This window comes from Myotis myotis, unplaced genomic scaffold, assembly GCF_014108235.1.
Source record: "Myotis myotis isolate mMyoMyo1 unplaced genomic scaffold, mMyoMyo1.p scaffold_m19_p_18, whole genome shotgun sequence".
Taxonomy (NCBI): domain Eukaryota; kingdom Metazoa; phylum Chordata; class Mammalia; order Chiroptera; family Vespertilionidae; genus Myotis; species Myotis myotis.
The window spans coordinates 7,268,268-7,339,803 of NW_023416322.1; positions in this window are offsets into that span (position 1 = coordinate 7,268,268).

A 71,536-nucleotide genomic window follows, 5' to 3' on the forward strand; every position below is an offset into this window, starting at 1 on the left:
CTGATGGCACCAGTCACCCTCCTGTGAGCCACATCTCCCACTTCCTGGCATTCCATCTTTAGAGAGGAAAGTTACCAAGAGGGAGGAAGGAAGAGAGGGAGGGAGGGAGGGAGGGAGGGGAGGCGGAGGGTGGCAGTGGGGAGGACCAGGCTCTGCCTGGGGATTAGCCTTTCAGCTTTCACTCTCAGAGTGGTTAAAGATCAGGATGAAAAATTAAAAAGTAAAAAACAAAACCAAAGAAGCTTCCCTGAAAGGAAAGGGGGAAAATCAATATTTAATTCAGGCTTCATTGATTTGCAATTTGGGTCCCACACTCAGCACTCAATGCTGTTCAGGTTTCTCGGTGAGAGATTATTATGGAATCGCTGGCAATGGATACCGAATGCCTAAGGGAAAGGGGAAGGGAAAGGCCACGATGGGAGACAAAGGAACAGGGGCTTTGCCTTGAGCCTGTTTTCCCCAGGTGCTTCCCTCTCCACCTCCAGCACACACACACACACACACACACACACACACACACACACACGGCTCAGGGACACCAGGCTGAGCAGGAGATGAAGTCTCCAAAAGCTAGGAGGGATATGAAGAGAATATGTATGGTTTGCTCCCCTGAGTAGAATGTATCCAGTTCCTCCTGAAAACAACTGCCTACCCCCCCCCACACACACACACACTCATGCACATGTGTACGTACATGTACACACACATCAGCAGCAGCAGCATCCTTATCCGTTTGCCCTAATTTTTTAGAGCTGCAGGCTGAAGTATCTAGGGATGAAAAATCATACTATCTGTTAAGTATTCTAACATACTTCAAAAAATAAGACCAAATGATTGGGGGGGTGGAAGGGATCGATGGGGGACGAAGGGGGGCAGCGGCAATACTTTCAATAAAGATAAAAATCTTAAAAAGACCAAAATATCTTAGAAGAGAATCCTCGAAACTTCACCGTCTCTCCCTTGTCGCTCCTCAGGCTTCTCGCTAGTTTTATCTAAAGTTTAGCCTAAATCCATGTTGCTGCTAATGAAGCATGCGCCACTCTGTTCTAACATTGGCAGGAGCAGACACTGGCTGCTTACCTGCTGCCCCACTGCCACCCCAGGCCCCCAGACAGACAAGGGGGCAGTGACTGTGTGAAGAAAAATTGGGCATCACCACGTCCCTGCTGCCAAACTCACAATCTCAGCCACGCGGCAGGCACACAGCGGCCCTGCTGAACTGAGGGCAGGGGAGGGGACAGGAATGGGAGAGAAGGGGAGAAGTCTGACTTCCAGTGTTCGCCGCCAGCTTGCAGCCTCTTAAATTCATGAGCTTTAATAGGAGAAACTCACATGGGCAAAATAGCTCTTATGAATTTGAATAAGGCTACGTGTCAGTTCTTTGGAATCAATCCTGAATTTAGACTTCTGGGCGTTCCCCCAACCACAGGCCACAGAGAACCTGATTCTTTGAGCGGGACAACCCCTAAGTCATCTTCTCCAGCTTTTCTCCTGCCCAATGTCCAACCACTCTACCCTCTCAGAGCTTCTCTGAAAGCTAACCGGGGTCTTCTACCTCCATCATGCCGGGATTTGGAGGCGCAGCATTTGTAGGGAATGTGTGGTGAGGTGACAAGAGTCTGGATTCTGAAGACCTAGCTCCCAGCCTGGCTCCCCCTGGGCATGTCCAGGTGGCTCTTCCACTGGGAAGCCCCAGGACAATTTTTGGTTCCTGTGTTCTTCTTGCTTCTCCTTCCCAGCCTCTGGAATGTGCCAGAGACTCAGCCGGCCTCCTTTTCCCCTGAAAAGCTGCCACCACCAACACCTCCCTTGGGGTCCCCCTTTTCCCAAGCAGTAGGGTGCTCTCTCCCCAGTTCCTGGTTCCCTGCTGCCCCAACATATGCACGCAGGTGGTTTTCCTTACGGGGAGTTTACTGCTCATCACTCAGGGGAAGGGGTGGAAGATACAACTGTCATGTAAGGGAAGTGAGGAGGGTTCCAAGGTCTGAGGACATTGACATAGTGTTGGCCTCTCCTGCCTAGAGCTCCTTTCTGAGAGAGCAACAAAAAATAGGGCCCTGCTTGCTACCATCCTCTGACTGTGTCACCCCAAGTGGCCTACGTGACCTTCACCACCTTCCACCCATTCCTACCTGTTCGCAAAGACCACCCCCCCGGGTCCCCTTCTCAGCACTTGGGCCTGAAAAAGCAAAATAATCTCTGCCCTCCGGGTGACATGGGCTCCGTAACTCTGTCCAAATAACGATCCTCTCTCAGGGTTTCTGCCGGAGCCATTGTGGCCTCGGCCTACACTCTGACCTCCCTAATCCCTAGGTTTCTCGTTGGTGAAATGAGGCAAAAATTGCCTCTTTCCCAGTGATACGATATGGAAAGTGCCTTATATATCACCAAGGGCAATTCTATTGTGAGCTATTTACTGTAGCTAAGTAATAAAATTTTTTAAAATCAATGCCTCATTAATAGCTATGATTTACTGAGTGATATTTAGGTTGTTTACTATATTTAGTACTTTAAGTACATTATTTCTAATACTGACAAAAACAGTAAGGAAGCCATTGACCCCATTTTATGCATAAGTTGTCTAAAACATTCAGCTCAGCGATAGAGCTGAAACTTGAACCTAGGTGTGTCTATTTGGACATTTGTATTTTTTCTACCCCAAGCTGCCTTATACACAGATCCCCATACCACACACACGCTTCCATGCTGTATTTGTCACATTGCATTTGTAATTTGCTTGCCTATAGGTTTCTTCCTGAGGAGACTATGAACTTGTGAAGGATCGAGTCTACATCTTGAGCCTATCTCTGTGATTGTCAAGCAACAGCCATTCACTGAGAGTGTATTGATTGATTATAGGAAATGGCTATTCACCCAACCTCATATCTCCTCAGCATCTTCAGAGGCCCAGTATAGGGGTGGGAGGTTGGCGGGGGGCTGGGGGGGGGGGGGGTGCATTAAAGAAAAAGTCAAGCCCAGCCGGTGTGGCTCTGTGCTTGAGCATTGACCCATGGGCCAGGAGGTCACTGGTTTGACTCCCCGTCAGGGCACTTGCCTGCGTTTTGGGCTCGATCCCCAGTAGAAGGCATGCAGAACGCAGCCAATTGATGATGTTTCTCTCTCATCAACGTTTCTATCTCTCTAAGCCCTCCCTTCCTCTCTCTCTAAAATCAATAAAAACGTATTTTTTATAAAAAGAATAAGTCGAGTAGGCTCCGTGATGCTCTGCCTCAGGGACTCTAAATCCAGGAGCTCTCTCTAAGCCTGCCTCTTCCCAGAGTTCTAACAGCTCATACATATTCATAACGGGAGAAAACACTAAAGAGATATCTATTTTGTTTATTAAACTGGCGTCTCAGCAAATTTATAACAGAAAATGAATGTCTGTTTCCTCCTGGGCGTTCACAGTGTGAGAGTTGAACTGATGGTGCCTTCTTGCCTGGCAGGGGGAGGTACAAGGGGGTCTCGGCCATCACCAGGCCAGGGTTATCCTGGAGCAGCGCCCAGGGCAAAGACAGGGTCTGCCAAAGGGAGAGGATGCCCACGGGGCTTGGGAGTCTCCATAAACATAACCCCTCTCTTCTCTACCCAAGTTAAAACAAACCAATGGGACAGAGACCCGGGAATTACAAAGAGGACACAGCAAAAAAGCTATTTTAACAAAATGGTCGATGGGCTTGCTAATACCCCCCTGCCCCAGTACTGAATTTATTTCTTAAGAATTACCCCAAATTATCATAACTTGGAAATACTACAAAAAGATGACTTTTTATTCTCTCAATGTTCTATTGGATGATTATCTAACTGACCCACCAAGATTGATTTAATTCTCTAGGAGAAATGAGACTTCGCTTGACTTTTATTGACTATGTATTGGGGCCTAGATTCATTGACATTGCATGTCAATTTGTCTGATAGGGTTGCAAATGATATCTGTTTGTTGGGGAAGGTAACTACAAAGACTATAGTTAAATTGCAGGGTGGGATATTAACCAGTTTTGCACCTAATTTAATCAACTTATTTCAGCATTCCTCTCCTGTCTATAAATCTCTTCACCAAATGCGCTTAAAAGCCAGCTCTGGCCTTTCCTGGTTAATGAGTTAAGCAGATCTTTGACACATATTCATTCCATATTTCCGTGGAAGTCATGTTTTTAACTCTTTTGAAAATTATACTTTGACACACTTCCACTCCCAGATAGCAAGCCTGCTCTGAGAGCCAGCTGGTGTCCGGCTAAGCAGAGAGAGGAGCTCAGAATGCAGATTACAAGGCAGAATCCAGGAGGGAGTCACCACTTCCACTCAGTTCCTTCTCTAAAATCACAAATCCAGGAAGTCACCCCCTTTCTCCTCTGGTGGAGTGAGAGAGAGCTGCAGGAAGAGGCCAGGAGTGCTACCCTAGAGAAGTCATTCTCATGGAAACCGGAAGCATGGAGAAGACTAGTATGTCCCCACCTAACTGGGCCCACATGAGGAGCAGCCACAAGCCCGGTGGGAAGCCAGGCACGTGGCTGGTGGCCGGTGGAGGAGGATGGGCAGTGGACCTTTCCCATCGAAGCCATTAGCACCACAACTCCAAGGTCTTGGCCAATGGCTAGTGAGGCTTTATTACCTGCCTGGCTAGTGTGGTTCAGTGGTTGAGCATAGACCTATGAATCAGGAGGTTAGGGTTTGATTCCCAGTCAGGGCATATGCCAAGACTGCAGGCTCGGTGCCCAGTAGGGGGAGTACAGGAGGCAGCCAGTCTGCCTTGCCGGTGTGGTCATTCTCTCTCATCATTAAACTTTCTCTCTCTCCTTCCCTCTCCCTTCCTCTCTGAAACCAATAAAAATACATTTTAAAAAGCCCTAGCTGCTTTGGATCAGTGCATAGAGTGTTGGCCTGTGGACTGAAGAGACCCGGGTTCAATTCCAGTCAAGGGCACATACCTCAGTTGCTGGCTCCTCCCCAGTCTGGGCCCTGGGCAGGACGCATACAAGAGGCAACCAATTGATATCTTTCTCTCACATCGATATTTATCTCTGTCTTTCCTCTCTCTTCACATTCTCTAAAATATCAAAAGAGACTTCGTTACCTGGTGAGTGTGCTAAGTGGTTAGAGCACTGGCCCAAGCACTGAAAGGTCTCAGGTTCAATTCTAGGTCAAGGGCATGTACCTGGGTTGCAGGTTCGATCCCTAGCCCGGGTTGTGGCTCGTGAGGGAAGCAATCAATAGATGTGTCTCTCTCACATCAATGTTTCTCTCTCTCTCTGTCTGTCTCTCTCTCTCTCTCTCTCTTTCTCTCCCTCTCTCTCTCTTCCCCCTCCTTCCCTTCCACTCTCTCTGAAAACCAATGGAAAAAAGGATCCTCCAGTGAGGATTAACAAAATGAGTAAATAATAAAATAAAAATAAAAGACTTCATTTGCCTGGAGGGTGAGCATTCTGTGACCCAGGGCTTGGTGGGCCCAGGACACCAGAAGGAGCTGGAGGTTTCAGTAGGAAAACATTCTTCGAACATCATGGCTGTCAGACAGACCCTAACTAATCTTCCCCATGGCGTCACTATGGGAAGCGGTTCCAGCCGTGGGCAAACTACAGCCCGCGGGCCGGATCCGGCCCGTTTGAAATGAATAAAACTAAAAAAAAAAAAGACCATACCCTTTTATGTAATGATGTTTACTTTGAATTTATATTAGTTCACACAAACACTCCATCCATGCTTTTGTTCCGGCCCTCCGGTCCAGTTTAAGAACCCATTGTGGCCCTCGAGTCAAAAAGTTTGCCCACCCCTGGTAGACAGACATGAGCAGAGCAAGGACGATGGGCCAGGTGCAGACGGTCACCTGGGCTTTCTGCAATGGGCAATTGTAGGGTGAGACCTTGCCCCCAGGGTGACCTTTCCTCCCCCCTGCATATTGCTGGTCATGCGGTTTGGACCCCCTGACCTTTCCTCCCTAGAGATAACGTCTACACCTCAATTGTATTTCAGCTCCAGGCCCAGGAAAGCAACAAAAGCAATCACAGCTGACCTCAGGACCAGCTGCCCTGGGTTAGCCTCAGGTCCTGGAAACTCTCAACATGGCCTCATGTCCTGGGGAATCAGCCCAGGCGCATCTCAGGTGTCCATATAGGAAACATTCAAACTGTAAGGATTTGTATGAATTGATTTGAGCCAAACTGGCAACTTCCGGGAAGCAAAATTTCAACAAATTGAGAAAATGCTCTGGCAAATGGCAGTTTTATCACTTATTTTACACATCAGAATGAAAGGGGAGAAACAAAAGACTCAAAGGGGGTTACATGAAATCCACTGCTGATAGATGAGGGGGGCGGGAGGAGGCAGAGCAGGGGGGAAATCTCTGGGATCGAATACAAAGTAAAAGGAATAGACATATTCTTTTACATTGATGAGCATAGGGTAGTTAACAGTTCGCAATTAACAGGACAACCATAATTATGAGGAGCTCTGGGGTCTCCTGCTTTGGTGGGAGACTGTACCCTGATGGGTCTGGATGATGGAAATCACCCTGATATTCCAAATGTACTTTCTTAGACACAAAAAGACCATCTTTGCCACAGTTAAGATAAAGACTGACCTTTGGCGAGAAAGAAACCAGCCTAGGACATGACTGCCCGCTGTGACTTGCCCTGGTTCAGAAGTTTTCATCTCAAACCATCCCATGTGGTCACATTAGGCCGCTGAGTTTGTAAGGCCCCCTTTTTGGCCCTTTTTCATCCACACAGATGACTGTGGTCTTTCATTCAGACCCCAGACCCAAGAGAAGGCTGTGAGGAACTGAGACAGATAGTTAAACCGCAGTTTGCAGCTATTCAGTAAGTCCTGTCTTCCCTAAACCAAGGACACTTAAGAGTAAATGGTTTGCACTTCTTCTCCCCAACCAAAGGGTAAACAGCTTAAATCACCTTACTCAGGGAGACAGCAGAAATCCAGTTAGTGCCATTTGCCAACCACTCCCAAGACAGAGGAAGGGAAGGGAATAGATTTCCTTATGGCTCATCCACATAAAGCTGGTGAATATTCTATCGAAATCCTTCCCTCAGATCTCTCCTGAACTCCCAGCCCTCAAAGAGAAGGTCCCAGCCGGAACTTCCACCTCTTCTTCCCCCACAGGCCTGCATCGCCTAGACTCTGAGAAACCCCAGGAGGCTTGAACCTGGGCAGCAATGGGCAAGGGGAGTTCACCCCGGGGAAAACCCCTGAACCTGTGCCAAGGCCCCTCTTCTCTGACGTCTTAGGAGCCAAAGCAGCCCAGCCTGGGCTCATTTCCCCAGCCCTTCCTTGTTAACCTGTCCCCAGCTTTAAAAAAAAAAGTCCTCTGAAACCCACCTGTACTCGTGTTGTGAAATTTTTCCTGCTCGAAGTCAAGAACCCACACGCTACTGGCTGGCCCTCAGCAGACCCGCCAGGTCCCCTTTCCAGGAAATGCTGCATCTCAGCGTTCATCAGTGAAAGGGAAGAAAATAACATTCGTGCATGTCCTCTCATGTACCAGGTCCTGGGTAGATGCTTGTCTATACTTTATATGTTGTAATCCTCTGGCAACTCCGTGAGCGAGAACTTTCTAACTGGTAGATAAAATAAAACTAAGAGTAAGTGGCTGGTTCCAGGCCCAGAGCTGATTAACAGAGAGATGGGATCAGAGGCAGGCGTGTGCCCCCCAGCCTGTGGGCTTGACACCATCGCGCCTCATTCGAGCTAGTCGTGCAACATCTCTCGTCCGCAGATGCAGGCCGCAGTGCCGGCCACCCTGAGACCTCAGGCGAGGCTTCTCTTCCATGCGGGTCACCACTTCTGGTCTCTCCCACATGTTCATGGACAGTGTAACGTCCAGTGTGTCCCAGAAGCTCAAATTTCCATTGCAGCTTTGCTTCTTGCCCTGACAGGCTCTCACAAGAGCTAGCAGACTAAAGTGAAGATGGCCATTGGAGAAGCCACAGACCAGGCGGTGTCAAGAGATTGGGTGATACCTAGCCGGTGTGGTTCAGTGGTTGAGTGTCAACCTATGAACCAGGAGGTCACGGTTCAATTCCTGGTCAGGGCACATGCCCGGGTTGTGAGATCGATCTGATCCCTAGTGTGGGGCACGCAGGAGGCAGCAGATCAATGATTTTCTCTCATCACTGACGTTTTTTCTCCCTCTCCCTCTCCCTCTCCCTCTCCCTCTCCTTCCTCTCGGAAATCAATAACAAAATATTCTTTAAAAAAAAGAGATCCTGGGTGATGACCGCCTCCTCTCCCTGCTCTCGGCTGATGCACGCACACCTAGCGAAAAGCCTTTTGTAAGCCATTCTACTCTCCACAGCCCAGCGTTACCACTCCCCAGCCAAGAGCCTGTGAGTCCTGTTCTAGCCATGGACACAACGTGTGCACAGGGACAGCGTAACTTTTTTCTCCCTCCCTCAACTCCAATCCAAGAGGTGGAGGCAGAGAGAAGGAGACTGCTTCGAAGGAAAAGTTTATCATCACCCAGATGGCCCAAATACAGCAGGTGCAGCCAGACGCGCTATAAGTTAAGTTGGAAGCTTTGATTAGTACATCCATTTCTAAATTGGGACAGAGTTGGTCAATTTCACATGACGCAAGAGACATACCTAAGAGTGATCAGAGAAAGTCCTAAAACTGCGTGAGTTTTGGTGCGGGAACTGAGGAGGAAATTTCCCAGCTGAGCACACTTTAAGGGGCGTGGGGGACAGAATAGACACACTATGATTACAGCCCTGGAGTCCGGTGTGTACAGTGTCCAAGGACCACTTCAGAGAGGCCAAGTGTAACCTTCACTCTATTTCCAGCCTTTCTCCAAATGTCTTCCTGCAAAGTCTTCCCGCCCCAGCCTCTTGCCCTGCCATAGTCTGTCCTTCCATCGGAGCCAACCCTTTCCCTGCCTACAGATGTTCAGCAGCCAGTGGCGGACTAGGTCTTTCTCATATCAGTTCCCCAAACCCACAGCATCGTCCCAGATACAGAGTAAGCCTGTTGTGGACTGAATCACGTCCCCCTCCACCCCAATTCCCATATGAAGTTATTATACATAATCTACTGCACCTCAGAATGTGACTGCATTTGGAGATAGGAACTATGAGGAGGTAAATTAAGTTAAAATGAAGCCATTAGGGTGGACCCTACTCCAACATGACTGGTGTCGAGAAAATTAGAACCCAGACACAAAGGAAAGACTGTGTGTATGTAACCACAGAACCAGCTAAAATGAGTCTATTCTGTTTAACCTGATACTGCTTTTCAGGGACAACAAACAAAACCCACAGGTCTAGCAGCCTAAGCACACACAGAAGAGAGAACTTTGACCTCCAGCAGCACTGGGAACCAAAGTCTCCACCTCTGCCGCCCCCCAGCCAAAGGACCTGGACTTAACCTGAACTTGAACGCAGAAACCATTTCAGAAGCAGGGAGTTCATTGTCCAGGAAGATCCTATGTTGGTTTCCTTAGCATAAATGGCTGAGCTCCAAGGTCACCCCCCCCCAATTAAAACTTGCCCCACCAGTACTTCCACATGCCTGTCCCTCTATATGCTTTAAAACCTGCCTGATCCTTGGATAGGGGACTTAGGGCTTTTCAGCATTAGCTTCCCATTCTCTGGGGCAGCACCATCCTATCTAATAAAAGAGAAATATGGTAATTGGTGTACGACCGCTACCCTTCCCATTGGCTAATCAGGGCAATATGCAAATTAACTGCCAGCCAAGATGGCGGTCGGCAGCCAGGCAGCTTGAAACTAACATGAAGCTTGCTTGCTTCAGTGACGGAGGACTCCAACGTTCTCCGCCTGCTGCCGCAGGCCTCTGAGCTGGCAGTTTGAAACATAGTTACAAAAATAGAAGCTAAATAAAACCCCAGAAACCAGCTTTCAGCTAGCGGGGATCTCAGACCTGGAGTTGATACAGAGTTTCAATTGTAGAACCTAAACAAACCAGATAACTGCTTTCAGGAGCAGAGGCCTAAGAGCTGGAGCCTCAGAGCTAAAGCTGGCTAAGAATAAAAAAGAAAAAAAGGAGCAGTTGGGAGCTTCAGTCCCAGCCTGAAAACAGCCCTCAGCCCCTCACCCAGACTGGCCAGGCACCCCAGGGGGGACCCCCACCCTGAAGGGTGTGTGACCAGCTGCAAACAGCCATCATCCCCTCATCCAGGCTGGCCAGGCACCCCAGTGGGGACCCCCACCCTGATCCGGGACACCCTTCAGGGCAAACCAGCCAGCCCCCATCCATGCACCAGGCCTCTATCCTATATAGTAAAAGGGTAATATGCCTCCCAGCACCGGGATCAGCAGAGCCGCGAGGTCTCCCGGCACTGGGATCAGCATGACAGGGGGCAGTGCCCAAACCCCCTGATCGCCCTGTGGCTCTGTGTGTGACAGGAGGCGGGGCCACAACCTCCCTATCTGCCCTGCTCTGTTCCTGACAGGGGAAGGCGCCCCAACCCCCTGATCTGCCCTGCTCTGAGCCTGATAGGGGGGAGCTCCCCAACCTCCTGATCGCCCTGCGGCTCTGTGTGTGACAGGGTGCGACGCCCCAACACCCCACCCCACGGGCCCTGCTCTGTGTGTGACGGGTAGAGCCATAACCTCCCCATCGGCCCTGCCCTGAGTGTGACAGTGGCAGCGCTCCAACCCCCTGATGGGCCCTGCTCTGTGCGTGACAGGGGGGAGCTCCCCAACCCCCTGATCGGCCCTGCTCTGTGTGTGACAGGGGGTGGCGCCACAACCTCCCCATCAACCCTGCCTTGAGTGTGACAGGGGGCGGTGCCCCAACCCCCGAATCGGCCCTACCCTGAGCGTGACTGAGGGTGGCATCGCAACCTCCCAATCTGCCCTGTTCTGTGCATGACAGGGGGCGGCGCCCCAATTCCCCAATCGGCCCTGCTCTGAGCCCGACCAGGGGCTGCACCTAGGGATTAGGCCTACCCTCTGCCACCCAGGAGCAGGCCTAAGCCAGCAGGTCATTATCTCCCAAGGGGTCCCAGACTGCGAGAGGGCACAGGCCGGGCTGAGGGACTCCCCTCCCCCCCCCTCCCCCCCCGCCGAGTGCACAAATTTTTGTGCACCGGGCCTCTAGTCTATATATATAAAAGCCTAACCAACCATATGACCGTTCAACCTGTAGCTATGACACACACTGACCACCAGGGGGCAGATGCTCTGACCAGTAGGTTAGCTTACTGCTGGAGTCCAGCCAATCGAGACTAGGTGAGATGGGCCGGATATGCCCTGGACGAATCTGTGCACTGGGCTGGTTTCAGCCCAATCCCTGCAGACCCGGCCAAGGGACCCCACCAGTGTATGATCGGGATGGGGAGGGACTGTGGAAGGGCTCCAGGGCATGTCCGGCCAGTCTCTCCCAGTCCCGATCGGGGCTGATTGGGGCTGTCTCACCCAGTCCATGCACCAAGCCTCTAGTCCTATATAATAAACGCCTAATATGCAAATTGTTCAACCGGGAGTTCAACCGCTTGCTATGACATGCACTGACCACCAGGGGGCAGCATAGAACATGGCGGGCGATGGCGACACAGCACTGGCAGCAGGCAGCAGTGGAGACCGGGACCAAGGAGACCGGGACCATGGTGGGATGGTGGAGCAGGTAAGCGGGTGGTGCCAGGCCAAGGCGGGTGCGAGCAGGAACCAATCGCCCACCAATTGTCTCACAGACAGCAACCAGCAGCAGGGAGTGAGGTTGCCACCCGGCTCCCAGGCGCTGAGAGAGCCAGGCAGGGGGCCTGGCCCCGATCCATTGTCCTGCAGGCAGGATGGTGGAGCAGGTAAGGGGGTGGTGCCAGGCCATGGCAGGGTGCTAGGTGGGGCTGTGGGGCTGCCAGGCTGGGGGCGTGAGCTGGGGCCCAATGCCCGCAAGCCCACCCTGAGGGACCCACCTGTGCACGAATCCATGCACCAGGCCTCTAGTTCATAATAAAACAGCCAACCTTTCTTCACTGCAGTTCTCAGTATTTAGCAATTGGCTCTGCTGGTCCCGGTGGGTGAACTCTGCTCTGTAACATGAGGACACAGGGAGCAGCCAGCCATCTACACGCCAAAGAGAAAGGCCTCAGAAGAAACCAACCTGACAACACCTTAACCTCAGACTTCCAGCCTCCAGGACTGTGGAAAAATGTATTTCTGCTGTTTAAGCCCTTCAGTCTGTGGTACTTTGTTATGGCAGCCCTCAAGGACTCATAGAGTGCCCTCCATCAATACTTGCTGAATTGTTTTTGGTTAATAGAAATTTAAGTATCATTTTTAATAACTTTCTGACACTTCATTCTATGGAGGCTTCATATTTTACTTAATCAGCTCCTATTGTTGAACTCTTGATCGTTTCCTAATGTTCTCTACTATAAAGAATGCCTCTCCGAACACCATTGTTCCAAGAGCTTTTGGTGTTCTGTTGAATTACTTCCTTAAGCATAAATTTTCAAGAGCAGGATTACTTGTCAAAGACATGAACGTGTTTCTGGCTCTCAAGGACTGTACCAATGCAGAACAATATCAGCACTGAATGAGTGCACTCATTTCCTAAAAGACTTACCAGGCTGGACTTTACCAACTTTAAGTCTCTGCACTCTGCACCAGGAATGCTGCCTTTTCCCACCTTTTAGCTATGGGTGCTATGCTTCCAGCCTATTGCCAACACAGCCACCTGCCACAGCTCTCATACCCTTCTAAATCTTGGTGGAAATTCTTTCTCCAGGGTGGGAGGGGCCACGCAGTGGAACTGGGGCCCGCAGTGGGGGGTCTGACCAGCTCACCCAGCAGTGAATCCGAGGGACCATTTATTCTCTGAAAGAACTTTTGGCGAACAGCAGGGCAGGGGCCAAAGTGCCCTGGGAAAGAGGGTCAGTCCTCCACAGCCCAAGTGAAGGGGAAGCTCACCTTCCCCAACCTGCGGAACAGCTCTGGGCGGGAAACTGCACCCATGAAGCTCGGCCTGCTGGCACGAGGGACTCAGACATCTGGCCTGGTGGGAGCCTGGGCAGGGGCCCCAGCCAGCCAGGACTGGCAGCGCTGAGAGATTGGAGTGCCAAGCAGGGCTGGGTTTTTTGTGTTTTGTTTTTATTTTCTTTTTGGATCCCCTCCTGCTTGGGGTGGCTCTGAGGGGGTGCAGAGCTGAGGCACTGAAAGGAGAGGAAGTACCAGCACCTCCCATCCTACAAGGTGCACCAGTGATGGCGAACCTATGACACGCGTGTCAGAGGTGACATGGGAACTCATTTTTTTGGTTGATTTTTCTTTGTTAAATGGCATTCAAATATTTAAAATAAATATCAAAAATATACATCTTTGTTTTACTATGGTTGCAAATATCAAAAAGTTTCTATATGTGACATGGCACCAGAGTTAAGTTAGGGTTTTTCAAAATGCTGACACGCCGAGCTCAAAAGGTTCACCATCACTGAGCTACGCACACCACCCCCTATGCAAGCCTGTTTAAACCACCCTGGCCAGGACCTGGATACCCCCACAGAGCCCTGTTCCATGAAGGAAGGGAGAACAGCACAGAACAGGGACATACAAGCTGTGAGACCCGAGGCAGACCCACCCTCTGGGCTATGGAGGCGATGCCCACCAGACTACTTGGTGCTCCACCCTGCCAGGCCTCAGTCATACACCGTGACCAAGTGGGATTCATTCCAGGGATGTAAAGCTTGGATGAGAGTCACAAATCAATTAATGTGATATATCACACAAACAAAATGAAGGCTAAAAAATCACATGATCATGTCAATAGATATAGAAAAAGCATTTAACATCTAGCACCCATTTTTTTTTATAAAAACTCTCAGCAAAATAGAAATAGAGGGATCATACCTCAACATAATAAAGGCCATATAGGACAAACCTACAGCCAACATCATACTCAATGGGCAAAACCTAAAAGCGTTTGCCTTAAGAATAGAAACAAGACAGGGGTGTCCTACATCACCACTTGTATTCACCGTCACAGAGTGCGGGGGTGATAGGATTGGTTGCGGTGGCAGAAGTTCATGGAGTGTGGCAGGAGGGACATGGAACTGGGAAGTGCAGACCTGGGTTTATATCTCAGCTCTGGCTCGCCACGTAGCACACATGGGACTTGGGGAAATTATTCAACATCACTCAGGCTCTATTTTCTGTAAAATGAGGTTATATCTGCCCCATCTGCCTTACAGGGTGGTTGAGAGGCTCAACCAAGAAAACGTGTCGGAAGTCTGTTTCTAAACTGAAAAGGAAGTTCTGCATCAGTAACGGTGCACCTGGACCTTGGAGCATCTATCTCCCAGAATGGCCACAGCGCTGCAGGGTTGGGTGCCATTGCATTCACGGAGAGCTGAGGGCTCTGAGCAGGGCGGGCATGGGACCAGGGCCTGTGCTTCTTGGCCCCATGTTTAATGCCCTTAAATACCCCTATAAACGAAAGCATTTGCCCAATGAGCGACTTGCATGGCCGCATTAGCTACCCATTGTCTGTAATGAGCCTCTGAACGCCAGGACTGACTTCTCCATCAGATACAGAGATCACAGTCCGTGTCCGGCTCAGCAGTCTCAGAGCTAACAAGAGGAAGGAAGGCCACCCCATTGGGTAACAGTGGAGTGTTTGGGAGTCTGGAGGTGAATTCTGGCTCTGCAACTTGCCAGCCATGTGATTTGAGAAGACACCTTACCTCCTGGAACTCCAGTTTCCTCATTTGTAAAATGGTGGAACACTAGAAGCCCTCTCGTTCAGTGGGATTGGGAGTAGTGGTAGTGGGTTACGTTAAAAGGCCAGTTAAAGTGCCCTGGCCGAGTGGCTCAGGTGATTGAGGCGTCATCCCATGCACCAAAAGGCTGCAGGTACGATTCCCAGTCAGAGCACATACCTAGGTAGTGGGTTTGATACGGTCAAGGTCCTACGGGAGGCAACCAATCGATGTTTCTTTCACATGGATGTTTCTCTCTCTCAAAAATCAATAAGAGAACGTATCCTCAGGTGAGGATTTTTTTAAAAAAGTTAGTTAAAGCAAGAAATCGTTAAAAATTATACATATTTACTTTAAGCATTTAGTTTCCAGTACATAGACGGATAATCTTTTCATGTAAGGCCACGCCTTTTGGGTTTGCTGATTGGGTCCCAAGACCCCAAGATGATTTTCTTGCATCATCAAAATAGAGCAAGAGTTTAAAGACTCTTAAGGAGAAATATTATTATAAATCATTTTAGGTGTCCATGACTTCATTACCAGTATTTTACCATTGTCTCACACACTGAATTTAATGGCAAATTTTGAGGGACTCGTTTTTACCATTATTTTCCAAAGTCTTCTATCTGGTTGTACTAGTTAAGGAAATGCTATTGGCTCTAATGATGAAACCCAAAAATGTGTATTGATTCAAGCACAGAGGAGTTTATTTTTTATTTATATGAAGGCCAAGGCAGTTGCTCCTAACTGGTGAGAGGCTCTTCTCCAAGCCTGCTTCAGGGATGCAGGCACCTCCATTTTTGGCTCAGCAATCTTCCATATATGGTTTTTCAAAGCTACTCTTTGGGGCTAAGTCAAGTGCCAAGCAGGGGAAAGAAAGGTGCACTCACTCCTTAGCTGCCCAGCCTAGAAGGGATACATGTTGCATGTCACCATTGCTCACCTTCCACTGGCGAGAAGTAGAAACATGGCCCGATCCACCCAGCCAGTGTGGCTCAGTGGTTGAGCATCATGAACCAAGAGGTCACCGTTTTGATCCCCGGTCAGGGCACATGACCAGGTTGTGGGCTGGATCCCCAGTAGGAGGCATGCAGGAGGCAGCTGATTGATGTTTCTCTCTCATCTGTTTCTATTTCTCTATTTCTCTCCCTTCTTCTCTCTCTAAAATCAATACAAACATTTTTAAAAGAAAGAAACATGGCCCAACCCAGTGCTTTAAAGGGGTCTGGGAAGCAGGCCAGCTGTGTCCCAGGAATTAGCGGACACGGGTTTGTGAGGGCGAGGCAATCTCGGCCATGTCCACTATCACAGAGACAATGCCCTTTATCTTTGCATTCGTATTTCATTGATTTGTGTCAGTGCCAAGGCTGAGGAACTCTGATTTATGCAATATGTGACCACATTTATGCAATACGTGAAATAATAAGAAAATTACAAGGTCCAGCAACAACAACAAGTTGCCAAGCACAGCTCTGTGGATGGAGCAGACGCGTCCTAGGCAGTGGGCAGCCTCGAGCAGGTTGTGTACCACGGGCACCATTCGCTGTTTCTCTGTGGAGGAAACAGGACATCCGTTAACTGTGTTAGTGAGTTGATTTAGTGCCAAGTCTACTACCAGGTAAAAGACTTTCTGCCGTTCCTCCCTCATAGGGAATATTAATGCGATAATCCGTGTAAGATGCATTATATCACTTTCTGTCAATACTCAATCTTCTATCAATTGACATTCCAGGTTGTATGATCCTTTGTTGGGGTTTCAGGGGGAGCTCTCTTGTGCCTGGTAGGATGTTATCTCTGGCCTCTATCCACAAGCCTCCTACTTGTGACAACGAAATATATCCCCAGACGTGGCCAAATGCGTCCTGTGGAGTGAAATCACCGTGGTTGTGACCCACTGTTTTCATGGTGCCAGGCACTTACTAGCAACTTATATTTTGGTTCCCTTCTCCTCTGCGTCCGCCTCCTCCATGAACTCCAGCCAGGATGCTTCTGCCCCAGCACTGTGACAACGAGTCCATAAGAGCCACAGCCCTCTAGACTCCAAAGTGGGAAAGAAAAGTTAATAATATATCAAATTCATGTGGCATTTTACCAGTTTTCTCATTGCTCATAGATGGGTGCTAGGAAATAAGATTGCCCTCTGTGAGTTAAAATAGTCAGACTCATACACAGCCAATGTGGGACTAACCCAAGATGTTTCTGGAAAGTGTGACTGAAGAGTTTGGAAACACCCTAGACTCCAATCAAAATAAATCGGGTGCAATTTCAGAAAGATAAAACTGTAATTTGTTGAGGGGAAACGTAATCAACTGTACCCTGTTCAAAGAAAGACTGTGTAACAGAAATAGAGAGTGACCTAGTTTTGTTTTGGTTTTTTATACTTTTAAACTGCTAAGGAACATATATATTCCTTATACCCATCTATTATTTATGACCATACATGGATAAGCATTTCTATAGGATGAATTTCTAGATATTGAATTATAATGTCATAAATATTACACATTACCTTCCAAAAACTTGTGATACATTTAGACTTCCATTCCCATCTATGATGTATATGACTGCCCAGTTCCCAAAAGCAGTAATTGTATCTATTTTTGCCTTTTAACTCTAGTCAATGTGGTGGGTAAAAAATAGTAATTCGGCCTTACTAGTATTTTAGTTTGCTGCTGAAATTAGTTTCTATGTTCTATTACTTTATAAGTTACCTTTTAAAATAATTGGATTGTTTTTCTTATTAATTTACAGAAAATTTTATATATAATAGATAGTATATATAAATAGATAGTATATATAATAGATAGTCTACTCTCTGCTCTACATGTTACAAATATTTTCCTCTAGTCTGCTTCTTGTCTTTTGATTTTTTTTTGACGTCTTCAAAGAGTTGAACATTTCTGTACTGTCAAATCTGATAATCTTTTCTTTTATGGCTTACTTTTAAGAAACTCTCCCTGTTACAATGTTATTTTCTTCTACTACTTTTGTAATTTGGGGGGTTTCCCCTTATATTTAGATCTTTAATTCACCTGGGATTTTAATTTTGTATATGGTGTGAGGCTAATTTTATTTCCAAATTAATATCTAATAATCCCAATGCCTCATCCCTAAAGATCTGAAATGCCACCATGACCATTTACTAAACTCCCATTTACATAGAGTTTCTGGACTATCTATTCTAGTACATTTGTTTATTCGTATACTAATACCATACTGTTTTAATTACGAAAGCTTTGTGGTATGTTTTGAGATCCTCTGTCTTTATTCTTCTCTTGAACTATTTCTCGGCTATTTTTGCACATCTTCCCCCAGGTAAGCTTTGAAGTCTGGCACTGTACTTTGCATTGTGAACACAAATTTGATGCTCTGCTTCCTGACTGTAGCAGTTCACCTCGGGGTGCAGCTGCTGTTGGCAGAGTAAGACTCCCCGCCATGTTCATGTGCAACAAGCACAGAAGCCTGTTCTTTCCACTGAAACCCGGGGCTGCCTGTCTGTCATAAGGAATTCTATTGGTTCTTACACCAGTGACCGAACCGTGTTGGGTCAGATCGCTTCCTAAATGCTCGGCCTGCGTGGTGCCTTAGAAACGGCACTGCAGTTGGTCTGAGGGCCTCTGTTGCTCAGCAACAACTTGGGCAACACCTAACTCTCCCTTTTGTTGCTCATTTATTCTACTTCAGAAGGAAAAAATGGACTGAGTCTCCTTATTATGTTTGCTTTCAAATTTCACGCCCACACCTCATTATATACTTGTCCCAGTCAACGAATGCCTTTTGTGGGGCCGCGCGTCAGACATTTGTTTCGCGGGTACACAGTGGGAAGCGCTCTGGAGGGACCCAGGTGTGCCCGTCTCTGACGATCAGGATTCCTCTCTTTTCTAATCAAAGCACTTAACTGGAGCCTCAGAAAGGGCATGGCAGAGAATTCAACTGTTACAACTTGGCGGGGTGAATTAATAGTCTCTTGATATGGCCTCCAGCTGCTCAGAGCTCCTGATCCCTGCAGAGCAGAAAGGGGCCCCCACAAAGGGGCTAACTACATAATTGCCCTGCGTGCTTTCAGCTGGACCAGTAGGCTGCAGTCTGTCCCTCTCTTGCTCTGCTCTACACAAGGCTACAGCAGAGAACCAGCCCAATTAGCCCAGAGTTTTGAAGCTGCGCAGTCCCTCAGAGCTTTGACCTCAGTGAGCCGGACCACATCAAGATTCCAAGAGCCTGAGGGGGACCGTACTAGAGGCCACTGGTCACCTGTCCAGGAAAGAGGGGTGTTCACACCCTCGTCCCACTTCAGCGTGAGCTCATCTCCCACCTCAACTCCACGGCCCAGTGCTACCCCCAGGGGTCCTCAGTGCCTGGATCTCCTCTTTCTGTGGCACACAACCCTGACCTTCATGGACAGGGTCACACATTTTTCGTGGGAGAGGTGGTAGCAGCCTGGATTCCTCTCAAAGGAATGGTTACAATACAATTATGGGGTAATGCAGAACCTACAGTCACCAGGAATCCGTGGGGACCGCAGAGTAAATAAGGCCTCCTAGAGAATGATTTATTCTCCAAAGGAGGTGTATGTCCCAGATCTCTGAGCACAGGCAACTGAGGTGCATGTCGAAATGTAGATTCCAGCTCTGGCCCCAGGTCCACCAGAGTCCCAGGGGCGGGGCAGGTGTTCGCATGTTAACAAGCTCCCTGGGTGAGGTGGAGGCTCAGGAATGCTGGGAACTTCTGTCTTAGAACCTGAGGCGAGAGTTCCTTGGAATGAGCCAACCTACTGCAACACTCAGGGCCTCATACCCGTCAGAGAATGTGACGTATTTCTCAGAAATACATTTATAAATATCTATACGTTCAAGATGCACAGCCCTAGCTGATTGGACTCAGTGAATAGAGCATCGACCTGAGGACTGAAGTGTCCCAGGTTCGATTCTGGTCAAGGGCACATGCCTGGGTTGCTGGCTCGATTCCCAGTAGGGGGCGGGCAGGAGGCAGCCGATCCATGATTCTCTCTCATCATTGATGTCTCCATTTCTCTCTCACTCTCCCTTCCTCTCTGAAATCAATAAAAAATATAGTTTTTTAAAAAGATGCATATGGTATTAGGGGCTTCCCTGATTCCCTGAAGCTCTTCTGCAAACCCAGACTAAGACCCCTTCACTGGAGAATATGATGACCCTGAAATGGCTTGAGGAAAGAGGAAGAGGGGAAAATAAGCAGTTTAAGGAAGTGGATCAAGGAAGGAAGCCAGTTACACAAATGCATTGAGATTCTGGAGTCAGAAAAGTTGTGGTCCCAATCCTGGCTTGACCAGCTGTGTGACATCAGTCAAGTTATTTAGTGTCACTAGGACTCAGTTTCTTCATCTGTGAAATGGGAATAATATCTCCTAACAGGATTGTTAATTTTTTTTAATGAGATAATACATCTGAAGAACTTAACATAATATGGAACTTAGCCTGGCCAGTGTGGCTCAACGGTAGAGCATCGATCCACAAACCAGGAGGTCAGGTTTCCATTCCCAGTCAGGGCACATGCCCGGGTTGTGGGCTAAATCCCCAGTAGGGGGTGTGCAGGAGGCAGCAGATCAATGGTTCTCTCTCCTCATTGATGTTTCCATCTCTCTTTCCCTCTCTTTCCTCTCCTTGAAATCAATAAAAGCATATTTTCTAAAAAGACACCTAGTGGATAATAAAGAAGGAGTATAACTATTCACCTGAAGGTCAATAGGTACATCCTTCTGAGGATGAGAAGATGGGTAGCCCAGAAGTCCCCAGAAAGAATATACTCATGCAGATACAGTAGCATTTTCTGCAAATCACCACTGTGCTGTCCTCCCATGCACTAGCAAATCTCTATTCCAGAGAGGCCTTCCTCGCCATCTTTACAGAAATCAGCATACAGACGTGATGAGCATAGAAGAAACAAAAACAGTGGATAAGGAAATGTGGCAAGAGCCCAGAACCAGAGAAAATCAAACACATGTAGGAAAGAACTTTAGGGGCCTCGGGGATCAGCTGACAAGCCCATTATTAACAGAACCTTCTGATCAGCCCTTTTCGTCTTCGTCTCTTTACATTTTGCCAAAGATAATATTCACTTTGATGTTGCAAAGCCTCAGTTTGCTTTTTGTTTCCTCTCTCTATAATTGAATGTTAAGCCATCCCTTTGTATAGGCAATTTGTTCTGACAAAAAGAGCGGTACAAGTTGGGAAAACAAACAAATTCGCCCAGCTCTAAAATTCTTCAACTCAAAAGGTTGGCACAAATAATCTAGGGGTGACAGAATTCCTCGGGTGCAGGGGTGGGGGACAGAAGTTCATCCTTCCCCTGGCAAAGAGAAGTACCGTCCACCTACTCGGTCTGGGTCCTCTTGGCACTGAAACTGAAAGCTGACTCCCCTTCCTGAAAGGTCTTGGGGGGCATGGGTACTTCCGGGCCCTGCCTCTGATGTAACCTGAGATCTCTGGCAACTAAATTCCAGGTTTTGGAGGCCACTGCGCCAGGGCAAGAGGGCTTGAAGGGCCAGAGCCCAGGCAGGACGGGCTGTAACAGTGTGGATACCTGAGCACTTTGGTTCTGCACAGCTGTTCCTCATGGCACCGCTGGACATGCCTTGCAGGGACCCTTTTCCTGTGTCTCCCTATTGTCTGGGGCGAGGGCCATGAGAGCCAGGGCCACCTTCCCAGGGCCTCCGTAGGAGGGCCCTACAGGACTTGCTCCTATTTTATTCTCATTTGTCTAGAAAGGAATAGAAACAGCTGCAGAATGCAAGGAGGCTAGCTTGGGAAGCCTCATCACTCTCCCTCCTGGACAGAAGCATTCAAACCTGAATAGCATTGCCTCCCACATCAGGCCAGGTGTGGGTGGCAGGTGCTCTGAGTTTCAGGGCTTTTCGGTGAGCTGCTGAGAAAAGTTGCTGGTCTCAGTATTTTTCTGTTCAAGAAATAAGATGCATCAACTGTGCATTAAGCTGCTGATCTCCAATCCCATGGAGTCATTTATTAACTTACTAGGGGCCCAGAGCACAAATTTGTGCACCTTAAAAGGAACCGTGGTCCATGAGGCTTCGGTGGGCACAGGGGCGGATCTCAGCCCATCCTCCGCCCCCCCGCCTGGTCCCTCCCACCAAGGCCCCCGGTCCCCTGTCTACCAGCAGCCCTGCTCCCGCCTCGGCTGCTCCCACATGCTGATGGCAGGGTGCAATTGGAGCCGGCGCCAGCAGCAGGTGCAAACGGGCTGGCTCTGTCAGTAGGTGTGAGCGGCAGCTGCTGCCCCATCACACCTCAGGAGCAGGGGGAGGTGGAGAAGCTCTCAGGGGCAATCAGGGTCGTCGCCAGCAGCAGGTGCGAGCACCCAGCGGAACTGCAGCATGCAGGAGCAAAGAATTTTCAGTAACCACCAGAGGCTCACCCCACTGACAGCAACTGGCGCCCCTGTTCACCTGCTCCACCATTCTGCTGCAGCCAATGCCCACCATGTGCCGCGCTCTGCCGCCTGCTGCCAACACTTGCCACATTCTGCATGCTCCCCCTGGTGGTCAGCACACATTATAGCAACCGGTTGTTCGGTCTACGTGCATATTAGGGTTTTATAGAGAGAGATTTGAAATATCATTGAAATCCTACTCTCTGCTGGGCACTGGGTTAGATACTGGGGAGGCCAAGATGAGTAAGACACGGCTCCTACTCACACCTTCTTACTCTAATACAACAAAATAACAGCAGGTGCAACTTGTATGTATTTGGTTCCAACTCTTTGGGGGGGAAAAAAGAACATAATCATAGAATCTAAGCAAGATCAAAGATCAAAACATGGCAAAGGCAGAGCCCTCAGGAATGACGGGACCCTGACATTTCAGCACTGTCAGAACTGTCTCCCGCTCTCCCCTCTGTTCCTGCCTGCCCATCCGCTCATTCTCTCCGTAGAGACCAGTCCTGCCCTGTGTGTGAAATCCAGGCTGCCGTCAGCCCCTGAGTTCTATGTTTTCCAAACCCCAACCCCCAACAGTACTTAATTCTTTCTTATTTCCGGTTTGAAAATCCTGGGGAGCTACTTAACTGGTTCATTTTGTACAGGTGCCTACTCTTGGCCAATAATCTGCTAAATACTATGCTCACTCCTAAAGGAGCCGATAGCATAAGGGGCAGCAGAATCGGGGAAAGGAGGGTGAGTACCTTTAGATCAACCCCAACAGATGACGTCATTTTCTTCCCTGGGCAGGGTTGCCAGATACAATGGAGGGTGCCCAGCTATTGCATGGGACATACTTATACTAAAAAATCATTCATTCATGTGAGTCTGAATTTAACCAGGCGTCCTGTCTTGTGATTTATTTCTTTACATTTCTAACTCTGACCACCCTATCCTGGGACACTTCAAGGAAAAGGGAAGCAGGTCTAGTTGCTGGGCGGTCTGAGAGCAGTGCTGCTCGGTGGGGGGAGAATGTCTAAATTTCCCCGTTTTGGTTCTTAGGCTGTGACCCTCAGAAAAGGACTCGGGGCCACTGAAGCAACAATGGGGAGTTCATGGAGGGATGCTGGGCAGGGCCATCTTTGCACTCTCCAGATATGGCATGTGAGTGCTGCCCCCAGATGCTGGCATGTCACTGCTCTGGCTATAGGGGAGCTCCCAGAGTGAACGGGGGATTTGGGCAACGCTCCTAGGAAGGACCGGACCAGGGACCCACACCATTATGCAGCTGACAGAGAGTCACCAACCCATTCGCTCCAGGGCAATTTTCTCACTTCTTCAAAATGTGCATTGAAATATGAGAGAGGGATAGCACTTAAGGATATGCTTGAATTGGCTCTAATTAATTAATTATGTAAATGCTGCTCAATATTCTGAGTGCTGGGAACTCTCAGATCAAGACAACTCAGTCCTAACTGCCACCCATCTTGTTGCCTGAGGCACAACACTGGGTCACCAGGAGAGACACTAGTGGGGTTTGGGTAGAGGGCCTCGTCTTCGGAGAGGGCAGACATTGATCACGTGACTTCAGCAGTAAGCACTTCCCTGCAGGGAAAGCAAGATGCTATGAGCAGGAAAAGGCAGAAGGGAGGCTGAGGGCAGGCAACCCGGCAGATGTCCGTTCCCACAGCATCTGTGTGTTCTGTCCACACAGCAGAGCTGGCACCATCGTCTTTGCTCTGTGAGGCTGCAGACCACGGAGGGAGAGGTGGCCAGATGCCCCTGACCAACCACTGAGCAGTCCCTGAGCTGGTGGTTCTCCACAGCGGTGTCATGACAACCAGGCCCACGCAGTCAGGTGTGAGGGTGGAAGGGCTGTTACTGGTGATGTTCAAAACGCTTTTGGAGGAATCCACCTTTTAAAAAATAAATCAGAGCAAATTGAAGGCTACGTTCTCAGTAGCGGTTCTCTGGCTTTCTTGCATCACAGTAGGCATTCCCAGGCGGAAGGAAGGTTGCAGGGAGAACTGGTATACAGACCATTGCAAGCAACCTGCCATCGCAGCCATGCTGAGGTGACCGCCTCTCCTACCCCTGCCCACTCCCCTGCGAAATTGGGGTGGGGTGGGTGGGGCTATGTCAACCTGAGCGTGTCCTTCGTGTGGGGCATCATCCAAAGCCTGGTATGTGGCAGGTACAATGAGGCTCTTGAGGACAAGTACCTGGACTTGTCCCATGAACCTGACCTTGCCTGGGTGGTTAATAGGGGAGAGAGAGGAGATGGATCTGGGGTGGTTAGAGAGTCAGGGCAGGATATGCTCACCAACTCACTGGCTTATGGTAGCGAGAAAAGTAAGTGCTACATACAAAACCCTCAGAACAGCGATGGACACAGTCAGATCTCAGTAAGGGCTGGTTGTGTTGTTTGCATCATTAAGATAGGTTCATGCTCTAACCGGTTTGGCTCAGTGGATAGAGCGTCGGCCTGTGGACTGAAGGGTCCCTGGTTCGATTCCGGTCAGGGGCATGTGCCTTGGTTGCGGGCACATCCCCAGTGGGGGGTGTGCAGGAGGCAGCTGATCGATGTTTCTCTCTCATCGATGTTTCTGACTCTCTATCCCTCTCCCTTCCTCTCTGTACAAAATCAATAAAAATATATTTTAAAAAAAAAAAAGATAGGTTCAGCTGCTGTAACCAAGGGCATCATAATAAGTGGTTGAACCAAGACAGCAGGGTATTTCTCTCTCAGAGCAGTCTTAGTGTAAGCAGACCAGGGCTAAACTTGGCAGTGTCATGGTCCGGGAGACCCGGACTCATCCTCCCTTGTCCCTCTGCCATCCTCAACCTGTGCCTTCCGTCTCGAGGTCTGAGATGACTGGCCCAGCTCCTGCCACTGCATCCACATTCTGCTTGGGGGAAAGGGGGAAGGGAAGGGAACACTTGCCTTTCTTTCTCCTTCTGGTGCTACCAATGAGTGGCTCCCAACCCTTCCACTCACTCCCCTCGGCTAAGCTTCGTCCCGGGGCTGCAGCGTGGGCAGCGGGAGACGTTGTCTTGAGCTGAGGAGCCAGCTGCCTCACGGGATTCTGTCTGTGACTGAAGGAGGAGAGGCGGGTATGTGCTGAGTGACCAGGACCACGCCCTGCTGTGTTGTGTCTCTGCACATGGAGCCAGAACTTCCCAGAGTTGGTCCCCTAAAGTCTCAGATCTCTAAACATAGCATGGAAATGTGGGGGAACTTGTGGCAGTTGAGCAGGACAGAGCACTGCAGGAGGGGGAAGGTATAGACCCCCCTCACCATGGGCTTCTCACTGAGCCCTCGCGCTTCAAGTTTTGAGCTTCGAGCTTTGGCATGTGCCTCCTTTCCCCCCACCATGCCCGCTGAGATCCCCCAGTTCAGCGGGCTCCTATCTAGTCTCCTTCTTTCTCTCCCCACCCCGTGTGCTCCTCCCAGCCATGCCCCCAGCCACAGCACTGGACAATCCAGGAATCCAAAATGGCACCCTGATGTTCTGATGGCCGTATTGCAACTGCCCCTGGAAAAGGACAGTCTCCTGAAGCGACTGAGACAATAACACGGAACTCCCCAGCAGCTGGCCCCACCGCTGCAGGGCTCTCCTCCACACAGCTGCACGCCCTTCCTTCCTCGCTTCCTTCCTCTTCCTGCCTTGACCCGTGGAGCAGGAGAGCGGGGGCGAGGGAGCCGTGGGCTCAACCCAGCATCTTCCAAGAGACAACTGGGAAGACAACGGAATAGAACAAGTCACTTCCTATTGGCCTTCCCTCCTGGCCTGGCCAACTAGGACAGCGACCATTTCACCAACATGCATTTCCCGTCCATAACCCCCACCCCGCCCCCCACCACCACCCTCTCTGTGGCACAGTTCTCCTGCTCCTGGCAGCCTTCCTGCCTGCTGAAGCACACCCCCACCTTTCTGGCCGGGGCCAGCCAGGGCTGGGTCGCACCCTTCCCAAGCCATGCCTTCTGATGACCCGTGGAAAGAGGAAAACTAACCACCCCTGTTCTGCTTTGATGAGCTGACCCTGCTTTTTCCAGTCACAAGGGCAGTCTGAGGCCAGATTTTCCATCCAGGGAGGAAGGAGGGGTGAGGGCAAGCTGGGGGACTCGGGGAGCGAGGGGTGGCCCTCTGGGCAGCCTGCCTTGGTCCTCTTTGGTTTGAATTAGCGGGTGCCTTAAGCAAGAGCAGATGCATCTTGGCTCCGAGAGCTGGGCCAGACACAGCTCGGGGAGAAAGGGAGAGAGAAGGACACATTTCTTTTTAATGAGAAACAGCTCTGAGGAGGGCGGGGGGAATGAGAATTATAGAGGAATGAAACCCCAGAAATCCCAGCAGAGCAGCTGAGGCCTGTCCGGCAGGCCTCCCACCATGGCCTGCCACCATCCCTCCCAGGCCCCTCCTGCCTGCCGCAGGCTGCCCCCCACGAGCGCAGCCCTCTCACTGCCCCCAGGCCCTCCCACCCTCCCACCAGCCCTGCCAGGCAGGCTGATGGAATCGCTAGCACATTTGGTCAAGGAGAATCCTCAGATTCAGAGAGGTCACATGATGGCTCAAGGTCAGCAGCAGCTGGAGAAGGAGCCCTGGGGGCCCCTGAAACTGCGGCGATGCCATCACCAGGTCCCCCCAGTCTGCAAGGGATTTGCATGCATTTACTTAAGTTATGCATCAGTACACGCTTTGCCTATGTCAGCTATAAAGAAATAACTTTATCCTTTTAAAAACGGAGATGGGAGCTATTTAAGGCAGCCCAAGTTTCCCTACTCATGGACATGCATGCAAAGCCATGTGGAGAGCTATGCAATAACTCTGACAATGCTACAGCCACACAGGACCCTTCCCACCACTAGAGAGAGAGCCCCCTCCCCACTGCAGAAGGTGAGAAACTGCCCTCTCCCACCAGCAAGTAAACCCTAGCACTGGCCCAATCAGTGACGAAGGAAATCAAGCAGGAGACAAATGGAATCAGGATCGCTCTGCAGGAAATATACAATGGCCCCTGTTTCTTCTTTTCTGCATCTGCGTTCCCAGTGTCTGCAGGGTAGGGCTGAAGGTGCAGGTTTAGTAAGATCCCGCCCTTGGCCTCCACGTTCTCTAAACAGACGCAGTGATCATATCACTATAAGGGGATGCATGAGCAGACAGGCTTTTACATACAGGTGCTGTGGGAACTTGAGGAGGGCACCTGGCCCAGGGAGTGGAGTGGGAGTTCTGGGAGGTAGCCAGGAGAAAGAAACAAAACACTGAGCAGAGTCTTACAGGATGAATGAGAGCCGGGGGAGCAGGCTGCGGAAGGCGGGTAGCACGGGCTGTTCTGGTAGAGGGGACTGAGTGAGGGTGGCAGAGAGGCCTGACATAGCGAAGTGGCAGGCAGGCCTGGAGATCCAGGTGGGGCCAGGCTGCGGAGGGCCTCGTGTGTCTGAAAAGGTCTGCCCCTACCCCTCGGGCCATGGCCGTTCTAAGGCGCAGAGTGGGTTGGCCACCTTGAACATGGGTGTTACCGGCTACACTGTGGGGCTGGTAGGCTGGAGGGAGAGAGGCCGGTGAGGAGGCTGAGGCACACATCAGAAAAGCAGCCACGGCCTGAGCAAGGACACAGGCGGTGGAGGTAAGGAGGAGAGAGCAGATCTGAGAAAAATCGAGGAGGTTCATCAGCAGATCCGGTGAGGGGGCGGGTACAGAGAAAACCCGTAAGGAGGAAGGAAGAGGGACACGGAGGGCCAAGCCACCCCTGAGCTTACTGCCGACACACGCTGATGTCCGCGTTGGCGGCATCTGGAAGCCAGAGAGCGTGGTGCCGTTATTTATTTATTTATTTTTTTTATGGCCAAATAGAGAGTTGTTAGGCAACACCCCGGGCTGAGGCACTTCCCTGGTTGGAGACTCCATAACTCCAGCTGCTTTCAGGCTCAGACGACATCCCGAAGCCTCTGGAGGATCTAATTCAATTCAACAAACGCTTATTGAACAGCGACTCCTCATAAGGGAAAGGGGAAGAGATGAGCGCCAATAACCACTGAGTACTTAAATTGTGTTAGGAGAGCGTTAAATGCACTTACATGCAATCTCATCTCCAGCCGCGGTCCCCTCAGCCTGGGAGGCCAGGTCATTTACCTCTCGGCCCCGGAAGGGCAAACAATTTGTCCAGGTTCAGGTGACAGGTGAAGGGGGTGCCAGGATGCACACCCAGAAGCAGCGCCCTGTCTCCAAGACACCTCCTTCCTCGAGGAACCCAGGAGTGTGCAAGTGCCTGACACACCAACCATTTTAAGCAAAAAAGGGAATGCGCTGGCTTATTGAACCAGAAAGTACACGGGTTAGCTGGCTCCAGGCACAGCTGAATCCAGGAGCTCAAGCGATGCCATGAGCTCTCTTTGGCAATTGCTCACAAATGAGTAAGTCCATCTCTCTCCCATCCACGTTCATCTTGGCTCATCTCTAAGGCAGCTCAGCATGACAGGTTTGGGGTCCCACAGGGACGGTTCAAATCCTGTCTCCACCACCGAACGAGCTGGTGTCTTTAAACAACTTGCTTAACTTCTCAGTGCCCTTGCTCCCTCATCTGTACAGTAGATATAATAATAGTGTCTGCCTCACAGGTTCTTACGAGGAGTAAACTGACATCGTCCACAGTGTCAGGGATAGGGATAGGTTCTGGCATGAAGCCAGCACCAACATGCCAGCTATGACTGTGTTGTCTCTGCTTCTTTTGAGGTCGGCCTCATTCTCTCCTATTGCAGGTAGCTTCCTCTATGTGGCCTAGAGCGAAGGCCCACAGAACCCCAATTTACATCAGCCCCCCAGCTTCTGGTCTGAGAGGAAAAAAGACCTTTCTCTGTGTAAACACACAGTGACTCTCAAGGCAGACCCGGTTAGATTCTGCTTGGGTCACGTGCCATCTCGGAGGCTGGGATGGAGGGGTCTTACCAGCCAGCCTGCAGCCTTCGGCCCAACTTTGTGAGGCACCATGGTTACCAGCTCCACTTGGATCATCTAGTAGAACAATGAGGAATCCTTAAAAGATGAGGTGCTGTGAGAACAAGACAGCATATGTCCACTGTTCAGTGTTTGGTGCGGTATGAAGGCGAGTGACAGGCAGACGGATGAGGCGCAGCTTCCTCTCCGTGAGCACTGACATCGGGGTAGAGAAGATGAGCAGACACAGGTATCACCACTAAAAGGCAGACGTTAGAAGCTAAATGTCTTCATTCCCCCAAAAAGTTCATGTTGAAATCCTAGCCTCAAAGTGACGGTACTAGGAGGTGAGGTCTTAGGGAGGTGACTAGGTCATGAGGGTGGGGTCCTCAGGAATGGGTTAGTGCCCTTATAAAAGAGGCTCAAAAATGCTCCCTCACCCCCTTTTGCCCTGTGAGGTTACAGCTAGAAAGCAGCATCTATAAACCAGGAAGCAGGCCCTCACCAGACACCAAATCTGCTGGTGCTTTGATTTCAGACTTCCCGGCTCCAGACCGGTGAGAAATAACTGTTTGTTATTTAAGCAACCCACTCTACAGGATTTTCTGTTAGAGCAGCCTGAATGGACTACGACAGCAGACTATGACAAGTGCCATAAGAGAAGGGCAACTGAGATTCTCTACCATGTTCAGGAAGGAAGAGGTCACATCCGCTTGGGTGAATCAGCACAAGTCTTGTGAGGAGGGTAGCATTTGAGCTGAAATGTGACGTGTGGGTGGAATGTTGGTTCAAAGGGATAGTGCCCATTTAATCTGAGCAATCATGTTGGGGGAGGGGCACCTGCTTTGACAGAATAGGGTGTAAAAAGTTGTCTTGAAAGCTGAGCTAGCAATCACACACAAAAAGCAGGCTGAGGTCAAGAATTGTTAGATCAGGGGACTAGAAAGGAAGCAGCGATCCTCGGAGACTGAATTAAATTACCAAGTGAGAGCAGGGCGTGGAAGGGGACTGTGAGTCAGATGCTGAGGTCATTTAGACAGTCCTGGAGTTATGAACAGCCTCAGCCAGGAGGGGGAGGAGCCAGGAGAAGCAGAGGGCCAGACAGTAAAAAAATTTTAAAGACGAGAGGAAGAGTCTTAATTCTTGATCTCAATGTCTTCCAGAGACTTCTCCATGATTCATGTAAACTCTCCTTAATCCAAGAGAAGTTGGCCTTCTGGAAGTGATTTTATATCCATAAGTGTGCAACCACTCACTCATTCATTCATTCACTCATTCATTCATTCACTCATGCACTTGACATTTGTTGGGCGTGGTTCCAGGCTCCAATGACACAAACAAGCCTTGGTTCATGACCTCGAGGAACTTGCTATCTGGTGCAAGCTACTACTCTCTTCATACCTACTTTACTCACACCCACAGTGATGATCAGTTATGTAGTGGCACCTCACTGTGCTGGCATTTTAGTCAATATTTACTGACTGGCCAATTGTATCTCTATACTTAGCCTCCACTTGGATTGAGAGATTATAATGAAATAACTTAATTTCAATTATGTCTGCTTGGTGTTGAGTCTGGGAATCATGATAGGAATTGAAGAGGAAACAAAGCCCTCTTCATGACAGAAACAGCAGCTGCCACTGGAAAGTGCCAGTAAAGATCTAATTCTGTCAAAGGAAGAGTTAATTCCATGTGGGAAGAGGAAGAAGAAGGATTATCCAAGATGTTCACAGAGAAGAGGATCCAAAGGGCCCTGGGAAAGGGACTAATAGAGAGGCTGAGGTGGAGGGGGCAGGGAAGGGGCCGGGCCCTGGAGGGTGGCAATGCCATTGCTGGGCCAGAGCTCAGAGGCAGAGACCAGAGGGAGGGGTGAGCTTCAGGCAGATGTAAGGAATGCCGGGAGCTCGGTTTAGGAGCAGGCAGATGAGGTGTGGGATGGAAGAGGCTGAGTGGGAGATTTTTATTGTAGCACATGTGGAAGGATAAAAATGGCCACAAGTTCTTTGACACTTCATCCATGAAGAAACAGCATGGCTCAGTGGTTGAGCATTGACCTATGATCCAGGAGGTCACGGTTTGATTCCCGGTCAGGGTACATGCCCGAGTTGCATACTCGATCCCCAGTGTGGGGTGTGCAGGAGGCAGCCAATCTATGATTCTCTCTCATCATTGATGTTTCTATCTCTCTCTCCCTCTCCCTTCCTCTCTGAAATCAATAAGAATATTAACAAATTAAAAATCATTTATAAAAATCAGGTCTTCTTTAAGAAGAAGAAAAAGATTTAAAAAAATGAACAATAAAATGGCAATAACTACATATCTATCAACAATTGATTCTAAAAAAATGAAATAAACAATCAGAACAGAAACAGACTCATAGATACAGAGAACATTTTGACAGTTGCCAGATGGGAGGGAAGTTGGGGGAATGGGTAAAAACGATGAAGGGATTAAGAAGGACAAATTAATTGTTACAGAATAGTCATGGGCCTAAGTAGAGCATAGGAAATATAGCCAATAATATTCTATCTAATAACTCTGCATGGTGTCAGATGGGTGCAAGATTTATAGGGTAATTACTTTGTAAGTTACGTAATGCCTAATCACTAGAGTATACACCTGAAATTAATATTATAATGTATGTCAACTATAATTGAAAAAGCTTTTAAAAAATGCTTCGTATGTATAATATAAGAAATCACAAATCAACCCTGGCCAGTGTAGTTCAGTTGGTTGAGCGTCGTCCTGTGCACTGAAAAGTTGCCAGTTCGATTCCCAGTCAGGACCCATAGCCAGGTTGTGGGTTCTATCCCAGGTCAGGGTGCTTGTGGGAGGCAACCAATCGATGTTTCTCACATCGATGTTCTTTTCTCTCTCTCTCTCTCTCTCTCTCTCTCTCTCTCTCTCTTTCTCTCTCTCTCTCTTTTTCTCTCTCTCTCCCCCTCTCTCTGTCTCCCTCTTCCTTTCTCTCTCTCTCTCAAATAATAAAAACATTTTTTTAAAAAAAATAATAAAACAGGGTGAAGGGATTGAGAAAAAAGGAAAAAAAAGAGACAAAAACTTATGGGCACAGACAATGGTGTGGTGATTTCCGGAGGAGTGGCTGTAAGGATTAAATTAGCTCATGTATAAAGCACAAAACAATGACAGTTTGCAGGTGAACTTCATGGCTCTGGAGGGACACACAGCGACCACAGTGGGATCCGAGTTGCAGCTTAGACACTGGTCTGTGATGCAGCACTTGGCTCCTCACTCTTCCCTCCCTTCCCGCGGGGCCCTGCTCTGTCTCCTCTGTGTTCACCCACTCTTGGGCTCTGCCTCAGCAGGATCTGCTCTTACCACCACACTCCCAAGCTCTCTAACCCTGGCCATCAGTGGATTAACACTGTGATGAGGGCTACCCACCTCTCCAATTACAGTGTCCCTTTCCCCTGGACCACTGGCCGCCCTCAGGCGCTAAGGAATGCCTACCACCTCCATGCTGGCCCCTTTCTCCTTCCCACGCCAAAGGGAGATGAATGCAGGGGGTTCTGTGCAAATCTGACTTCGCCCTTCATGGCACTACTTACAATGGGAACTCCAAGGCAATTCATCACAGCAATGATTGCTGATCCTAGAATATTATGGTGACGGATGGCCGTGCCACCCGGAGCTCGTCCTTCCCGTGGATTTCTTTCTCACTGGCGAGCAGCTGTGCAGACTGGTGGTGAGTAGGGGTGGCTAAGGGCTTTTTTAAAAAATATATTTTATTGATTTTTTACAGAGAGGAAGGGAGAGAGATAGAGAGTTAGAAACATCGATGAGAGAGAAACATCGATCAGCTGCCTCCTGCACATCTCGTACTGGGGATGTGCCCGCAACCCAGGTTCATGCCCTTGACCGGAATCGAACCTCGGACCTTTCAGTCCGCAGGCCGACGCTCTATCCACTGAGCCAAACTGGTTTTGGTACTAAGGGCTTTGAGGCAAGGAGAGAGTCGCAGCTCAGCTTGTTACCAACCCAGGGGTGGGAGGGGTGCAAAATAGTAGTCAACTGAGAGAGCTCCCAGAGGAAATTCAAAGTCTGTGCGTTTAAGGGGCTTGTTTCTTCTGAACGCCTCTGGCATACCCTCTCCAGGCTAACTCCTTCCCCGGAAACAGGGGAGGGTGTGATAGCTGCTGCCTCAGCAGGGAGGGCGCTACCTCTGGAGGAGGCTGCTCTGTCCCTTCCGCAAGGGCAGGCTGGGAGGAAGCATGGCTGAGCTGCTGTGAAAGGCCTTAAGGGAGGCTTAAGAAAGACAGGGGTCTAGCTGACAAGAAACAGCTCAGGGTGTCATTTGTTTTCCAAGGGAACATCCTGGACGTCTATCTGCCTCTCCTTTGTTTTGTTTTTGTTTTTTAATATGCTTTTATGGATTTTTTAAGAGAGAGTAACGGAGAGGGATGGAGAGATAGAAACATTGATGAGAGAGAAACATTGATTGGCTGCCTCCTGCACGCCCCCTGCTGGGGATCGAGCCTGCAACCTGGGCATGTGCCCTGACCCGGAACCCAACTGGTGGCCTCTTGGTTCCTGGGTCGACACTCAACGGCGGAGCCACACGGGCCAGGCTGCCTCCTCTTTTGGATGAAAGAAGAGCATCCCTGCCCAAGATGGGGATGGGGTTCAAGGGCTTTTGCTTTACTTCCTGTCTAGGCAGCGCAGGAAAACAAAGAGGTGGGAGAACTGGGGTGTAGGTTCTGATGTAGCCCCTGGCCGCCGCGACCTGCGACACTCCCACAGCCGGGTGGGGAACACACTTGTGGGCACGCTCTCCCCTCCTCCCCAGCTCTGGTGTGAGCGTGGAATTGAGGTCTAGTGGACTGAAGAGTGTCTCCCCCAAATTCCTGTCCACCCAGAGCCTCAGACTGTGACCTTATTGGGAAATAAGGTCTTTGCAGGTGTAACTGGGTAAGGATCGCCAGATGAGGCCGCCTGGATGCAGCGTGGGCTCACAGCCAAGGACTGCTGTCCTTACAAGAGGAGAAGACCTGCAGAGGAGAACGTCATGTGAAGACAGAGATGGGAGGGCAGCGAGGCATCTACAAGCCAGGAACGCCCAGGTCGTAGCAGCCCCCAGTGCCAGGAGGAGGCCTGGCGCAGACTTTCCCTGGAAGCCTCCAAAGGAAACCAACCCTGCCGACATCTTGAATTCAGACTTCTGGCCTCCACAACTGTGAGCAACGCATCTCTGTTGTTTTAAGCTCCATGCTTGCGGCGAAGTGTGTTGTCAGCTCCAGGAAAGGAACACAAGGGAGTTGGGGAGAAGGGTTCCAGCGGTGCCCCAAAGTTCCCGGAGTATCACCCAGTTTAATGGCCCAAACTTCCGTGTCTGCAGGGCCTCTCAGTAGAGCATCTCCAGAAGTTAGAGATTCCTTACATACTCCCCCAAGTCCTGTTCCCTCATACCCTCCCCAACCTGAGCTGCCCTCTGCACCGCTCTGTGCGCTCCCGGCCAAGCCCAGGCACTGCCCGCCTCCTCTCTGGGCTGCTGCACATGCGCACATCTTCCGCCTCATGTGCTCTGTCCTCCCCAGACAGTCCTCAGAGGCGAGTGTGAGAGATGTGGTGTCTGACAAGGACCCCTCACCTGTCTGGCCCTCAGAAGCCTGCTTCTCCTTCAGCTCTGCTGGTCACAGAAACACCCAGGGTCTCTCTGGCCTGGGGAAGGCAGGGAGCTGATAGGTATAAGGTTAAGGGAAGTCAAAACCTATGGAAACCAAGATCCCAATGCTCAAAATAGGGGCCTCAGAGAAACCCCAAAACATGGCACCCATGGGGAGAAGGTAGTCTTTTATCCATTGTTCCTGGTTCCTCCCATAAAGAAACCTGGGCCCAGCTGGTGTGGCTCAGAAGTTGAATATCGACTTATGGACCAGGAGGTCACCGTTCAATTCCCACTCAGGGCCCATGTCCGGGTTGCGGGCTCAATCCCCAGTGTGGGGCATGCAGCAGGCAGCAGGTCAGTGATTCTCTGTCATCATAGATGTTTCTGACTCTCTCTCTCTCCCTCTCCCTTCCTCTCTGAAGTCAATAAAAATATATTTTAAAAAAGAAACCTGGGGAAGACCCTTTCCTTTATTTTTTAAAAATATATTTTATTGATATTTTACAGAGAGGAAGGGAGAGGGACAGAGAGTTTGAAACATCGATGAGAGAGAAACATCGATCAGCTGCCTCCTGCACACCTCCAACTGGGTATGTGCCCGCAATGAAGGTACATGCCCTTGACCAGAATCGAACCTGTGACCTTTCAGTCCGCAGGCCGACGCTCCATCCACTGAGCCAAACCAGTCAGGGCAAGACCCTTTCCTTTAAATGGGGTGTGTGCATATGTGATGCTTGGAAAGAACATTCCAGACAAAGGGCCCAGTGCTGGGGTATCTCTAATGGTAGCCCACATGGTTCCAGCCACCCCTTAGGAACAAGCCTGAGCCTCCTTTGCCATCCTCCCTCCTCCCCCTCATCAGCAGTTCTTAGCCACCTACTGGACCATCTTAAATTGATCACATTCTCAAAGCTGCCTTGCCCTCTCAGAGCTATGGGGGTTGGCAACTCTCAAGACTCAGTCTTCCCTGTTCTCCCAGATGAACTTCAACTGTTGACTCCCTGGGGAGCCACAAGGAGGTGGACAGCTGTCGTCTTTTTTCCGGGATTTGGGCTGGGCTGAGGAGAGGGGGAACCTGACGCTGTGCTGTTGAGGGGATAAGAGTGGGGGGGCGGGGGATCAGTGGTACCATGCCCTGGAACCTTTGCCTCCCTGGAGGCAAAAAGCCAAGCTGATCTTGGAAACCACATCCTGGAAGGGACAGGCCAGTGGGCATGGAGGGAGAAGAAAAAGGCCGGACTCAGGAAGCAAAGGGATCCTGGTCATGGCAACCCTGTGTTTCCTTGCAAATCTCTGTTTCACTGTCTCTGCCCACCCCAAGTGTTTGTCACACTGTACGGCCCAATGTTTGGTTTGGCACTATGGCCACCAGAAGTGTGGCTGTCTTTCTCCCACGCCCAGCTGGTCAGCTCCAGCCTCAGCTGGAACCCTGGCCTCCTCACCCCAGCCCAGCTCCCCTTCCTCCACTTGAGCCCAGACTGACTCATCAGGAGAGCAGCCTGCCACCTCTGAGAGCAGAGGCCCGGGGCCCTGCAGCCCTCGGCTCTCTTCTCCGGCCTCCACCTACTTCCTGAATGTGTCCATCCGGTATCTGACAACGAAGGGCTGCCCCAAGCGTTCAGCAGGAGCCCTGCCTGCTGGCCAGGCTGTGCCAGGGGCAGGCTGGGCGGCCACCACTAGAGTTTAATTTCAGGACTAGAGCAGCAGCAGGTTTGGTTTTTAAAATGTTTGCAAAAATGTGTGTACCTCCGTGAATTCTAGTGCCCGAGACAATGGCTCAGGGCTGGAGGACAGGGCTGATTCCCTCCAGAGGCCTACAGCCTGGGGAAGGCCAGAGGGCTGTGGAGAATCGCCCGGTGCGTCTCACTGGAGCCGGGGGAGCTGGGTCCAGGGCAGGAGCTGTGAGCGCATTCACTTGGGAGGGGCCTTACAGCAGAGGAGACAGTTTACTCATTACAAATAAACGAATAAACGTCCTTTGTTCTTAATGAACAGCCTCCGTTTGCTGCCTCCAACGTGGTACAGTCTCCTTTCTCAGAAAGCAAGTCTCAAGGTTCTCCAGTGGCCAAGTGGGCAGGGGCATCCCCGCCAGTGTGGGTCCTCTCGGGCAGAGAACTGGGAGTCGGGCTCTGGTTTTCCTTGGGCCAGTGTGGGAGGTGATGGGGGTCCTTCCAGCTGCCAGGATACAAAAGGGAGGGGAGGGGATGGTCGAGGAAGGAGAGTCACTTTTGTCAGAAAGGAAACCCAGCAGGTACAGACTCCTCCAGAAAGTGGATCTGGAGCCCCCCGCTGGTTTCCCTATCTCCATGTGGCCCTGCTTCCTCCTCTGTCTCAGGAGAATGCTGGGACCACGCCACCTGTGATCCCGAGCTGTTTTGAGGGAGGTGGGGGGTTAAGGGGGGCGAGCTGGGGGCGAGCCAACCACTCCCCTTTCTCAGTTCCCACCATCCCCTCCTCCATCTGCATCAGAGGGTTCCCAAGGAAACCGCGCAGCTTATCTGCAGCTTCTGTTTTGTTCCTGTCAAACCCAGGAAACTTTCGGAGGCCAATTCAGTGGGAGCACTGTCAGCGCTGAGCTGGTTGGCAAGGAGAGGAAGCCTCCCGCACGGATGCCCTCCCACACAGCTGTGGGCACACACACACACACACACACACACACACACACACACAGACTTGCACCGCCCACGCACACCCGCAGCTCTTATCGCCCAGCCCAGGAGAGAAAATGAAAAACAAATAGGGGGAAACATCTCCTGCCTGCACCACGCACTCCAAGCGCCTCCCTCCTCCTCTCCCCTGCGGTGCCAGGCAGCCCACCCACTCCAACAGCCCCCCACCCAGGTGTGGTCCCTCCAGAGGGAGCGAGCAAGTCAGGCTGGTGAGGGCTGAGCCCCAGGGGAGAGGAAAAGGCGCCAGGCAGAGAAGGGCTTGTGTGGGAATGACCCAGAAGCTCCAGGCAGGAGTCAGAGTGGTATGTGACTTATCCGCCACCCTCTGTGAAAGGGGACCCTGGCCTCAGCCCCTCCCAATGTCCCAAAAGCGAACTGAGATGCTGTGAAGGCAGAGAAATCAGCCAAAGAACATGGTGAAAGGCAGCTGGTCGTAAAGGGACCAGGTATGTCTCTCTTCAGTTCCAAACCCCAGAACTCCCCAGGCCAGTGTGGCTCAGTGGATAGAGCTTCAGCCTGAAGATGGAAGGGTCTCAGGATGGATTCCCTGTCAAGGACACATGCCTGGGTTGCAGAGAGGCAACCAATTTCTTTCTCTCTCTCTCTCTCTCTCTCTCTCTCTCTCTCCTCCTCCTCCTCCTCCTCCTCCTCCCCCCCACCCCCCTATGACAGTCTAGGGCAGTGGTTCTCAACCTGTGGGTCGCGACCCCTTTGGGGGTCGAACGACCCTCGCACAGGGGTCGCCTAAGACCATCGGAAAACACATATATAATTACATATTGTTTTTGTGATTAATCACTATGCTTTAATTATGTTCAATTGGTAACAATGAAATTGGGGGTCACCACAACATGAGGAACTTTATTAAAGGGTCGCGGCATTAGGAAGGTTGAGAGCCACTGGTCTAGGGGCTGAGGACAGAGGCCCAACCCCTGGCCTTTACCAGTGCAGCCCACCTTCCCGCTGATTAGCTGAGCGGCACAGTCCAGTTTCTCCTGGAGGCCTTGAGTAGATAGAAGAGCAGGCGCCTAAGGGAAAACCCAAGGGAAGATTCTGGGTGTAGGAATTAGAGAGCCACAACTTCTGTGTGAGATGGAGGGTCATGTCTTGAGAACCCGCTAAGAAAGTAGCTTTGCTTTCTCGAAGATCAGAGACAGGGGGAGGGAGTCTGGCGAGGAGAGAAGGAAATTGGTGTCAGGAGAGCGAGCACAGTATAGGCAACACAGTAAACTCCTTAGGGATAGCGCTGGCTCCAAGATCCCGGCCACTGAGAACTGTTGCACAGGGTACTTTACAGAGCAAGAGAACTAGGGATGAAATCCAGTCACCCTCTGCTGGAAGGCCGCCTGGAGGAGGTGCCTTTGTGCTAAATCTCCCTCAGGGACAGCAGCGGCCCTGCTCTAATCCATCCCCATATTTTTTAAAAATATTTTTTTATTGATTTCAGAGAGAAAGGGAGAGGGAGAGAGAGAGATAGAAGCATCAATGATGAGAATCATTCATTGGCTGCCTCCTGCACACCCCCTACTGGGGATCGAGCCCACAACCCGGGCATGTGCCCTTGACCAGAATTGAATCTGGACCCTTTAGTCCGCAGGCCAATGCTCTATCCACTGAGCCAAACCAGCTAGGGCCCATCCCCATATTGGTCTCCTGTTAGCTTCCTAAAGTACAAGTCTCCCCGTGACTTCCCACCTTAACTCTTCAACGACTGCTCTTCTCCTCTGGCGAAATCACATGACACATGACAAATTGCTTAGCCTGGTTGACCAGGCCCTGCCCTCTTCCCAGGCCTGTTAACCCCTTTTCTTTACGTCCTGCTGTCCTCCAGCCGCAGCACCCTACCCCCCTTTCCCCAAACTGCACACTCCACTTCCCTGCCTCTTCAAGGTTCTTCCCAGCCTAGACCAGGCAGGGGACTTGGTCGCAGACAACAGACACCTACTCTCAACTCTGCTGCTTAAGCAGATAAGAAATATTCTCCCTTGGCCAGGTAGCTCCATTGGGTACAGCGTTGTCCTGATGCGCCAAGGTTACAGGTTCGATCCCTGGTCAGGGCACATACAAGAAGCAACCAATGAATGCATAAATAAGTGGAACAACACATCAGTCTTTCTCTCTCCCTTCCTCTCTCTCTAAAATAAATAGATTAATTAATTAATTTATCTATCTATTTATTTATTTTTAAAAGGAAGGAAATACTCTGGAAAGCCAAATTCTGGAGACCCTGGAGTTGCTGGCAGGCTGGAGCCACAGTTCCCACCAGAGTCAGGAACCAAGGGAGGGCCGCTGGCAGAGAGCACTGTTGTCAGTGACAGGGGCATCTGGTTGGGACCCTGCTGCTGGTTCTGCACCCCCCAATCCCCAGCCCCCACATCCTCCCCCCCCACTCCCACTAGATTCTTGCTGCTGACTCTAGTCCAGGCTCGCTGCTATGTGTGATTTGCCCACTGTGCTTGCCCTTCCTGTCACTCTCTTGAGTTCCAAAGTCCTAAAGACCCCAATGGGGCCATCGGCTTGGCTAAACTCAGGTTCCAAGGCCCACCCTCCCTCTACCCTCACTCCATCCATGCCTTGCTGCAGGGTTGGGGGAAGAAAGGCTGGCAGAGAGACAGAAAGCCAGGCCCCGCCGCAGGTGGTTTAGGAAGCGTGCTCAGATACTGGGCAAACATATGACAAATGTCTACCACACTGTCCCCTTCTCTGCTGCATCCATTCCCATTCATTCCTCAAATGTCACCTCTGTGAAACCTTCCCCCAACTTAGGCATGTTCAGGTGCTCCCTCTGTGTTCCCATAGCACCCGGCACCTACCGCTACCAAGGCCTTCTTATTTATTCATTCATTCATTAAAAGCTTGTATTTTTAATATGTTTTTATTGATTTTAGAGAGAGAGAGAGAGAGAAACATCAGTGTGAGAGAGAAACATCAATTGGGTGCCTCCAGCATGCACCCTGACCGGGCAGGTGCCCTGACCAGGAATGGAGCAGTGACCTTCAGTGCGAGGGACAACGCCCAACAAACTGAGCCACACCAGCCAGGGCAAGGTCTTCTTGTTTTATTGATCATAATTTTGTCTTCCTCTCCAGATCGTGAGCTCCTTTGAACCTTAGAGCAGGGCGCACTCATCCATGTCCTCTTGTCTGTATCCCCTGTCCCACCCTAGCGGGTGGCATTCATGGGATCTCAGTATATTCACAAGTGAACAACTGGATGAATATGTGTGTCCCCGAGATGCCTCACAGGGTAGGTCAGCTTATAACTCGTTAAATGCCTGGCTGAGCGTGAAGAGTGGGATCCTTACTGTGGAGATGGGGTGCCCAGGAGACCTCAGGAGCAAAGCTAGGTTTTTACGTTTACAGGTATTAGAGCAGTGAAGGTGAACCTTTTGAGCTCGGCGTGTCAGCATTTTGAAAAACCCTAACTTAACTCTGGTGCCGTGTCACATATAGAAATTTTTTGACATTTGCAGCCATAGTAAAACAAAGACTTATATGTTTGATATTTATTTTATATATTTAAATGCCACTTAACAAAGAAAAATCAACCAAAAAATGAGTTCCCGTGCCACCTCTGACAGGTGTGTCATAGGTTTGCCATCACTGTATTAGAGAGCAAAGCTGTTAGCAAGTGACACTATTCCCAAAGGGCTGTGAACGTCCAAAATATATTCCAGAGAGGGACCTGGGGGTGTGTACGTCCAACTGTAACAATGAGGTCTCAGCTCTAAATCTGGAGCTGTGTGGGTTAAGATGAAAATGCTTTACAATCATTAGGCACCATTGTGAAGGTAATTACACGAAGTCCTGCTGCAGACACCTGCGCCAGGAGTGGGCTGGCGCTGGCCTCGGTGGCCCCCACAGGGGAGGAGAGTGTGAGGGAAGCATATGGAAAGATATGAGAGAGTCGCAGGAGCTGCTTAAAATAGAAGGAAAGAAGCAGAAGAGATGGTGAGGGGAGGACGCAACAGAAGAAACACAGAGGAGCAAAGCCCTGGGATAGGGATGGAGAAGGGGGAAGGCAGAGCAGGGGCTGCAGCCAAGGGCTGGAACATTAATACTGATGGAGGAATAGGAGGCATGAGATCATCTTGCTGCCGCCAGGAGAAGGGGACCAAGAAAGGTGGATAAGTCAATAGTGAAAGCTTACCCCAGCTGAGCAAACATTTGTTCTCTGGGCTAAGGCACTAAAGATATAAAGGTATAAAATTGTATATAAAGATATGCAAACCCCTTACCTTCCAGGGTTTACGGAGCAGTAAGGGAGACACACACAAAAACTAAGATTTTAAAAATGTGATAGATTTATTTTTAAAAAGTGATAGATGTGTAGACACATAAGAAAAAGAATGCAATGAGAACACAGTAAAAGGGCACTTCTCCTAGCCTGGGGGAGATGCCCACTGAGTTGGCGTTGAAGGATGAGGTAACCAAGGACAGAAAGGTGAAAGGAGGTCCCGGCCAGAGAAGGAACTTAAGCAGACGCATGGAGGCCTGGGCCAATGTGGCAGGCAGGGACGTGGGACAGCTGGGCTGGAGGGCAGGGAGGAGCATGTGCACCAGGCTAAGGAGCCTGGCCCTGCAGGTGATGAGAGCCACTGACGGGTTTCTCTGGGCCTGGCCTGCTAAGATTTGCATTTTAGGGCAGTTGCTTTGACTATGGTGTGAAAAGGAGATAAGCTGGAGGAAGACTGTAGTCTGGGAGAACAATTAGGGTTTGATTGCAATTGTCAAAGTGAAAGAGAGATGCCCATTTATGATAAAAATTCTCAGCAAAAGGGGAATAGAGGGCTCATACCTCAACATGATAAAGGTCATATATAGCAAACCGACAGCCAATAGAATACTCAATGGGCAAAAACTAAAACTGGTTCCCTTCAGAATAGGAACAAGACAGGGATGTCCACTTTCACCACTCTTTATTCAACATAGTACTAGAAGCCCAAGCCACAGCAATCAGACAAGAAGAAGAAATAAAAAGCATCCCAATTGGAAAGGAGGGAGTAAAACTGCCCTTATTCACAGATGACATGATATTGTACATAGAAAACCCTAAAGACTCCACCAAAAAACTATTAGATCTAATAAATAAATTTGGCAAAGTAACAGGATACAAAATTAGAGGCATACTTATACACCAATAATGAACTATAAGCCCTGGCCAGGTGGCTCCGTTTGTTGGAGCACCATCCCATACAGCAAAAGGTTGTGGGTTTGTTTCCCAGTCAGGGCACATACCTAGGTTGCTGGTACAATCCCCTGTGGGGTGCATACAGGAAGCAACCGATCAATGTTTCTCCTCTCTCTCTCTCTCTCTCTTTCACTCTCCCTTCAACTCCCTCTAATATCAGTAAAACATACACTTGGGTAAGGATAAAAAAAATAATAAACTATCAGAAAGAGAAACTAAGAAAACAATCCCACTTACTATTACAGCAAAAAAAAAAAAAAAAAAGAAAAGAAAAAAAAAAAAGGTACTTAGAAATAAATTTAACCAAGGAGTAAAAGACCTATATTTGGAAAACTATAGGACATTAAAGAGAGAAATAGAGGAAGATACAAACAATTGGAAGCATATATCGTGTTCATGGGCTAGAAGAATTAACATCATTAAAATGTCCATACTACCCAAAGCAATCCATAGATTCATTGCAATTCCTATTCAAATATCAATGGTATATTTCACAGATCTAGAACAAATATTCCAAAAATATATATGAAACCAAAAATAGACCAATCTTGAGAAAGGAGAATAAAGTTGAAGGAATCACAAAACCTGATATCAAACTATACTACAAGGCCATTGTAATCAAAACAGACATACAGATCAATGGAACAGACCAGACAGCCCAAAAATAAACCCACACCATAATGGTCAATTAATATTTGACAAAGGAGGCAAGAGCATACAATGTAGTAAAGGCAGTCTCTTGAAGAAATGGTGTTGGGAAAATTGAACAGGCACATGCAAAAAAATGAAACTAGACCACCAACTTATGCCATACACAAGAATAAACTCAAATTGGATAAAAGAGTTAAATGTAAGTCATGAAACCATGAAAATTTTAGAGGAAAACATAGGCAGTAAAATCTCAGACATCTTTTGTAACAATATGTTTGCAGATACATCCTAGGGCAAAGTAAACAAAGGAAAACATAAACAAATTAAAAGGTTTCTGCACAGCAAAACAAACCATCAACAAAATGAAAAGGGAACACACTGTATGAGAGAACATATTTGCCAATAAAACATCTGATAAGGGTGTGGTTTCCAAAATACATAAAGAACTTATACACCACAACAGTAGATAAAACGTTGGCCCAAGGATTGATGGGTCCTGGGTTCAATTCCTGTCAAGGGTACATGCCTGGGTTCTGGGCTCAGTCCCCAGTAGGGAGCATGCAGGAGACAGCTGATCAATGATTCTCTGTCATCATTGATGTTTCTCTCTCTCTCCCTCTTCCTTCCTCTTTGAAATCTATCTAAAAGGGCGGGGGGTGGGGTCACGTACCTCAATCATAGGCCTCCTGGCCCTGGTTGGGGTGCGTGTAAGATGCAACCAATAGATGTGTCTGTCTCTCTCACATCAATGTTTCTCTCTGTCTTTCCCTCTCCCTTCCACTCTCTAAAAATCCATGGGAAAATATACTCAGGTGAGGATTAACCAAAAAATAAATTTAAATTTAAAAAACGAACTAAATTTTAAAAAAGAGCACCAGCAAGACAAACAATCCAATTAAAACATGGGCAAAGGATCTGAATAGACACTTCTCCAAAGAGGACATACAGATGGCCAACAGAAAGATGAAAAGATGCTCAATGTCACTAATCATCAAAGAAACGCAAATTAAAACCACAATGAGATATCACCTCACACCTGTCAGAATGGCCATCATCAGTAAATCAACAAACAAATGCTGGCGAGGATGTGGAGAAAAGAGAACCCTAGTACACTGCTGGTGGGAATGCAGACTGGTGCAGCCACTGTGGAAAACAGTATGGAGTTTCCTCAAAAAATTAAAAATGAACCTTCATTTTACCCAGCAATCCCACTTCTGGGAATATATACCTAAGGAACCCCGAAACACCAATTTAAAAGACTATATACACCCCTATGTTCATAGCAGCATTATTTACAAAAGCCAAGGTCTGGAAACAGCCATAGCACACATCAGTAGATGAGTGGATAAAAAAGCTGTGATACATTTACACAATGTAGTACTGCTCGGCCATAAGAAAGACGGAGATCTTACCTTTTGCACCAGCATGCATGGACCTGGAGCTTAATATGCTAAGTGAAATGGGCCAGTCAGAGAAAGACAGGTACTCTATGATCTCACTTACATGTGGAATCTCACGAACAAACTAAGCTGACGAACAAAATAGAAACAGAGGCATGGATACATTGAACGGACTGACCGCTGTCCGAGCAGCAGCGGGGAGGGGGACTGGGTGACAGAGGTGAAAGAATTAGCCAAAGAACATATATGCATAACCCATAGATGACAACAGTGAGTGAAGGTGGGCAAAGTTGTGTGTATGTGGTGGGGGGGAGGGGGGTATGGGGGACATCTGTAATAAAAATAAAGTTGAAAAAAAAAGTTGGAGCCTGGCTAATGTGGCTCAGTTGGCTGAGCATTCTCCCGTGCACTGAAAGGTTGCTGGTTCGATTCCCGGTCAGGACACATGCCCAGATTGCTTGTAGGGGGCAACCAATGGATGTTTCTCTCTCCCCCCTCCCTTCTTCTCTCTCTCTCTCTCTCTCTCTCTCTCTCTCTCTCTAGTATATATATATATACTAATAAAAGGGTAATATGCTAATTAGATCTGATAGACCAAATGTCTTCCAGACGTCCTTCCAGACAAAGCCATGGGGGCAGGGCTAAGGCAAAGGCAGTTAGGGGTGACCAGGCAGGCAGAGGTGGTTAGAGGCAATCAGTCAGGCAGGCAGGTAAGTGGTTGGGAGCCAGTGGTCCTGGATTGTGAGAAGTCCCTCAGGGATTGGGCCTAAACCAGCAGTCAGACATCCCCTGAGGGGTCCAGGATTGGAGAGGGTGCAGGCCGGGCTAAGGGACCCCCCGTCTCCTGCATGAATTTCGTGCACCAGGCCACTAATATGTATATATCCTTAAGCTCTTAAAAGATGGTGATGTTATTCCCTGAGATAGAGGACACAGAGGAAAACAGTTAGCAAGAGGGAGGGGAGATGGGCCTGCTTGAGACAGTGGAGTTTAGAATGTTTATACCACCTAAGGGCATGTGTGTCTAACAGGCATGTGAATATGAGCATCTGAAACTAAAGGGAGAGACGGTAGCTAGAGTCATGCTTTGGGCTTTATCGGCATACAGATCATAGTTTCAGCAAGTGGAAGTGTGTGAGCTCTCCCAAAAAGAACGCATACACAGCCAACCAGCCAATCAGCATACGCAGGCTGAACGCTGAGAAAATTGAGCATTTCGGGGATGCTGGCAGGAGGGCCTGAGAAGGATCAGGCAAAAGGAAAGCCAGGGAAGTCGGAGGAGAACCAGGGGGGATTTAGGCCAAGGGTCAGACAATTCCAAAAGGAAGGAGAGGGCGGCAGGGCGAGAAGCAGGACAGATGTCCAGAAAGGTGGCCATTGGGGTTCGCAGGTGGAGGTAATGAATTCTCATTTGTAAAATGCGTTGTGTGGGCCAGATGTGAACCGAGTGGTGAGTCTGAGTAGAGAGTAGATGGAAGTTCCTTTACCATTCTTGCAACTTGTCCACAGGGTTGAAATTGCATCAGAGTAAAAAGTTCGCCAAAAACAGAGGGTTTTGTTTCCAAAGGATACAGCTTTGTTGTAAAGATTCCAACAATTCTACAAGGTATAACGTAGAAAATGGAAAGTCTGCCTCTTCCCAATCCGCATCCAGATCCCACTCAGCCGTCACCTGACCGTCGTTCATAATTCGGGAGTTTCCTTCCAGACTCATTTTATTTATTATTTGTTGTTGTTGTAAAAACTAGAATCATGCTACGCATCCAGTTCTGCAACTTTAAAATATCCCACAGGCATTTGTCAGGACAAGCTGTGCATTTTAGCTCCACTCTTCAACACCGCACCATATTCTATGAGGTGACTTCAAGAAAATTCATTTTGAAATTTAAAAACATCAAGGAAAGTGTAGATAATAAATAGCACACACCCATGTACCTACTACCCTTTTAAATAAATGGTAACATTTTAGCATACATGTTTCAAATTCTTTTGTAGAATATAGCAGGCTGGCCTAGCTGATTTGGCTCAGTGGATAGAGCGTTGGCCGGCAGACTGAAGGGTCCCGGGTTCGATTCTGATCAAGGGCACATGCCCGGATGGCAGGCTCGATGCCCAGTAGGGGCTGTGCAGGAGGCAGCCAATCAATGACTCTCATCATTGGTGTTTTTATCTCTCTCTCCCTCTTCCTTCCTCTCTGAAATCAATAAAAATATTTTTTTTAAAAGAATGTAGCAGACTTGACTAGATGGTATATGACTGAAAAACCCAAAGTGCCTAAAAATGCAGACTTGACCTCGTCACCTCCCTGCTTTAGCCCTTTCAGTGGCTCCCATCGCCTCTAGGGTCAGATCCAGCTCCATAGCATGGTGTGCCCAGGCCCCCAGCAGTCCAGCCCCACCTCTGCTTGCATTTCCCTCCCCGACTCAGCCATAGTACTCTGCTGTCAAGCGAGCCTTTTCCTGTGTGTGCCTTCCTGAGGCTCTTCTCTCTGGCTACATGAATCCCTGCTCCATCCTGCCGTGCCCTTTCTCCCCCACCCCGCCCCTCACTCCCCCCACCCCTACCCCCACCCCCCCCACCAACCAGCCCGCCTGGAGAGCAGTTAGTCATCTTCAAGACACAGCTCAAGAGTCACTTGAAGACACAGAGGGCAGCATGGTGATCGCCGGGGGCAGGGGGTGGGGGAGGGAGGAGAACATATAGGAGGGGTCAGTGGTGATGGAAGGAGACTTGCCTTCGGTAGTGAACACACAATACAATATACAGATGTGTGTTATAAAAGTGTACACCTGAAACCTATGTAATTCACCCAATAGATTCAATTAAAAGTACTCCAAAAAGAGAGCTTCTGGGTGCCTTTCCTGGCCACCCCCACCCTGATGCCCAGCTGGGACTGGCCTCTCCACGATGCCCTCTTGTGTCTCCGCCACAGTGCTGTTGTCCTGTGCTCTCCTCTGTTGACTGCTGACTGCCGGCCCCTGCGCCCTCAATCCCTTGAGGCAAGAACGATGCCTTATTCATCCCTGACTCCAATGTCTGGCACATCCAGAGAATGCTCTTTAAATAGCCTTGTGCTGCCTGAATCCCTGGTGGCACAGCCAGGCCCCCAACCTGTGTCTGGCGGCCTCCAATAACAAGGGTGCTCAGGACCCCTCGGGGCCTCCAGGGCCACCACCCACCAGAGCGTTGCCCCACTTTCCCCTGGGTCCTGACTGAGCCGAGCCACTCAGGCCTCCCCTGCCCACCCCGGCTCACCCGCCCGAGAGTCAGCAGGGAGCACTCAGTGGGGCTCATTACTTACTGGTCAATGGCCCGGGCTCCCATCCCCCAGCAGCCCAGGGAGGCTGTTGGAGCCCTGCCCCAGTTCCTGTAAATGGAAAGCAATTTGCTCTCATTCCCGAGATGGATCACTTTGTTTTAATTGCCTGTCCTTTTGCTGGCACTGCCACCGCCACGGCTGCCTGCGCTGCCTTTTGACTGTCTCTTGGCAGGACACCCTTCCAGGCCCTGTTAGTCACCCAGAAGAGAAGTACAAGAGGGCAGGAGGGAGGGAGCCCTCGGAAGGAGCAGGGCGATAGGCAGCAATGAGCCAAACTGGTGACGTGGTCCTTCTGAACCCCAAGCAGAGATCCCATCAGAGCCTTGCTCCAGAGACCAGATGGCTAATGCGGTGGCAGCATCCAGCCCCCGGCCTCTGGGGAGCGCCTCCAACCTGGAGCTCCTCTGAGCTGGATTAGCGGGATGACCTGGGAGAGCCAGGCCAGTAATGAACGTGAAATTGCAGAACCCAGAATCGGTTCCCTGAACCTGGGTGTCAAATGGGCGGCATGCAGGGAGGAGCAACTCTGCACCCCTGTTCCTTCTCCGGCAGCGATGCCAGGGGAACACGCAGGCGGGCAGCCACGTTTCCTGGGCGTCCCGTGTACAGGAGGGCTCGTTTTGGATCTGGGGGTGAGTCCAGCTTGCCACCTGCAAATGGGAGAGCCCCAGCCCCGTTTCTGGCCTCTGCCCTGAGCGGGCCCCCCTCGCTGTTCCATTCCAAGGCCTGGGCCAGACTCGGTGCTCCCTGTGAATGGAGAAGAGGGCATGGCCACCAGCAGCCCAGGGAGTGCTCGCCCTCCACCAGGGAGACTGGTACCCTTCTCGGGCCCTGACCTGGCTGCACCATGAGGCGTGAGGCCAGGAGGGAAGCTCTTTGCCAGGGAAGCAGGGGGCTGTGGGACTCTGGAAGAGCCTGACCTCCCTGACCCCTGGCCAACCAGGAGACACCGGTGCCTGTGCAGAGGGATGGCCTGGAGGACTCTCCCTGACTGAGGGTCCTTGGGCTCCTAGAGGTTCCGTGTGCTTCACAGACTGACCTGGGTGGGGAGGAGGGAACGATGCTCATTCCTCAACAGGTAACTAGGTCTCAAGGACAGGAATTTCCACCTCCCCGCCCAGCCCTCTCTGAAGGGTCTGCGGAGTTGAAGGGAACCTCTGTTTGTAATAACTTAAAACCCCACTCTGTTCTTGGGCCCTCCCTGACTTCTCTCACCTCCCTACCTCTTCACCTCATGCAGCATGAGGCCTGCCCCACGCCCCTGCCTCCTGTGACCACCCACCCTGCAAGGTCAAGCCTCTCTCCTCGCCCCTGCTCTGCTCCACTGCAGGGGGGACGGGCCACAGAGCCCGCCGGAAGCCAGGACACCGGGGAAGCCGTGTGAGGACAGCCAAGACCCACACCACTGCCGCTGGCAGGACCAAGTCCACGGGCAGGGGGGCCTGGGCTTCCTGGGGAAGGCCATCTCTGAGGGAAGAAAGGAGACTCACTCAGCAACTATTTTTCTGTTGTTGTTAATCTTCACCCGAGAGTATTTTTCCATTAATTTTTAGAGAGAGTGAGCGGGGGGAGAGACAGGGAGAGAAACATCAATGTGAGAGAAACACATCGATGGGTTGCCTCCCACACATGGCCCTGGCAGGAGCTGGGGATCGAGCCTACAACCAAGGTACAAGCCCTTGACCGGAGTCAAACCTGGGACCCTTCAGTCCCCGGGGCCGACACTTCTAGAGCAGGGGTGGGCAAACTTTTTGACTCGAGGGCCACAATGGGTTCTTAAACTGGACCGGAGGGCCGGAACAAAAGCATGGATGGAGTGTTTGTGTGAACTAATATAAATTCAAAGTAAACATCATTACATAAAAGGGTACGGTCTTTTTTTTCAATAGTTTTATTCATTTCAAACGGGCCAGATCTGGCCCACAGGCCGTAGTTTGCCCACAGCTGCTCTAGAGTCTAGCCACTGAGCCAAACCAGCGAGAGTTCAACAACTATTTTTTGAGTGCCCACTGCGTGCCAGGCACTGTTCCAGGCATAACTGCGTGCCAGACAGGCAGTCCCTGCCTCCTGGAGCTCACATCCCACTGCTCATCATGAAGGGTCCGCACTGGCCAGGCCTGCGAGCCGGCTCCTGAGCCACCACCGAGGAGGAGCTCAGCCTCAAGAAGAAGCGTGAGTGAGGAGTGAGCCAGGACCAGGCCCAGGGCCCCAGCCCCCAGTCAGGCTGTGACGCCAGCCCAGCCATCTTCCCAGAGGACCTACCAAGAGCAAGGATCCCTGTGCGAAGTCCCCTCCTCCCTCCCCACCTCCCCCTCCTCCTGTCCCCTTCCTCCAAGCCTGTCCCAGTGGCTCTAGCTGACCGTCTGCTCCATTCCTGACTTGAAGTCTTGAGTCAGTGCCTGCCAGGAGGTCCTGACAACCTGGTGCCTTGATGCCCTGGGGACAGACACTCTTGGGAATGCTGACCTGCGTTCCAAAGGCCCAGAGAGAGGAAAAGCAAACAGGGAGAGGCTGTGGGGGGCGAGGAGTGGACCTTTGACTGCAACTGCCCAGGTTAAACTACGAGATAACGTGTGTGTGAGCTTCAAGCAGAAAGCGTGATGTATGCTGGTACTCGGTGCCTATCAATCTTCCTTCCTTCCTTCTCCCCTGGGCCCCACGGGACAAAACCTCCTACTTAAATGTCTTGTTAATCATTTACAACATCGCTGGTAGTCATAAGATTCACAAAGTCAGATTGGAGAAACTTGCTTCGCTTATCTGGCTTTCCATCGGAGAGCTACACATCTCACCGTAAGCTGGGAAAGGGGAGGGCACTGTCCCTGGGGTTCCCTCGCCCCCACTTGGGCTTTCCTTTCAGGTGGCCTCACCCCTCGGCTGTCCTGAGTGTCTGCATGAGCGTCCCAGGTGCCCTGAGCATGGCTGAGGTAAGGGATGAACAAGATGGCCTTGCCCAGCCTCCCGGGCCTTGCTTTCCTCTGGCTGCAGCTCCGAGGGCCCCCCCCCTTGGCAGGCGTCGGGCAAGAGGCCAAGGCCTGTCCCTGCTCCTGTCTGGATCCTGGGGCCTGCTCTCCAGACCAGGCCTCCTCTCCACCCTTCTCTCTCTTCATTTCCTGCTGCTGGGTCGCTCCCGCGTGAATTCTCAGCACCCGTTTCCCTAGGCACTGATTTGGATGAAGCCTTTATGTATTGCCATCGAAGGTAAAAATAACAACAGTGAGCTGAAACCTGAATGGGATAAAACCATAGCTCCAGCTCACAGAATACCAGCCTCCCAGAGGAATTGCGAACGCTTAACAAGTTCTTTTTCCCACAGGCAACAGGTTGCCCTCATCCTGGGGAAAGTAAGGCAGCGTGGAGTTCATGTGTGTGCAGGGGAGAAGACTGCCAGGAGGTGGCAGTTACTAGAGAGGGTAGGAAGGAGGAGTGAACATTCTAACCTCAGCAAATGCATCTACTCCTTAGAAGACACCCGCATCAGCCCAGCTGAGCCGGGAGTGCAGAGCAGGCGCCCCAGGCCAGGTCCAGAGCGCCCAGGGATTGGCTCAGCGCCCAAAGCCAGGGGTGCGGAGCCTGGCCCTGCGCTCTCTCTGCACCTCCAGACTCCCAGGGGCCTCCTCCTGCCTCTGTCACCTCCCCCCTTCCCACTGCTCCAGGTCCCCTTCTGAGCCTTACTTCTAAAAGCCTGCAGGTGGCCCTAGCTGGTGTGGCTCAGTGGATAGAGCGACGGCCTAGGGACTGAAGGGTCCTGGGTTCAATTCCGGTCAAGGGCACATGCCTGGGTTGCAGGCTTGATCCCCAGTAGGGTGCGTGCAGGAGGCAGCCGATCGATGATTCTCTCTCATCATTAATGTTTCTATCTCTCCCTTCCTCTCCCTTCCTCTCTGAAATCAATAAAAATATATATTTTTTTTAAAAAAAAAAAAAAGCCCGCGGGTGTCCCTCTCAGAAACTGGAGATGGGTGACCAAGGACACCTTGGTCCTCTTCCCTACCAGCCCTGCTTGCCCTGTCCAGCCAACTCTTGCTGGTTCTGCCTGGGAGAGTGGCCATCCCGTCTTCCGGGCAGTCCTGTTTGTAATAGCTGGCCCTGATGCCCGGAGATGCTGGCTTGCTTTGTCACCTGGCCCCTGGTCCCAACGGGAAGTGCAGCGTCTGTCCCTAGGCTCCCTCCTCCCCACCCATCACCCTGGCAAACCCTTCCGCACCCTTCCCTGCCTGCCACTCAGCCTCACTCCCCGCGTCTCCCCTGGTTGGATTCCTGCATCTCCCTGTCCAGTGTTTGGAAACCTGCTCCCAGTCAGACCAGTGGCTCTCTCTTCCTGTGTGTGCAGCCCCCGGTCTGACCTGCCTCACTGTTCCAGACTGAATTACTCACTAGGAGGCACGAGCCAGCAAACTGACCGCATGAAACCACCAGCTAGGGTTTGCTGAGCTGTTTCAGGATGGCATATGGATGCCCTGAGCTATTTGTCCAACTTTCTAAAACCCCAACAGATAGGCACAGGGAGCCGAGCTGAGGATTGGAGACAAAGGGGTCTGCATTTGAACCCAGAGTTTGGAGCACCCCACCCCGAGGACTCAGGCCACTACCCTTTCTCTGGGGTCCGTCTACCCCTCTTTTCCGTTCCTGCCCCATGGCCACCTCTGGGAAGTCGTCTCTGATGAAATCCGCTTTGTTCTAAATGCACGGCTCCTCGGCACGCAGGAGGGAGATTTTCTTTCTGTTTACTGCTGGTGTGCCAAGCTTGCTTGGTGTGCTTGTCTGAGGGTGCTGCTCCCCAGTCCGTGGGCTTCCTGATCCTCCAACCAGTGTCCCCTCCCTCCAGGGCCCTGCAATCCTGTCCTGGCAGCGGATGCAGGACAGGGAGTCCACAGAGTTGGTTCGCAGAGGACCCTGATGGAGCCCGGGACACTCGGGAAAGACAGTAGGAACAATGACATAAGACTGGAGCCATCTGGGTTCCAAGAGTTAAGAGCTTTTCCCAGAAACGTCTGTCTAATTACAGCATGGCCTCCGTCTGGTTTCTGAGGTGGGAGACGCTTCTCGCTCGTCTCCCTGAACTTTCTGCGCAGGGTCCTCCCCTGCCAGGGAACAGAGAAACGTGGAACAGAGGCAGTGAGGCGAGGGCAGTCAGACCAAGGCCCTGGGAAAGGGGGCAGGGGGGTCAAAAGGAGACAGGAAGAGAGGAGGGAAGGGAGAGGGGAAATGGGAGATAATGGAAAGAAAGGGTGTTGAGGGAGATAACAGGTAAGAAGAAGAGAACAGAAAGGAGACAGATAAAGACTGGCCAAAAAAATGGAGCTATGACCGCATCAGAAAGTAGGTGACTCAGAAACACAGACTGAGACAGGGACATACTGTAAGCACTTCCCCATCAGAAGCTTTAAAAATGTCCCGGATCGGGGCTGGGAGTTTCGATGGACCAGTGGCTTTCTGTCCGTTAACTTGTTTCGCCTTGTAAGGCCCCCGGGAAGCAGACACTACTGTGAATGCCTTTTCACAGACCAGGACACCCCAGAGGGGAGAGGCGAAGCGACAGGCCACACGGCTGACCCCAGCAGGGCTGGCTCTAAGGCTTGTGCTCTTTCTCTCGGCTTCCCCCTCCGCTCCCCAGCCCGGAGAGCACCCTCGTCCGTCCCGCATCTCACCAAGCACAGGCTCCGTGCCTGCTGTGTGCCAGCACCGTCCGGTCGTCCGGTCGGGGGCTCTGCCCCACGGAGTTCACAGCCTGGCCGAGGCGGCTGAGTTCCTCTAAGGTCTGTCTGCTTGGTCTTGACTCTCCAAGCCAACAGGATCTCCCTAAGATGGACATAACTGCCCCTTTGCTCCAAGGTCATGCTCAAGTGACCAGCGGGAATGGGAGGGAGTTTCAGTCTCTTTCTTGGTCACTTATTCTAGAGCCGTCCACTCCTGGACAGGAACATTTTCTCATGGAAATTCTTGTCCCCAGTCCTTCATAAGCAGTTGTCTTGGGGGAATGGGAGTACAGAAGGAAGGGGGGCGGGGTGGGGAGCGGGAGGGACAGGAGTGATCTGAACAGAGAAGAGGAATCTGAGTGGGGACTGAGCGAACACTACAGAGGCCGCTGCCCCGAGCCCAGAGCCAAGCTCCTCCCTGCTCACAGAGTCGGGACGCCTTGCCTGTCCGAGGTGGGAAAGGCAGGGAGCAGGACGAGGCTAGGGCTGTTGGGAATTCCCTCTTTAGAGCTTTAAACTTAGGCTAGATTCCATGGATTACTGAAGTGTTACGTGGAGGCTGGGGGAAGGATTCAATGAGATCTCAAGGTCACCAAACAAAAATGCACCACGAGCAACTCAGACATTCAGAAAGATCAAGATCATGAGCACGTGCTGCCCTTCCTGGCCCTAGAATGCCACTGCACACCTGCTTCCTCCCCTGCTGACACCTCCTCCTCCTCCCCCAGGTGCCACTCTTCCTGATCTGGCATTTACCACCCTCAGGGTCCTCCCCGCCCCAGGATTCCTGGGTCACCTGCGGGGAGTGGGCCAAAGAGGTCCTTCTGCCAGCCTTTCACATCAGGACTCCATTCACCCTGGCTGCGTGTAGGGCTCCCTCCTGCTCTCTCTCTCTCTCTCTCTCTCTCTCTCTCTCTCTCCCCCCCCCCCTTCCCGGATGGCTGAGCAGACAATCAATATTTATGTGAATCCACAGGCCTGCTGGACAGGGAGGCCCAGCAGACAGGCAGCGTCGCCATCTCAGTGTGGGCAGGTTTTAACTCAGACACAAAACAGGTGAGTCAGGTGCCTGGGGGCCCGGGCCAGGCTGAAGTCAGCGTGAGCCAGGAGAGGGCCAGGCCCTGCGGCTCAGTGGGTCGGGTCTGGTCCCACCACGGCATCTGCCAGGGGGTACAGCTCCTGCTTACTCCGCTGCTTGGCAGGGTGAGCCCTCGCTGAGGCTGAGGGAGAATACTCAGCAGTTTCTTTCCTGCCGCGGTGCACAGCAGCCACACAGCTGCCTGGCTGAGGGGGTTGGGGAGAGGGACCCGGGCGACCCAGGGCCCCAGTGCGCCCTCCAGCAGCCCTCTGCTCCCAGCGCACTGCCTGTCACTCTCCGGCATTCCCCTGGGGTCACCCCGGCCTCTCCCCGTGGCCTCTTGCTCTGGTCCCACTGGCCAGGCTCCACCCCCTCAGGAGGCCTTTCTTGGTTAAGCCTACCTGGCCCTGGGCACTCAGCCCTCAGTTCCTTCAGCTCTCGCAGGATTAGCGGGCACAGTGGCAATTTCCTCCGGTGAACGTGCCGCCCCCTGGGCTAGGAATGCTCTTCCTGCCACACCAAGCTTCTGGAGAGCAGGGGCAGGGCTGTTCCCCGGCGTCTTTCACTAGTTCCAAGTGGCTCCTAAGTGCTTGTTGAATGATCTCTGCCTCCACATCTGCCTGAGGGTTTCTCAGGGGTGAGGACCCCCACGTCCTATCTTTTCTTGGACTCTCCCACCAGAACCAACAAAGGCACATCCAGGCCTGATTGTTGAGAGAGTGGAGAACAGCCCCAGGGAGGTCTCTGCAGAGAGCCCCAGGCTGCTCCCGCCACCCACTGCTCCCCCGCCCACCCAGGGGCTCCCTGCCCACCCCAGGGGCTCCCCGGGCACCAGGAACAGCAGCTATAGTTTCACTGGGCACCGCTGAGCCTCTCGCCGAACCCGTGGTGGCTCGATGGCCTATTTTGAGAGTCTGTCTACGCACTGCCAGTCTCCACAGCGTGTCCCAACCAGCCTAAGACGCAACAGCATGCCACATGCAGCTTCCCTGCTTCCGTGCTAACACGACGCTTCTACCTGATGTTCCATCTTCACAGGTGCATCTCCATTCTACAGATGAGGAAACTGAGGCTCAGGGAGATGGAGTGAGCGCACAGCTTGGACTCCAGCCGCCCAGGTGGCCCGACACCCCTCGGCCTCTCTTGCCCTCGGGGACAGGCTCCCACAAAGCACCGCTCTCAGGAAAGGCAGTGCTGCCCCTGAGCACCGAGAAGCGTCTTTGAGGACAACGGAAAGCTCCTTGCAAGAAAGAAGGCTGAGTGAGCCTTAAGGTGCAGGCCTGGGTTTGCCCCCGTGTTCCCGGATAGCAGGAATCTTCCGTTGGGCCCGGCAGGTCCTGATGGAGACCAGCGCTGCCCAGTCCAGGAGGCGCTGCTGCTGAGCCAGCCCTCGGTCTGATGCGCTCCTCGCAGCCTCCCACCCATCGGCACCCAGAGCACTCAGCTCTCCTGGTCTCGGTCCCTCCCAGGGCCCACGTGGTTACAGCCGCCACGTGGTGAGCACTTAGCACAGACAGGCCTTCTGCTAAGCACACGTGTCTTCCCACTGAGAGAACCCACGAGGAAGGAGAATCTCTATTTACATATGAGTCAGCTGAGACTCAACAGTGTTACGTAACTTGTCCAAAGATTTGTCGCTAATAAGTGTCAGCGTGTAGATTCAAATCCACGTCTTTCTAGTGCCATTACCAACAGTCTCTCCACTCTACTGCTTCCGGTAACTGTTCCCTCCACCGTCCACCTCACCGACACCAGAGCATTTTATTTATTTATTATTTATTTTTAGTCCTCACCCAAGGATGTGTCTTTCATTGGTTCTAGAGAGAGATAGGGAGAGAGAGGGAGAGGGAGGGGGAGAGAGAGAAACATCTGTTGGTTGCCTCCCTCACTCATCCCAACTGGGGATGGAACCCACAACCTGGGTATGTGCCCTGACTGGGGATCGAACCCATGACTCTGCAGTGCACAGGATGACACTCTGACCCCTGAGCAACACCGGCCGGGGCCAGAACATTTATTTTTTATTTTGTTTCTTTATTTTTCATAGGTCACATCTTAAAAAAAAGTCCAACACCCATATGTTAGCAAAGAGCATGCCATGAAGTTTGCCTCCACACTTGACCACCAAAATGTAGTCACTCTTCCCAGAAGCAATCAGCATGGTCGGTTTCCCGCATCCCCTTCCATATGCACAGTATGCAGAAGAGGTCATTGTGAATAAATGTTCTTTCTCCCACCCTTTTAAAGCAAATGACAGGATATTATTATTATACACTTTGTTCTGTGCTTGCATTTTTTTTTAAATTTTTTGCTAAACAGCGTGTTCTGGGAATTATTCCATAGCCATACACTCAGTGCTCTTTATTTCTCTTGAGGACTCCAGTATCCCATGGTCTACAGGTCTCTTTAACGGTCCCCTGTGAGAGACATTTACCTCGCTTCCAATCTTGTGCTATGAAAAAGGTCACAGGGGGAAACTTCGTATATCACGGCCCTGTGCCCCTGTGCAAGGACATCTGTAGGTCAAGCCCTAGCCGTGGAGTTGCTGAGAAAGAAGGCTCTGAAACGAAACATTCCCGGATGTTAGCAGAATAGAATGGTGAAGGGTAGCCGGGTATCTTTCACCCTGGCTTTGTCACTTACCAGCTGTGTGACCCCCAACAAGATGTGTAAGCTCACTAATCCTGGGTTTCCTGGTCTATTAAAGGATTTGCCTCCTTGCCCTGGGTGGTGTGGCTCAGTATCGCCCTGTACACCTAAATGTCACAGGTTCGATTCCAGGTCAGAGCACATACCTAGGTTGTGGGTTCCATCCCCAGTTGGGGCTCATACAGGAAGGCAATTTATCAATGTTCTCTGCCCCCCCCACCCCACCCCCCCGACCCCGATCAATTAGCATGTCCTCCGGTGAAGATATTTTTTTTAAGTATTTGCCTCCTTGTAGGGTAGCTGTGAGGGTTCAAGTAAAACAGGTCATTTTTATAAAATGTCCAGCCAAAGCCCAGCTCATGAAGATATTGATGAGATGGAGGCATGATCATTTCCCGGGTTCTCCCTCCCCCCTCGGCCACTGACCTGCAGTCCCTCTATTGCCCCCCCTTGCCTTCTCCATCCTCTCCTCTATTGATGTGCCATGCTCCTAATGCCTCCTCACACCATCTGCCTGGATGTGTCCCTTGCCCACCATAGAGGAAGTGGGGGCGGGGGGGGAGAGAAACATCCATGTGAGAGAGAAACATTGATCAGTTGCTCCCCTACACACCCCAACCAGAGTTGGGACCTGCAACCTAAGCACGTGCCCTGACCAGGAATCGAACCTACAACCTTTTGGTGTATGGGACCACGCTGCAACCACTTGAGCCACCAGCGGGCCCTCTTACTCGTGTCTGCGACACCCTCCCTGCCCGCGGCAGCCCTGGCACAGCAGAAGCCGGTGAGGACCTGCTGGATTGAACCAGCCCTGGAAAGGCGTCCTCTCGGCTCCACCTCCCAGTTCTCGGTACTTCATCAAACCCAGATGGGGTCACCTCCAGCCGCAGGCTGAGGCCGCCAGCCTCCCTCTCCACTTGCTGCTTGTGGACGCCTGGTGATCAGGAAAGCTTCCTGACTGTGGATTTAAAGTCCTCAGTTCTGCACCCCCTTCTCCCCAGCCACCCACGCTCCTGAGCCCGGGAGAAAGCACTCAGCCACCCCTCCCTTAAGTGTCCCCGCCGGGGACTGCACACCACCAGGGACGTCCTCGCTGGAGCCCGTTGCCCACCGCGTGTAGGCTGGTGGGTGGAAGTCATTTCGATTTCTCTAGGCGAATAAATGCTTTTTTAATTGCTGTCAGAGGTGGCTCCTCGGGAATGTGCCATTGATAGTGATTGGGATGAAAGAGGGACAAGGCCGCACTCTCTCCTCTGCTGGTGACTGTCCTCCCTCCCTGGCCATCCCGCCCCTAACCTGCCCCTCCTCCCACCATTGTTCTCGCCCCGGTGCCTGCCTTTCTCCCTGCTCTCTGTCTCTCTCCTCCTGCTCTGCGGTAGCTCTGTTCTGTCTCTTCCCTCTGCCTCTCCCATCAGCCTCCTCTCTCGTTTTTCTTAACCTTGCTTTTCTATCCCTTGGCCCCACCTTTATCCTAAATTTCCACCATTTAGCCACTCCTATTCTCTCTTCTCCCTTTCCCATTCCAGCTCTTCTAACCACCAAATTTTAACACTCTCTCTCTCTCTCTCTCTCCTCCCCCTCACTCCCATTCTCCTACCCCCTCATTCTCACCCTTTTCTATTTGGGGTCTTGAACCCTCAGTGATTCTCTCTCCAACCAGGGGAGAGGCTGGGCTATCCATGTGGGGTTTCCTGCCCCCAAACCTGGGACACAGAAATGTTTATGTCCATCCTCTCCTTTCCCCAGGCCTCCCCCCTTCCGCAAATTCCCAGCCTTTCTCTTCGGCTTGTGCCCATTGGTCAGGTGACCTTTCACCCACCCTACTGGCTCTGTCTGGGCCTGGGGCCAGCACTCAGAGCTCAGATGAAATATCCCAGGAGGGGTTGGTTTGGGGGCGGGGAGGTGAAAGCCTCAAGCCCTTTCCTTCCTTCCAGCTGGGGTCTCCTCTGTGGCCCTCCATAGCTCTCCCTACAGGAGGTCTGAGCTTTGTCTCTCTCCTTGGCCCTGGAAGCCGACAAGGGCTTTGGTGTGGGCAGGATGCAAGCCCTCCAGTGCCTGTGCCTTTAAGAAAGCACCTGCTTCAGGCACCATCAGCATCTCTCTCTCTCTCTCTCTCTCTCTCTCTCTCTCTCCCCTCAGCAGCTGGGGGAGGGGAGCAGAGCGGGAGATCCCTGCGGAGCCCCTTGGAGGAGCTCATAAATAATGGCTGATCTGCCCACAGGGCTGGGAACTGCTCTGCTCTGGCTCCAGGAGCCTGGGAGGAGGGAGACAAGGCTGGTTCTCTCTCCCCCGGTGCTCTTGCCAGCGAGAGAATGCACCTCCTTTTCCTTCCGGACCCATTTCTCCCTCCCGGAATCTGGGGGGAAGGAAGTTGGGGGAGGAAGAGGAAAGAGGACCGGTCTCCTGCTTCCCCTGAGGGTTTCAACCCACCCGGCCCGTCCCACACCCACACGTATTCGCTGAGCAGCTACTACCTGCTGCTGGCTGAGAGCAGCGATGCATGCCCACCCTGCCCCCGGATTGCAGTCGCCTCGCACCCACAGAGCAGGGGCCTGGTCAGAGCCTCATCCCGCACCCCAAGGGCCAGGGCTGTGGGCTCAAAAGCAGTTGTTGTGAAAGCAAATCTGGTCGCATAGGCTGTTTGCAGTGACTCTCCCAAACCTCTCTCACAGCCCCCAGTTCCTGTCTCTCCCCGCTGTGTTGTGGCTTCAGCAGTCTCCCCTCTTCCCGGGACTCCCCGCCTCTGGGAACCCCCACCCCCACCGCACCAGTCTAGCCGGCTCACAGTCCCAGCCAGTCTGGTTCAGCTCAGCTGGTCTGACCTTCCTGACTCGGTTCTGCATCAGTGCTTCAACCTGCTTTACCTCCTGGGCCTCGGCGGGCTGGGCTGAGCCATGGAGCAGATCCCCCCCCCTCAACCCCGGCCTTGGGGCTGCACCATCTCACGCTCCTATCACCCCATCCTCACTCAGCCAGGCCAGCGCCAAACCCACGGCCACCGACTGAGGGACGCACACATGCCACATCCCTTCCGCCATCACCATCACCATCACGGGGCAGCACCACCCAACCCCCCACCGAAGGCCGCCTTCTATGCTGCCAAGGAGTCCTGTAATGCCAGGCCTGGCTCCCAGCAAGGATGTGGAAGGTGGGCCGGGGGCTGGGGAGGACAGCTGTCTCGGCTCTAATCATCACTTTAATCATCACCGTGGCAGACACACCATCGCCAAGGGCTTCCAGCTGGCGGGCGGTCAGACCCAGGGCCTCGCCCGGGGCCCCCTCTGTCATCACCCCACGCTTCCCCACCAAGCTGTCCCTGTCGCTGCAGGGCTGCTGAGAGGCACTGCCCTTCCCAGCAACGCTTGACTGCCCCCCTGTCTCCTGCCTGCCTGCTCTTTCTCTTTCCCTGAAACTCTTTTCTGCGCTTCTTCGCATTTTCTCATTTCTTCATTTCTCTCTCCCTCCGACCAGCACTGCCTCCTTTCTTTCTCACTCTTCTCTCCCTCCCATTTTCCTTCCTGCTTCCGAACCTCACTCCCCTTCATCCCTCCCTACTCCCCCAAACCCACACCACCGTCCCTCCTGCGACTATATTTAGCTCAGAGCTGGGGTTTAGAAGCGCTGCTGGAGCTTGCGTGTGTGTGTGTGTGTGTGTGTCTCTCTCTCTCTCTCTCTCTCTCTCTCTCTCTCCTGTAGGTCTGTCAGTGTTTCCATAAGGGGCTCCGCAAGGATGAGTTTATAACTGAGCTGTTTCCTTTCCTCATGCACCAGGCCCTGGGCTGAGAGCAGGCGGGGAGGGGACCTCCCAGTACCCTGGGTGGTTCCTCCCAGAGGTAGGCAAGCTCTTCAAGAGAGAACTGAACTGCGAATTAATTCAGGCAATGGATCTGGGGCCCAGGAGACCAGGCAAGTCAGGACTCGGCTGTGGGTTAGGACCTCCGGGAGCCCAAGGACAGAGCCTTTCCTAACCAGAGAATGAAGCCAGCGGCTGTTCCTATGTGACCTGGGGATAAGCTTGAAAGAGCCCTTTCCCCAAAGCATCTCACCAGCCTCCTGTGGCCCCTGGAATCCCCACCACGGTAGCCATGTCTTCATGTGAAACCCGTCCATGCCTCGAGACCTCCTGTGGAATCATCTCTAACATCAGAGGGACACTGCACAGGGGCCTTCAAGGTTTGAACACACTGCTTTTGATCCTCACAATTATGAGATCAGGATAGAGAACCAGCATGTTGGATGACTTGCTTGAGGAACCCAGTTTAGCAAGTGGTACAGCTTGAACTTGAACTCGGGTCTTTCATCGCTAACTCTGCAGTAAATGCCCCACCCCACCCCCCAGCATGCCCCAGGAGGCCATCAGCCACAGGGATCCACAGTAGCAGGTGAGGAGCCCCAGGTGTGTGATCAGACACCTGGCTGGAATCCTGGTTCTTCTACTTAGGACCCCATCACCTCCAGCTCTACTGGAGGACCCCAGTGCAGCTCTACTCCTGAGTCTCAAGGGAGGACTGTCCTGAGAATTAAAGGAAGTCCTGTTTTTGTGACTGAAAAAGGGAAACTGTAACAAACCTGACAAGTTCAGTGACTAGAAGTAACCTCACAGGGTGACCTGACCGTAAATGCCTAACTGGGAAGGTCATGGTGGGTAGTCATGTCCCAAACGTATAACTTCTTTAGTAAAAAGTATCTTTGCCTTAAGCCAGCTCTGCCTTTTTTTTTTTTTGACCTCTAGGGTAACATACCTTTGAAATGCCAAAATAATCATCTTTTTCAGACTCCTGGAGGCAACCCACCCTCAAGGGAGCACATGATTTTGTTATCCATATACTATCCCTGTCTTTGTAAAGGTTAAATGTTGACTATTACCCCAGCTGGTTGCTCAGTGGTTAGAGTGTCGGCCCACGGGCCAAAGGGTTGCCAACTTTTGTTTTGTTTTAAGAGAGATGTTTGCTCTTTTCCTTTTTTAATTTTTATTTTTGTTAATCCTCACCTGAGGATATTTTTCCATTGATTTTTGGAGAGAGTGGAAGGAAGGGGTAGAGACAGAGAGAAAAACATCATGTGAGAGAGACACATCAATTGGTTGCCTCCCACACCTGCCTCAACCAGGGGCAGGAATAGAGTCTGCAACTGAGGTATGTACCCTTGACCAGAATCGAACCCGGGACCCTTTAGTCTGTGGGCTGAAACTCCATTCACTGAGCCAAACCGGCCAGGCTCACCGGTTTGATTCTTGGTAAAGGGAATCTCAGTTGCAGGCTCAACCCCCAGCCCTGGGTGGGGGCACGTGTAGGAGGCAACCAATAGATGTTTCTCTCTCACATCAATATTTCTCTCTCTCTCTCTCTCTCTCTCTCTCTCTCTCTCTCTTTCTCTCTCTCTCTCTTTCTCTCTCTCCTCCCCTCCTCCTGTCTCCCCTCCACTCTCTCTAAAAAAAAAATCAATAGAAAAAATATCCTTGGGTGAGGATTTTTTTTAAAAATGTTGACTATCTGATACCCACCAATGTGAAAGAAGTACATCTCTTCGTTTTACTTCTTATCCAATCACAGGGATTCCCCTGCCTTGCTTTCGTCACCTCCTCCTTAATCTACCACCCGTGGATTTCATGGGATTTTCCTTACATTCCCTCCTTTGATTCTAAATGCACAAAAAGAACTGATAGCCTGCCATTCTCCAGAGCATTTTGAGATCTTGATTCTGGGCATGTCCTCAAGTTTGTTCAAATATGTTCTCATGTTTTCTATAGCTTTGGATGCTCTTGTGTCGACATTCTAAATGCTTGACACATGGTAGATGTTCACACGGGTAAATAGTATCACTAGTGTGTGAACATAGTGCACAGATCCCTGAAGGCATGGGGCATGGGCCAGCAGGCTCTGGAGAGGTGAGGAGTATGGCATGGGTGGGCTGAGCAGCAGGCCTGGTTAGCATATAGCAGGTGCATAGTGGGAGCAGAGGGGAGATGACTCAAATATCAACTACTGCATAGTCCCTAATGTGGGCCCAGAACCTTATGGTATATAAGGTTCTGTCCATTCATCTATCCATTTATCTCCTCCCAAGGTTTGGGGGATGGCTTGGAGAGAGACAGGCCAGCATTATAATCCCCCTTTTACAGATGTGGAGACAAAGATCCAGAAAGATCACAGCTAATCATTTCATTTCTTTGTTTATTTTTTAAAATATATTTTTATTGATTTCAGAGAGGAAGAGAGAGGGAGAGAGATATAGAAACATCATTGATGAAAGAAACCATTGATTGGCTGCCTCCTGCAACCCCTCCCCTCCCCCCACACACACACATACACGCACACGTACACATACCTAGGGATCAAGCCGGCAACCCAGGCATGTACTCTTGACTGGAACCAAACCTGGGACCTTTCAGTCTGCAGGCCAATGCTCTATCCACTGAGCCAAACCAGCTAGGGCTTATTTATTTTTTGTTTTGTTGGTTGGTTTTTTAAAAAATATTTCATTTATTTACTCATGCTTTCATCAGATATTTAGTAAGTGCCTACTATGTGCAGATGCTGTGTTATATACCAAGCCTACTCAGAGACAGGTAGAAGCAGAACCCAGGGTCAGGATTTCAGCCTCATGAGTTCTTTATGATAAGACCACTGTTAACTAGTGGCACGTGGTAGTTGAGCCTGAGCAGGGAGCAAGTCACAGCCCTATACGGACCGTCTCTGACCCTTTGGCCTTTCCCCTCTCTGGTTTGAGAAGGGTCCCCACTGCAATGTTTCTTTGAAGGGTGGACAAAGAATAAGCGGAGGAAAGGAACGTTGGTCCAGGAGAGCTCCTGGCTCCTCCGTCCTTCTAGGTTCTTCACCTTCCTAAGCCCAACTGCAAAAACTGTGTGGACCGCCCCATGAGAAGGTGGCTGCTCCCCTGGGCTTAGAATCTAGGAGTCCTGACTCTCAGCCCAGAGCAGGCCTTCAGAGAATTTAGGCCAACCTGAGGACAGGTGAGAGAGGCATTCCATTCTACCCATTCCTCTTCCTTTCTGGAACAACTTCTCTCTCAATGCTACTCCTATGGAGAGGATGTCATTTATAAAATGAGATAATGTGGATGGGCTAGAGGGCAAGGAAGGCTGTTCAGGAGTTGTAAATACGACCCGGGGGCATGTTACCTGGGTGGATGTACAGTTTCCCTAAGTTTCATACATACATACATACATACATACATACATACATCTATTCATCCATCCATCTATCCATCCATCCATTCATCCATCCATCTATCCATCCATTCATCTATCCATCTATCCATCCATCCATCCATCCATCCATCCATTCTTCCATCCATCTATCCATCCATCCATCCATCCATCCATCCATCATCCATCCATTCATCCATCCATCCATCCATCCATCCATCTAATTTACTGGGCACCTAAAAGGCAAGTGCTAACACCTCAGATTTTCCTCATCCTCTTGCTTCTTTCTCTTCACAAGCTCCACAGGTAGGAAGTGGGAGACTTCCTAGAGGTCCTCTCTTCCATCATCCAACTCTAGGAAGAGCCGTGCTCACTCCTCCAGCAGATAAACTGATTTCCTCAGGGAACTCGTGACTGTAGTGAACTCTGCCGCCCAGAAGCTTTTACTACATGTAACCGGAAGACCTCCCACACCATCTAAGCTACATCCACCACCTCTCCCTGAGCCCTCATTTCTCCTCCTTGATGTTTGATTCTTTGTTTGCTTCCCTATTCACATGGCCTCCTGGGAAGAGCTGTGGACTCAGGCGTCAGAAAGCCTCGTGTTGAACTCCAGCTCTACCACTCACAGTGGCATGACCACAGCCTTCAATTCTTCGCGCCTTGGTTTCTTCATCTGTAACATGAGTGCAGTAACACCTGGTGGCTGTGAGGAGCAAAGGAGATCCTGGGGGAGAAGCAGTTCTGTAAACTGTAGGCTGCCTGCTCCTGTGAAGACTTGTCTTCAACTCCCCTTGTTTACCGGACACGAACAGAGAAGAGCTGGGAAAAGCAGCAGGACGCCAGGTCCAAGGTGGGGACTGAGTCCTAACTCTGCCCTCTGGCTATCCAGACGACCGTGGGAAAGCCATACAACCTCTGAGCCTCGGTTTCCCATCCGGAAAGGAGACCCATTTGCCTGCTTCAGCCAGGGAGAGGAGTTGCTCATAAATAGTGATTGCTCCCTCTCTCTCAGAGATGCTCTGAGCTCACCACTGCCAATTACCCTTTATGGGGCACACAGGAGGCATTCTCCCAGCTGGATAGACAGGCCTTTCAAAGGCATGGGCCTTGCCCAGGAAGAGCAGCCAACCTAGCCCAGTCCTGCCAAGGAGTGCCTTCACCACACGTGTGCCTCTTCACCTGAGCAGAAATGACAGCTGGTTCTCGCCCCTGGCACAGGCCAGCAACACCCAGTGGGACCCTAAGTGATCAGAAATAAGGGCTTCCTCCTCATGTCTGGGTGTACCAGGCTGCCAAGAGCTACTGATCTCTGCTCTTCAGTGTCTCTTGCAACTATCCTTCCTTTGAGCTCCTACCATGCTCCTGGGAATGTCTCAAGGTGACACTATTGCAGTAACCTCCTAACTGGCCCCACAGCTTGGACCTTGCTTCTCTCCCACCCACCCCACTCACTGCTGTGGGACTCATCTTCCTAAAATACTGCGTTAGTCTCTCTTGGTACCATCAGGGACTCCCTGTTGCCTAAAGGGTAAAGTTCAAGTGGGATGCAGTACGACATCAGAATCAAGGGAATCCTGGCTCTGTCCTTGACGGGCAGGTCACTTCAACTTCTCTATGTCAATTTCCTCAACTAAAAAATGAGGCAAATAGCACTGATATCCTACTAGTGTGATTAAACTTTAAAATATATATCAGATGTCCCACCGGAGTGGCTCCTGTGCACGGAAAGGCTGGTTGAGCACCATCCTGTGCACGGAAAGGTTGCCGGTTCAATCCCCAGTCGGGGCACATTCAGAAGGCAACCAATTGATGCTTCTCTCTCACATTGATGTTTATTCTCTTCCTCTCTCTCTCTCTCTCTCTCTCTCTCTCTCTCTCTCTCTCTCTCTTTCTCTCTCTCTCTTTCCCTCTCTTTAATCGTGTACTTGGGTGATGATTAAAAAATAAACTAGCCCCAACCGGTTTGGCTCAGTGGATAGAGCATTAGCCTGCGGACTCAAGGGTCCCAGGTTCGATTCTGGTCGGGGGCATGTACCTTGGTTATGGGCACATCCCCAGTGGGGAGTGTGCAGGAGGCAGCTGATCGATGTTTCTCTCTAATCGATGTTTCTAACTCTCCAGCCCTCTCCCTTCCTCTCTGAAAAAAAAAAAAATCAATAAAATATATTTTTTTAAAAAAATAAACTAGTAAGTAATAAGTAATGAATATATGGAAGGCACTGTGCCCAGCTGGTAGAAGCTATTCGCTATATGTTAGCCGCCTTCTGCTTTCCTGGGTGTTTCTCCCCTCCACATCTCTCCAGCAAGGGGCACCGTGTGTGCCTAATTGCACAGCCACCTGGGATTCTGGGGGACTGACACTGACAACAAGCACATCCCATTTCCAAAAGCCAAGAAGGCAAGTTTGGGATTATGATCAGCCTCCAGGCTTCAGACAAAGCAGAAAGGTGAAGTCTGTCCCAGATGCTGTGAGCGTGAAGAGCCCCGGGAAGGCGGAGGACTCGGGCAGAGGTAAGGACACAGGTTCTTGATATATAGGGAATAGTTTTTTGAGATAACTGAGCATATCTCTTCAATGACCTTGGCACAGGTCCTGGGGAACCCAGTTCATGTTCTTTCAAAAAAGAGGGAATAAAACCAACACAACAGGCAGCATCAGTCTGCAGAACTATTGCTCCCGCAGCCAGGAGCCGTAAGGAGCAAGGACGCGGGGACAATGGGCATGGCAAAGGCAGCAGCAGCAGCAACATCGAGATGACTTCATTTACCCAGTAGCAAAAACCACAGTGTCTGCCAAGAAAGAGTATGAGTCACCAGGCCCCTCAGAAAAGGGGCCAGGGATGTATGGGGTGGTGTGGGCAGCATGATGTGAGAAAAACAAGTATTCTGAGGGCACACAGGTTCAAATCCCGACATAGCTCTGAGGCATCCGTTCCTTGTCATTAAAACACAAGGAAGAAGAAGAATGCCAATTTCATAGCATTGCTTTGGGAATTAAATAAGTTAATCTGTGTAAAGGGCATTAGCAATAAACGTTACTTTGATAGCTGAGTTCTTGGTTTTCCCCAAAGTTGGAGAAAGAAGGGTCATACTCTCTCCTTACCTTCCACTGACCCTGACAAGAATCCTTGGCTCCAATTAAACAGACCTCAACTCTGATATCCTGTGGGGAGGTGCTCTCCCTGCCTCGGTCCCAGCCATCCCACCTGGTCCAGACTCTTGAAATCCAGACCTGCATCAACTCCTGCTGGACTTCCCAGACACCCCCAGTGCCCAGTCATGTTGCCAACTTCTGAATCTCCACAGCACTTCCCTACTGATCCACTTGGCAATCAATCAGACCACTCTGGGCCATTCTCATATCATTCACATCTTGTTTAATCCTGCTGTTGGTTAATTCTTCATAGGTAAGATTTTACACCCAACGACACTGTAGCTTTTCATAACTCTTCCTGCAGCTACGACAACGCTAGGCACATACTTGATGCTACAGCTATTTTGAATGAGTGAATGAGCTGAGTTTAAAGGGCTAGGTTAATGACATCAGGGCCTAGGGTCCAGGATCCAGATGGCTTTCAGAGTCCAGGCGACCATGTTGCTCTGAGCCGCTGGTCAATTAGCGATGGATGAGCCTCCTACCACCTCAGCCAGATGCCCTGCAGAGGGACTCAGAGCCTCTTCCTCACTCACCTTGCTGATTCCCATCCTACTGATCTAGTTCAAGGTGACCAGAGCCTGTAGAAAAGGAAATAACCAGATGGCGTCAGCCTGAGACAGCAACACTGCCAGCTGCATTGGCCAGGCCGGGAAACCCCAGGCAGGCCAGGCAGAGCAAACAAGAGCGCTGTATCTCTGTGCTAACGTGCAAGTAGCTGGTGCTGGGTATCTAATCAGCCTAGAAGGGCACAGCCACGGGTAATCCCGGGGACCGCCAATGGTCTGGAGTCCACAGGGACGATGGCCATGGGGGAGCAGTTCAAGTGCAGAAGGACCCCAGTCAAGGCACCTAGGGAAGCACCTGTGGACTGGGCCAGGGCCAGGCTAGAAAGGCACTGGTCCCCTGCCTGATTGGAAAATGCTCTCAGAGGGGACACAGGAGCCTGGCAGGCATGGCGGCCTCATTAGTCCTACGTTGGAACAGAACACCCTTCAGCTTCCCTCCCCCTGGGCATTTGCTAGTGAGCATGTTCTTCCTCTCATCTAAGCACAGAGCCTCCCAGTGAAGAGGAAGCCGCCGGGCGGGGGACACGGGGGGGGGAGCGGGAATATTGTGGAGGTGATTAATACAGGTCCTGCTTCCCGCAATGGCAATTCAAGCCCTGGGCTGGCCGGACGCCAAGACGGGCACAGGTGCCAGGGAAGACAGAGGGAGGGAACAAACAGAAGATGTGGCTGGCAAGTCTGCAGTACACCGAAGAGGAGGGTCCTGTTAGTCTGATACATTACAGCAATATCTGGTAGGAAGAGAAATCCCTAATGGCATTCATTACCTGTCCGAAGGGTGACTTTGAGATTTGAGGCTAATACCTGCTAAATTCCAGGTCCCTTTGCTCTTACGGGTAAAATTGCCCCCAGCTGACTCTTCGAATGGTGGGGCCTTGGAGAGAGAAGGATAAGAGCAAGGCATCCACGTATTCCAGAGTTTTGAGACAAAGAAGATAGTTACCCCAGTCTCAGGAACCAGAAGGTACAGAGCAAGCAACTTCTTAGGAGGATATACAACTGTCTGCTCCTCCCTCACCCAGTCTTCCTCACCGGATCTCCTTAGGGCTGTTCCTGGGATTCAAAGCAGCCTGCTCCCTGCCTCGCCCCGCCCCAAACTGAGGGCTCCTGGGGCTGGCACACTGCTTTGCTCCTGAGTCCCTGGAGGCCTCAGACCTCGCCTGCCCTATCAGGACAATACCTCTGGAAGCTTGCCCTTCCTCCACCATGGACACATGCTATCATGCTGATCTTGATAAAAATCAGGTTAAATCAAGCTCCAGGACAACTTTGAAGGGGAAGTAAAAAAAAATTTTTTTAAAAAAGGTCAAGGTATAATAGGAGATGGAGGAGGAAGAGAAATTCACTCTTATTCCCTGGTGCTAGTAGAAAGAGGCAACTTTTTTTTTTTTTTAATGAACATGGGCCTCAGTTCCAATGTTGGTCAGAATTTTCCCCATAAACCCAGATAAACCTGGCTTGAGCAAAATGCATGAGTATAGAGTATGTCAGGCCTGGCTGCATAGAGAACTCTAAGATGTGATCAGGCCCAGCTGGTGTTGCTCAGTGGTTGAGCGTTAACCTATGGAACAGGAGGTCACAGTTTGATTCCTGTTCAGGGCACATGCCCGGGTTGCAAGCTTGATCCCCAGTAGAAGGCGTGCAGGAGGCAGCCAATCAATGATTCTCTCATCATTGATGTTCCTAGCTCTCTCTCCCTCTCCCTTCCTCTCTGAAATCCATAAAAATATACTTAAAAAATAAAAAGCTGTGGTCAGGATGGATTTCTCTGCCACGTGTAGCTGGACTTTCTACATTGGCTCCACTCGCAGGCAGCAATGGCAAGACGGCCCCACCCCCCAAGCAGCTTCAATTCCAAGGGGAGAGTTTCAACCGAAGTCCCAGAATTAAGTCACTTTGTCTGTCTTGGGTTAAGTGCCCATTTCTGGAGCCAGGGGTGGGATCAGTTGCACTCAAACTGCAAGATTTTAGCATGAGAAAACAGAGATTTTTCAAAGAAAAAGCTAAGTGCTGCTGTCAGAAGCAGACAAACAACACCTGACCACCAGGGACTCCATCTTGAATCGGCCGATCGAGTTTCCCTGCAGGCACCCAGGGGGAGGTGAAGCATATAAACAGATGGGTGACTGGAGGAGTAGCAGACAAACTCTGGCCCCCAAGAGCCAGTCAGTATTCTCTACCTTGGTCTCTTCAGTCTTTTTTGTTTTTATTGGTTTCAGAGAGGAAGTGAAAGAGAGATAGAAACATCAATGATGAGAGAGAATCATTGATCAGCTGCCTCCTGCATGCCCCCTACTGAGGATCGAGGCCACAACCCAGGCATGTGCCTTGACTGGAATTAAACCCGGGACCTTTCAGTCTGCACACCAATGCTCTACCCACTGAGCCAAACCAGCTAGGGCTCTTCAGTCTTAAAACAGAGGCGGACACAGGTCACTGCATTTGACTTGAACTACCTCCAAAGCATTTAGGAAAACTGTGAGTTAAGAAAAATGAAGAATGGCTCACAAAAATGTCATCTCTCCTGAGTGTCCAAAAGAGGCAGAAACCACTTGGAAAATTCTAGTCTTCATAATTCAGAGGATATGATGACCTCAGATTGAGAGAGCTGTGATGGAAGCTGAGGAAACTTCGCTGCCCAGGCAGAGGAAGATTTTTGTTTGTTTGTTTGTTTCCTTTTCTTGGAGACAGAGAAAGTTGTGCTTCCTGGTGACAGGAGACAGTGGAGAAATATCCCAGGCCATGACCTGGGATGGAGGGAATGGAATCCAGGAGAGAGAACCGTGGCCGTGGATACTGGTATGCAAGCTAGATCATGCCCACCTGTCCTGGTTGTTGGAGACTGCAGACCTGTCAGTTGGCTCATTGGGGTTGAGTTTATCCGCCAAGATGCCAGACTTAGTTAACAGGCTATTTTGTGAACTTAAACTTCTGACTAAATTAGAGGCCCAGTGTATGAAAATTAGTGCACTGGGGTGGGGGGTGTCCCTCAGCCTGGCCTGTGCCCTCTCACAGTCTGGGAGCCCTCCAGGGATGTCTGGCTGACAGCTTAGGCCCGCTTCCCATCGCTGCCCACCCTTCCTGCCACCGCCAGTGGCCTCCACCTGCGGGAGGCGACCAGCACTAGCCACTGGCCGGTGAGCGTCCAGACCTGCCCCCCTCTGCTGCAGCCGGTCACTGCCACCCACCAATCGTTGGCCCCTCCCTCTGCCCACTGGCACCTGCCTTGGCTGCCTTGGCTGTCTTGGTGCCGCCTGCTCACCAGTCCCGCCCCCCGCCGACCAGTAGTTCCGCCCTTTGGTGGATTTGCATATTAGGCTTTTATTATATAGGCTGTTACAAGAGGACAGGTAGAGG